At 39.6% G+C, this 68,585-nt stretch overlaps 17 non-coding genes and 1 pseudogene across 17 annotated transcripts; 7 read left to right on the forward strand and 11 right to left on the reverse strand.

The window, feature by feature from the left end:
• Positions 1 to 2,743: 2,743 nt before the first annotated feature.
• On the reverse strand, positions 2,744 to 2,906 carry LOC135006705 (U1 spliceosomal RNA). The gene has a single exon (XR_010206859.1). It is a non-coding gene; the product is annotated as a U1 spliceosomal RNA (small nuclear RNA).
• A 152-nt stretch (positions 2,907 to 3,058) lies between these two features.
• Positions 3,059 to 3,222, reverse strand: LOC135006699 (U1 spliceosomal RNA). Its single transcript, XR_010206853.1, has one exon. It is a non-coding gene; the product is annotated as a U1 spliceosomal RNA (small nuclear RNA).
• A 675-nt stretch (positions 3,223 to 3,897) lies between these two features.
• On the reverse strand, positions 3,898 to 4,060 carry LOC135006701 (U1 spliceosomal RNA). Its single transcript, XR_010206855.1, has one exon. It is a non-coding gene; the product is annotated as a U1 spliceosomal RNA (small nuclear RNA).
• Positions 4,061 to 4,212: 152 nt separating this feature from the next.
• LOC135006697 (U1 spliceosomal RNA) lies at positions 4,213 to 4,376 on the reverse strand. Its single transcript, XR_010206851.1, has one exon. It is a non-coding gene; the product is annotated as a U1 spliceosomal RNA (small nuclear RNA).
• A 593-nt stretch (positions 4,377 to 4,969) lies between these two features.
• On the reverse strand, positions 4,970 to 5,097 carry LOC135006706 (U1 spliceosomal RNA; annotated as a pseudogene).
• A 144-nt stretch (positions 5,098 to 5,241) lies between these two features.
• On the forward strand, positions 5,242 to 5,357 carry LOC135006709 (U5 spliceosomal RNA). Its single transcript, XR_010206862.1, has one exon. It is a non-coding gene; the product is annotated as a U5 spliceosomal RNA (small nuclear RNA).
• A 274-nt stretch (positions 5,358 to 5,631) lies between these two features.
• LOC135006707 (U5 spliceosomal RNA) lies at positions 5,632 to 5,747 on the forward strand. The gene has a single exon (XR_010206860.1). It is a non-coding gene; the product is annotated as a U5 spliceosomal RNA (small nuclear RNA).
• Positions 5,748 to 6,022: 275 nt separating this feature from the next.
• LOC135006710 (U5 spliceosomal RNA) lies at positions 6,023 to 6,138 on the forward strand. Its single transcript, XR_010206863.1, has one exon. It is a non-coding gene; the product is annotated as a U5 spliceosomal RNA (small nuclear RNA).
• Positions 6,139 to 6,412: 274 nt separating this feature from the next.
• On the forward strand, positions 6,413 to 6,528 carry LOC135006711 (U5 spliceosomal RNA). Its single transcript, XR_010206864.1, has one exon. It is a non-coding gene; the product is annotated as a U5 spliceosomal RNA (small nuclear RNA).
• Positions 6,529 to 13,404: 6,876 nt separating this feature from the next.
• Positions 13,405 to 13,568, reverse strand: LOC135006700 (U1 spliceosomal RNA). Its single transcript, XR_010206854.1, has one exon. It is a non-coding gene; the product is annotated as a U1 spliceosomal RNA (small nuclear RNA).
• A 150-nt stretch (positions 13,569 to 13,718) lies between these two features.
• LOC135006715 (U1 spliceosomal RNA) lies at positions 13,719 to 13,882 on the reverse strand. The gene has a single exon (XR_010206867.1). It is a non-coding gene; the product is annotated as a U1 spliceosomal RNA (small nuclear RNA).
• Positions 13,883 to 14,556: 674 nt separating this feature from the next.
• LOC135006703 (U1 spliceosomal RNA) lies at positions 14,557 to 14,719 on the reverse strand. The gene has a single exon (XR_010206857.1). It is a non-coding gene; the product is annotated as a U1 spliceosomal RNA (small nuclear RNA).
• A 152-nt stretch (positions 14,720 to 14,871) lies between these two features.
• Positions 14,872 to 15,035, reverse strand: LOC135006713 (U1 spliceosomal RNA). The gene has a single exon (XR_010206865.1). It is a non-coding gene; the product is annotated as a U1 spliceosomal RNA (small nuclear RNA).
• A 674-nt stretch (positions 15,036 to 15,709) lies between these two features.
• Positions 15,710 to 15,872, reverse strand: LOC135006704 (U1 spliceosomal RNA). The gene has a single exon (XR_010206858.1). It is a non-coding gene; the product is annotated as a U1 spliceosomal RNA (small nuclear RNA).
• Positions 15,873 to 16,024: 152 nt separating this feature from the next.
• On the reverse strand, positions 16,025 to 16,188 carry LOC135006708 (U1 spliceosomal RNA). Its single transcript, XR_010206861.1, has one exon. It is a non-coding gene; the product is annotated as a U1 spliceosomal RNA (small nuclear RNA).
• Positions 16,189 to 59,866: 43,678 nt separating this feature from the next.
• LOC135006714 (U1 spliceosomal RNA) lies at positions 59,867 to 60,030 on the forward strand. Its single transcript, XR_010206866.1, has one exon. It is a non-coding gene; the product is annotated as a U1 spliceosomal RNA (small nuclear RNA).
• Positions 60,031 to 60,182: 152 nt separating this feature from the next.
• LOC135006702 (U1 spliceosomal RNA) lies at positions 60,183 to 60,345 on the forward strand. The gene has a single exon (XR_010206856.1). It is a non-coding gene; the product is annotated as a U1 spliceosomal RNA (small nuclear RNA).
• A 655-nt stretch (positions 60,346 to 61,000) lies between these two features.
• LOC135006698 (U1 spliceosomal RNA) lies at positions 61,001 to 61,163 on the forward strand. Its single transcript, XR_010206852.1, has one exon. It is a non-coding gene; the product is annotated as a U1 spliceosomal RNA (small nuclear RNA).
• The last annotated feature ends 7,422 nt before the right edge of the window (positions 61,164 to 68,585 follow it).

Consider the following 68,585-nt stretch of genomic DNA (forward strand, 5'->3'; position numbering starts at 1 on the left):
AAAAAAAACCACCACAGGTAGGTAGGTATACAATTATGGACGAGCACTGACGACACAGAGATAGCCACAGCCGTGGACTACCGTACTGCGTCTGCTAATATAGAGATGATAAAGATGAAAAAAAATATATAACACTACTGCAGGTAAATATTTATATAATATATGTATGACGGACCTGCTGGACACTGTCAGCAGAATGCATTTATAGAATAAAAAAAAAACACCACAGGAGTGTTTAACTTTTTCAGGCAGACAATATACTGGTGGTCACACTGGCAGCAAAAGTGTGCACTGTACTCCTGCTATAACTGCTCCCCAGTCTCCCCCACAATTAAGCTGTGTGAGCAGTGAGCACTCAGCACAGTCAGATATACATAGATGATATATCATGCAGCACACTGAGGCTGAGCACAGATATGGTATGTGTATCGTTTTTTTTCAGGCAGAGAACGGATTATAAATAATAAAACTGGTGGTCACTATCAGCAAAACTCTGCACTACTGAGTACTCCTGACAAGTTCAACTGCTCCCCAAATTAGTAGTAAATCAAATGTCACTCGTCTCTATCTTCTAATCTAAACGGAGAGGACGCCAGCCACGTCCTCTCCCTATCAATCTCAATGCACGTGTGAAAATGGCGGCGACGCGCGGCTCCTTATATAGAATCCAAGTCTCGTGAGAATCCGACAGCGGGATGATGACGTTCGGGCGCGCTCGGGTTAACCGAGCAAGGCGAGAGGATCCGAGTCTGCTCGGACCCGAGCAAAAAAGGGTGAAGCTCGGGCGGGTTCGGATTCCGAGGAACCGAACCCGCTCATCTCTTATGGCCACCCAGCATGACGCCTCCCTTCTTGACCATGCTGTAATTGCAGTCGCACTGCAGTTCAGCGTGATCATAAAAAATGGTGTAGCCTCCTGCTGGTGCAGACTGTATGTGCGCGCAGGAAGCCGCCACCATTTTTGTGATCACAGCGGCTGAATGTGATGTCATACAGCTGCTGTGACCACGCCCCCTGTGTCTCCTCCATTGCAGACCCCATTTTGAAGCCTTGCCCCCGCACCGCTCCATCCCTGACTTGGAAATGGAGTGTTGCTGACCCCCCTCTCCCCCCCTGCCCCGATTGACAGGCAGAGGCGATCGCATTCTCTGTGGGGTGCTGCAGAAAATGCAGGCACATGCGTATGCTCTTAGCAATTTTTGCAGTTGGATCACTTATTGTGATTGCAATCCAACCTGAATCAGGCCCTATTACCTATCACAATGCGCTGCGGGCAGTACAAAATTGGTTTAATATAGGAGAAAACCCCCCAGACCTGTGCTCCTTAACTGTACCTGGTGGCTAGTGGAGCGGCTGCCCAGTAATCAGTGTCCACGCCAGTGCGCACACGGTCCACCCCCTACGGCCACGCTCCCCTTCATCAGCGGCCTCGTGATCCGGAAGGGCGGTGTGTGTGTGACTGACCTTAGGAAGAATCCGGAGCCTCCGCTGCAGTGACCCAGCAACCAGGGCACGGGAGTATACAGTGCCGCTGGGAGTGATGAAGCTGCAGTAAAGATGTCTATTAGACCTAGCCTGCTGCAGCCCTTGTAGATTCTCATAAAACAAGTTCTTCTTTTCTTGTCAAAATGAATAGCTAAGAATTGGCTTCCTGAGGCAGGCCCCTGTTAAGTGGCCTGCTACTGAAGGCACCAACTACAAACTGAGCTCCCTGTTCATGGAAGCGGGGTTATAGAGGAGGATGCGCTGAGCATCTTGGGAACAGTCAAAAGCTTTGAGTCGGTTGGTGCCTCAGATCAAGATCCTACTCTACACCCCAATGTGAATCCTTGTGGAGTCCTGTGTACCCCACAGAAGAAATTAATGTGTCACACCCATTGGCATCAACCTTAGAATAGCTGCTGATGGGCACAATTGAGAAAGGAAGGGGGGGGGGACATTTGAATCCAGCACATAGATGCAATTCAAATATGTAATTTGTACCTTCCTATTTTAAAATATAATGGATGAACTTCACCCTGTGAGAACAATCTTCATGATCAAGAGATCTCATATGCAAAATAAGTATGAGTTGGGATAGGGCTGGGGAGGGTGGCTGCTCGGGCAGCCCCTCCCCCATCAAGTTAAGGAGATTCAACTGAGGAAGCACAAGGGAACTCTCGTCTGGGGACAACAACTGCAGGGAGACCACATCTTTTCAGATGAACATGGGAGGGCGGAAGGCTGCCTAATACTGAAGCACCATCAAATATCAAACCATATGCAACAACTAGTACAAGCATTCCTGGGGGAAGGTCTGCAGCAGACGGATTTGCATACGGTGATGTCATCCAAGCAGTGGGCCAAAGTTGGCTGGAACCCTCATCTGCATATGAAAAGAGAAAAGGGGCATGCAGGGCATGGCGGCCTTTTGCGGTGCTTGGATGACCCCTAGTTCGCATTAAACACCCCCACCCTCCTTTGGTGTGGGGCTCATGTTGGCTATGCCCCAGCCCCTGAAGCATTCAAGCTGATTTCTTGCAGCAGCTGGGCACTGTAACAGCTCCAGAGCTGCTCTGTAAGGCAACTAAAAGGGTGTGGGCCCTGCAGCACTACCTGTAGTTCGCATTGTGCGTTGGAAGGCACAAAGTAAGCAGACGGGAGAAGTCAGGATAGTGCGCAAGGGCATAGAAGGGAGTGGCTCCAGAAAAGAGAAGTGGAAACAGACAGCAAACTAGGCTGGAGAGAGACCTGAGACAAAGAGATCTGAATTATACGAGAGCCGACCAGGGGAAACACAAATTATGCAATCAAGTTTCCCACATTTGGGGAAATCACAGGAGCAGCACACCCAGAGTGCAATGGGTGAGCCTTGCCCTGGGAGAAGCACCTTCATGATCATAGTATCTCACCTGGCAGGTAAGTAGGAGTTGGGCTAGAGCTGGGGAGGGTCACTGCTCGGGCACCCCCCTGTCAAGTGAAGGAGATCCAACTGAGGCAGCACAAGGGAACTCTCGAAAGAAGAACAAGGCTAGAGGAATATATGAGACAAAGAAATCTGACTTTTACCAGAGCTGACCAGAGGAAAACACAAACACAGTCCCCCACTACCACAAAAAATGCAGGCGAGTTTCCCACATTTGGGGAAATCACAGGGGTCAGCATACCCAGAATGCAATGAATGAACCTCACCCTGGGTGAACAATCTTCATGACCATGGTGTCTCCTATGCAAAATAAGTATGATTTGGGATAGGGCTGGGAGGGCCGCTGCTCAGGCACATCTCTGTCAAGTAAAGGAGATTCAACTGAGGCAGCACAAGGGAACTCTCATCTGGGGACAACAACTGCAGGGAGAACACATATTTTCAGATGAACATGGGAGGGCAGAAGGCTGCCTAATACTGAAGCACCCCCAAACAACAAACCAAATGCAACAACTAGTGCAAGCATTCCTGGGGCAAGGCCTGCAGCAGATGGATTTGCATATGGTGATGTCATCCAAGCAGTGGGTCAAAGTTGGCTTCAACCCTCATCTGCATATGAAAAGAGAAAAGGGGCGTGCAGGGCATGGCGGCCTTTTGCGGTGCTTGGATTACCCCTAGTTCGCATTAAACACCCCCACCCACCTTTGGTGTGGGGCTCATGTTGGCCATGCCCCATCCCCTGAAGCATTCAAGCTGATTTCTTGCAGCAGCTGGGCACTGTAACAGCTCCAGAGCTGCTCTTTAAGGCAAGTAAAAGATTGTGTGGGCCCTGCAGCACTACCTGTAGTTTGCATTGTGCATTGGAAGGCACAAAGTAAGCAGACGGGAGGAGAAGTCAGGATAGTGCACAAGGGTATAGAAGGGAGGGGCTCAAGATAAAAGAAGTGGAAACAGACAGCAAACTAGGCTGGAGAAAGACCTGAGACAAAGAGATCTGAATTATACGAGAGCCGACCAGAGGAAACACAAATTATGCAGTCAAGTGTCCCACATTTGGGGAAATCGTAGGAGCAGCACACCCAGAGTGCAATGGGTGAGCCTTGCCCTGGGAGAAGCACCTTCCTGATCATAGTATCTCACCTGGCAGGTAAGTAGGAGTTGGGCTAGAGCTGGGGAGGGTCGCTGCTCGGGCACCCCCCTGTCAAGTGAAGGAGATCCACCTGAGGCAGCACAAGGGAACTCTCGAAAGAAGAACAAGGCTAGAGGAAAATCTGAGACAAAGAAATCTGAGTTTTAACAGAGCTGACCAGAGGAAAGCACAAACACAGTCCCCCACTACCACAAATAATGCAGTCGAGTTTCCCACATTTGGGTAAATCACAGGGGTCAGCATACCCAAAATGCAATGAATGAACCTCACCCTGGGAGAACAATCTTCATGACCATGGTATCTCCTATGCAAAATAAGTATGATTTGGGATAGGGCTGGGGAGGGCCGCTGCTCATGCACATCTCTGTCAAGTAAAGGAGATTCAACTGAGGCAGCACAAGGGAACTCTCATCTGGGGACAACAACTGCAGGGAGAACACATATTTTCAGATGAACATGGGAGGGCAGAAGGCTGCCTAATACTGAAGCACCCCCAAACAACAAACCAAATGCAACAACTAGTGCAAGCATTCCTGGGGGAAGTTCTGCAGAAGACGGATTTGCATACGGTGATGTCATCCAAGCAGTGGGCCAAAGTTGGCTGGAACCCTCATCTGCATATGAAAAGAGAAAAGGGGTATGCAGGGCATGGCGGCCTTTTGCGGCGCTTGGATGACCCTTAGTTCGCATTAAACACCCCCACCCTCCTTCGGTGTGGGGCTCATGTTGGCCATGCCCCATCCCCTGAAGCATTCAAGCTGATTTCTTGCAGCAGCTTGGCACTGTATCAGCTCCAGAGCTGCTCTGTAAGGCAAGTAAAAGGGTGTGGGCCCTGCAGCACTACCTGTAGTTTGCATTGTGCATTGGAAGGCACAAAGTAAGCAGACAGGAGGAGAAGTCAGGATAGTGCACAAGGGTATAAAAGCGAGTTTCCCACATTTGGGAAAATCACAGGGGTCAGCATACCCAGAATGCAATGAATGAACCTCACCCTGGGAGAACAATCTTCATGACCATGGTATCTCCTATGCAAAATAAGTATGATTTGGGATAGGGCTGGGGAGGGCCGCTGCTCAGGCACATCTCTGTCAAGTAAAGGAGATTCAACTGAGGCAGCACAAGGGAACTCTCATCTGGGGACAACAACTGCAGGGAGAACACATATTTTCAGATAAAAATCTTGGTCATGCTCTGGTTTCTCTTCAAAACGAACAGATCTTTCGCCTTTTACTAAAGATTTCCGTGGAGAGGAGCAAAACTGAGTTTTATCTCAATTTTTGCATGCTCCGTCTTATTGGGGTTTCTTTTATCGGTTTAAAGATAGAACGAGTGTGCTTTAATGTAAGCTCATTTGCATAGAAATGACAGTAAATGTTTGTTTCTTTTCAAACAGAACTTTCTTGACTATACTAAATGCTTGAAAGATCTGGGAGCACATGGAAAAGAGTACAAACCATGTTTATAGCAAGGGGAAGCCTGGTGAGAAATCTGCTTTCTTTCTTTCAAATTGGGTGCTCACTTTGAGCTGAATGAGGACTGCTGGCATGGCACTCAGGCGACAGGTGGAATCTTGGTCATGTTCTGGTTTCTCTTCAGAACGAACAAATCTTTCGCCTTTTACTAAAGATTTCCGTGGAGAGGAGCAAAACTGAGTTTTATCTCAATTTTTGCATGCCCCATCTTATTGGGATTTTATTTTATCGGTTTAAAGATAGAACGAGTGTGCTTTAATGTAAGCTCATTTGCATAGAAATGACAGTAAATGTTTGTTTCTTTTCAAACAGAACTTTCTTGACCACACTAATTGCTTGAAAGATCTGGGAGCACATGGAAAAGAGTACAAACCATGTTTATAGCAAGGGGAAGCCTGGTGAGAAATCTGCTTTCTTTCTTTCAAATTGGGTGCTCACTTTGAGCTGAATGAGGATTGCTGGCATGGCACTCAGGCGACAGGTGGAATCTTGGTCATGCTCTGGTTTCTCTTCAAAACGAACAGATCTTTCGCCTTTTACTAAAGATTTCCGTGGAGAGGAGCAAAACTGAGTTTTATCTCAATTTTTGCATGCTCCGTCTTATTGGGGTTTCTTTTATCGGTTTAAAGATAGAACGAGTGTGCTTTAATGTAAGCTCATTTGCATAGAAATGACAGTAAATGTTTGTTTCTTTTCAAACAGAACTTTCTTGACTATACTAATTGCTTGAAAGATCTGGGAGCACATAGAAAAGAGTACAAACCATGTTTATAGCAAGGGGAAGCCTGGTGAGAAATCTGCTTTCTTTCATTCAAATTGGGTGCTCACTTTCAGCTGAATGAGAACTGCTGGCATGGCACTCAGGCGACAGGTGGCATCTTGGTCATGCTCTGGTTTCTCTTCAGAACTAACAAATATTTCGCCTTTTATTAAAGATTTCCGTGGAGAGGAGCAAAACTGAGTTTTATCTCAATTTTTGCATGCCCCATATTATTGGGGTTTCTTTTATCAGTTTAAAGACAGAACGAGTGTGCTTTCTTGTTAGCTTTAATGTAAGTTTATTTGCATAACAATGACAGTAAATGTTGTTTCTTTTCAAACAGAACTTTCTTGACCATGCTACTTGCTTAAAGGTCTGGGAGCACATGGAAAACAGTACAAACCATGCAGTATCACAAGAGCCTTTATTTGATCTTTCATGAAGATAGAGCAGAATTGAGGACACGTCAACAATTTCTGCCGAAGGTGGTTCATCTTTCCACATGGTGCCTTTGGCCACTGACACCTTCGTTGAGTCAAAGTCTCTGGCTGTGGTCAGAACTTTGAAAATGTATGTCACCAGAACGGTTCAGATTAGGAAAACAGAGGCTCTGTTTGTCCTGTATGCTCCCAACAGGATTTGGTGTCCTGCTTCCATGCAGACCATTATGCGCTGGATCTGTGGTAAGATTCAGCATGCTCGTTCCACGGCAGGATTGCCGTTACTGAAGTAGGTGAAGACCCATTCTACTAGAAAGGTGGGTTCATCCTTGGCAGCTGGTCGGGGAGTCTCGGCATTGCAACTTTGCCGAGCAGCTATTTAGTAAACACTTTTGCTAAGTTTTACAAGTTTGATACCTTGGCTGATGATAACCTTAAGTTGGGTCATTCGGTGCTGCAGAGTCGTACGCACTCTCCCACCCGTTCAAGAGCTTTGGTATAACCCCATGGTTCTTAATGTGACCCCAGCATCCTCTAGGTCGTATGAGAAAATAGGATTTTAATACCTACCGGTAAATCCTTTTCTCTTAGTCTGTAGAGGATGCTGGGCACCCGTCCCAGTCCATACTGTGTCTGCAGTTATTACTTGTGGTTATACACATGTTGTGTTATGGTTCTGGTCAGCTTTTTGCTGCAATTGTTCATGCCGTTGGCTTGTGTTCTGTTGAATGCCACGTTCTGCGGCATGTTTAAGGTGTGAGCTGGTAAGATGCTCACCTTAGTTTAACAATAAATCCTTTCCTCGAAATGTCCGTCTCCCTGGGCACAGTTCCTATAACTGGAGTCTGGAGGAGGGGCATAGAGGGAGGAGCCAGTTCACACCCTTTGAAAGTCTTAAAGTGCCCATGTCTCTTGCGGATCCCGTCTATACCCCATGGTTCTTAATGTGACCCCAGCATCCTCTACGGACTAAGAGAAAATAATGCCCTTGCGCACTATCCTGACTTCTCCTCCCGTCTGCTTACTTTGTGCCTTCCAACGCACAATGCGAACTACAGGTGGTGCTGCAGGGCCCACACCCTTTTACTTGCCTTACAGAACAGCTCTGGAGCTGTTACAGTGCCCAGCTGCTGCAAGAAATCAGCTTGAATGCTTCAGGGGATGGGGCATGGCCAACATGAGCCCCACACCAAAGGAGGGTGGGGGTGTTTAATGTGAACTAGGGGTCATCCAAGCACTGCAAAAGGCCGCCATGCCCTGCATGCCCCTTTTCTCTTTTCATATGCAGATGAGGGTTCCAGTCAACTTTGGCCCACTGCTTGGATAACATCACCGTATGCAAATCCGTCTGCTGCAGACCTTCCCCCAGGAATGCTTGTACTAGTTGTTGCATATGGTGCTTCAGTATTAGGCAGCCTTCCGCCCTCCCATGTTCATCTGAAAAGATGTGGTCTCCCTGCAGTTGTTGTCCCCAGACGAGAGTTCCCTTGTGCTTCCTCAGTTGAATCTCCTTAACTTGACGGGGGAGGTGCTGCCCGAGCAGCCCTCCCCAGCCCTATCCCAACTCATATTTATTTTGCATATGAGATCTCTTGATCATGAAGATTGTTCTCACAGGGTGAGGTTCATCCATTATATTTTAAAATAGGAAGGTACGAATTACATATTTGAATTGCATCTATGTGCTGGATTCAAATGTCCCCCCCCCTTCCTTTCTCAATTGTGCCCGTCAGCAGCTATTCTAAGGTTGCTGCCAATGGGTGTGACACATTAATTTTAGTGGAGGAAAGTGCAGTGCACCAAAACATAAGCTGACACAATCATGGAGAATGCGCCAGCATATATGCTCTTCTATCTATATTTTGCAAACCTGCTCTTGTCCCCTCCAGCTGCTCTATGTAGATTTAACGTCTGGCAAGGTGCATAACCCACTGACAAGCAGGAACACTCCTGCATGAGTTTTCTCTCTCACTAGCTGGATGATACACAATCATTTGCATGCGCTCCACTTCCGACACACCACCCACCCAACCACCCAGTCACCAGAGCCACCCACAAGCCAACTGGCTCCGTGATTTAATTTGCACAGTGTAGTCATCCAGGCAGCATGTCCTTCTCAATGGAAGGATCTCTGGTTCCATGGAATCTTCCGCATTGGAATGCTGCGGAACAAAAAGGATTTAAATATTCAGCTTGCTAGCATTCAATGTACCTGCGGCTTGGCTCTAGCACATGGGTCTTCATCCTGTGGCCCTCCAGCTGCTGTGAAACTACACATCCCAGCATGCCCTGCCACAGTTTTGCTATTAAGGTATGCTAAAACTGAGGCAGGGCATGCTGGGATGTGTAGTTCCACAGCAGCTGGAGGGTCGCAGGTTGAAGACCCATGTTTTAGCATGCCTGTTCTATGATGCATGTTCCATGATGTCACAATCAGCTTGGAATGGGGTGTCTAGCAGGCATTTGCTGACAGCCACTTGAGGGAGACACACATCAGGAGATGCAGCATATCGGAGGTCTTCGATGCCTTTCCAGCAAATGCACACCACCTGCTGCTGGTCTGGACACAAAACAATGCCCACAATCGAAGTCCCAAAATGCCCAACTACAGGATTCATGTAAGTAGTGAATTTAGGAATGAATTTAGAAGTAGGAAATTAAGTTAGTTCACAAGTACATTCAAATTCAGATCTAAAGACTAAACACAAAACACAAAATAAGACTCCACAGAGCAATTATCAGGTGTCTTTATTAATTGTTGCATTTAAAAAATCAAGCAATTAGGGAGCACAATGTTGCGACAATGTAACCCTATTTGCAAAATAGTACTAAATAAGTTTGTCGATGTAAGACATTTGCAAAGGCGCAAACAAAACACGCTGGAAAATGCAACTGAATCTGTTTTTGGAGGTTAGAAAAGATGCAGGATCAAGTAGCTCCATGGGTAGGGTGTTTGATTAGAATTCAACAGGTTATAGGTTTGAATCCTGGGTATGATAGTTTGAGGTGTTATTTAATAAAGCATGTTTATATATTAGTCACACATGGCTTACTTGTACAAATGGCATGTCACCAGTTAGTGCTGACTGCTGATATGCCATTTGCACTAAAACAAATTAAAATGGTAAAAGTTATTGTACTTTAAGTAAAAATAAAAGCTAAAATATCAATCCCAGTTTTGGATTACTTTAATGAACAAAAAAAAAATGCATATAGCAAAGGATAGTTTCAATCTGCCTACCTCTGGGTTATGGACCCAGCATGCTTCCATTACAGTACTCTGCTGCACATGTAAGTGCAAGAGATCCTGAAGCACTCACTCATCATGGGAAAGTACCAATGTGTTTCTTCATTGGTTGATGGAAGAAACATCTTACAAAAACTCTCCACATTATTGACTTTTTAAAATGTTTCTAGGAATCGTTCTAGATGAATGCTTATTAGCCTTTGTCAGTATGGACTTTTACAAAGTGTTGCTGTGGCGCAATCAGTTACTGTGTAAGGCTATTAACCAAAAGGTTGGTGGTTCAATCCCACCCAGGGACGTAATTGACCTTGTTATCAGATTTTGGTGATCTTTATGTAGACAAGTGAAAATTTCAAACCCCCTCTTATGGTGTAGGGTACCTGGCCTTCTCTGATGTAATCAGAGTTAGATTTGATTCAGTGATTTTATAAAAACAGCTAGGAAGCACAATTTAGCAGTGGGTTGCAGAGAAAAAGAAATATGCTGGCAAAAAAATCCAATTGAGTGATTAAACAGCTTTTCATTTTCTGGCTTTATTTTTATGCTAACAAATTTGTTCTCTGAAAAGTGTCCACAAAGCCAAGTTTCTGATTAACACATTTGTAGGGATGGTTTTTAACCTATTACTAAATTAAACTTGCTTCATTGGAAAGGCAGCAAGATGCATCCTCATTTCAATATCTACTGAAATAATACAGGTTGACACCAGGAAACATTAACGCCACTGCATCCTTTGTGCTTTCTCATGTGGAAGTCTGTTTAATGTGAAAACAAGGTGATATCTAATTAGCACACAGGTAAGGAATTAAGAAAATCTTTATTTAAGGGTGAAGATGTTTCTCACAAAATCGTTGCCCCAATGCATCATTGAAATTCAAGCTGGAAAGATGATTTTAATATATCACTTGTACATTTTGTATTGCTCTTCTGGTGACAATGTAGTTTGTTTTTGTCAATTACCATTTTAATAATCGGGTAAAGAAAATTAAGTGGATTTTTGAAAGAAAACAATACTGTCAATATACTATTAAAACAAATGAAAATGGTAAAAGTTATTGTACTTTAAGTAAAAATAAAAGAGCAAAAATATCAATCCCAGTTTTGGATTACTTTAATTAACAAAAAAAAAACGCATATAGCAGAGGATAGTTTCAATCTGCCTACCTCTGGGCTATGGACCCAGCATGCTTCCATTACAGTACTCTGCTGCACATGTAATTGCAAGAGATCCTGAAGCACTCACTCATCATGGGAAAGTACCAATGTGTTTCTTCATTGGTTGATGGAAGAAACATCTTACAAAAACTCTCCAGATTATTGACTATTTAAAGTTTTTCTAGGAAACGTTCTAGATGAATGCTTATTAGCCTTTGTCAGTATGTACTTTTGCAAAGTGTCGCTGTGGCGCAATCAGTTAGTGTGTACAGCTATTAACCAAAAGGTTGGTGGTTCAATCCCACCCAGGGATGTAATTGACCTTGTTATCAGATTTTGGTGATCTTTAAGTAGACAAGTCAAAATTTCAAAAACCCCTGTTATGGTGTAGGGTACCTGGCCTTCTCTGATGTAATCAGAGTTAGATTTGATTCAGTGATTTTATAAAAACAGCTAGGAAGCACAATTTAGCAGTGGTTTGCAGAGAAAAAGAAATATGCTGGCAAAAAAATCAAATTGAGTGATTAAACAGCTCTTCATTTTCTGGCTTTATTTTTATGCTAACAAATTTGTTCTCTGAAAAGTGTCCACAAAGCCAAGTATCTGATTAACATCTTTGTAGGGATGGTTTTTCACCTATTACTAAATTAAACTTGCTTCATTGGAAAGGCAGCAAGATGCATCCTCATTTCAATATCTACTGAAATAATACAGGTTGACACCAGGAAACATTAACGCCACTGCATCCTTGCTGCTTTCTCATGTGGAAGTCTGTTTAATGTGAAAACAAGGTGATATCTAATTAGCACACAGGTAAGGAATTAAGAAAATCTTTATTTAAGGGTGAAGATGTTTCTCACAAAATCGTTGCCCCAATGCATCATTGAAATTCAAGCTGGAAAGATGATTTTAATATATCACTTGTACATTTTGTATTGCTCTTCTGGTGACAATGTAGTTTGTTTTTGTCAATTACCATTTTAATAATAGGGTAAAGAAAATTAAGTGGATTTTTGAAAGAAAACAATACTGTCAATATACTATTAAAACAAATTAAAATGGTAAAAGTTATTGTACTTTAAGTAAAAATAAAAGAGCAAAAATATCAATCCCAGTTTTGGATTACTTTAATTAACAAAAAAAAAAATGCATATAGCAGAGGATAGTTTCAATCTGCCTACCTCTGGGTTAAGGGGCCCAGCATGCTTCCATTGCAGTACTCTGCTGCACATGTAAGTGCAAGAGATCCTGAAGCACTCACTCATCATGGGAAAGTACCAATGCGTTTCTTCATTGGTTGATGGAAGAAACATTTTACAAAAACTCTCCAGATTATTGACTTTTTAAAGTTTTCTAGGAAACGTTCTAGATGAATGCTTATTAACCTTTGTCAGTATGTACTTTTGCAAAGTGTCTCGGTGGTGCAATCGGTTAGTGTGTTTGGTTATTAACCAAAGGGTTGGTGGTTCAATCCCACCCAGGGATGTTATTGACCTTGTCATCAGATTTTGGTGATCTTTAAGTAGACAAGTCAAAATTTCAAACCCCCTCTTATGGTGTAGGGTACCTGGCCTTCTCTGATGTAATCAGAGTTAGATTTGATTAAGTGATTTTATAAAAGAACAGCTAGGAAGCACAACTTAGCAGTGGGTTGCAGAGAAAAAGAAATACGCTTGCAGAAAAATCCAATTGAGTGATTAAACAGCTCTTCATTTTCTGGCTTTATTTTTATGCTAACTAATTTGTTCTCTGAAAAGTGTCCACAAAGCCAAGTATCTGATTAACACCTTTGTAGGGATGGTTTTTCACCTATTACTAAATTAAACTTGCTTCATTGGAAAGGCAGCAAGTGATGTCATCCAAGCAGTGGGTCAAAGTTTGCTTCAACCCTCGTCTGCTTATGAAAAGAGAAAAGGGATATGCAGGGCATGGCGGCCTTTTGCGACGCTTGGATGACCCCTAGTTCGCATTAAACACCCCCACCCTCCTTCGGTGTGGGGCTCATGTTGGCCATGCCCCAGCCCCTGAAGCATTCAAGCTGATTTCTTGCAGCAGCTGGGTACTGTAACAGCTCCAGAGCTGCTCTGTAAGGCAAGTAAAAGGGTGTGGGCCCTGCAGCACTACCTGTAGTTTGCATTGTGCATTGGAAGGCACAAAGTAAGCAGACGGGAGGAGAAGTCAGGATAGTGCACAAGGTTATAGAAGGGAGGGGCTCAAGAAAAGAGAAGTGGAAACAGACAGCATACTAGGCTGGAGAGAGACCTGAGACAAAGAGATCTGAATTATACGAGAGCCGTCCAGGGGAAACACAAATTATGCAGTCAAGTTTCCCACATTTGGGGAAATCGCAAGGGGCAGCACACCCAGAGTGCAATGGGTGAGCCTTGCCCTGGGAGAAGCACCTTCATGATCATAGTATCTCACCTGGCAGGTTAGTAGGAGTTGGGCTAGAGCTGGGGAGGGTCGCTGCTCGGGCACTACCTTTCAAGTGAAGGAGATCCAACTGAGGCAGCACAAGGGAACTCTCAAAAGAAGAACAAGGCTAGAGGAAGATCTGAGACAAAGAAATCTGACTTTACCAGAGCTGACCAGAGGAAAGCACAAACACAGTCCACCACTACCACAAATAATGCAGTCGAGTTTCCCACATTTGGGGAAATCACAGGGGTCAGCATACACAGAATGCAATGAATGAACCTCACCCTGGGAAAACAATCTTCATGACAATAGTATCTCCTATGCAAAATAAGTATGATTTGGGATAGGGCTGTGGAGGGCCGCTGCTCAGGCACATCTCTGTCAAGTAAAGGAGATTCAACTGAGGCAGCACAAGGGAACTCTCATCTGGGGACAACAACTGCAGGGAGAACACATATTTTCAGATGAACATGGGGTGGCAGAAGGCTGCCTAATACTGAAGCACCCCCAAACAACAAACCAAATGCAACAACTAGTGCAAGCATTCCTGGGGGATGGCCTGCAGCAGATGGATTTGAATATGGTGATGTCATCCAAGCAGTGGGTCAAAGTTGGCTTCAACCCTTGTCTGCATATGAAAAGAGAAAAGGAGCGTGCAGGGCATGGAGGCCTTTTGTGGTGCTTGGATGACCCCTAGTTCGCATTAAGCACCCCCACCCTCCTTCGGTGTGGGGCTCATGTTGGCCATTCCCCAGCCCCTGAAGCATTCAAGCTGATTTCTTGCAGCAGCTGGGCACTGTAACAGCTCCAGAGCTGCTCTGTAAAGCAAGTAAAAGGGTGTGGGCCCTGCAGCACTACCCGTAGTTTGCATTGTGCATTGGGAGGCACAAAGTAAGCAGACGGGAGGAGAAGTCAGGATAGTGCACAAGGGTATAGAAGGGAGGGGCTCAAGAAAAAAGAAGTGGAACCAGACAGCAAACTAGGCTGGAGAGAGACCTGAGACAAAGAGATCTGAATTACATGAGAGCCGACCAGGGAAAACTCAAATTATGCAGTCAAGTTTCCCACATTTGGGGAAATCGCAGGGGCAGCACACCCAGAGTGCAATGGGTGAGCCTTGCCCTGGGAGAAGCAACTTCATGATCATAGTATCTCACCTGGCAGGTAAGTAGGAGTTGGGCTAGAGCTGGGGAGGGTCGCTGCTCGGGCACCCCCCTGTCAAGTGAAGGAGATCCAACTGAGGCAGCACAAGGGAACTCTCGAAAGAAGAACAAGGCTAGAGGAAGATCTGAGACAAAGAAATCTGAATTTTACCAGAGCTGACCAGAGGAAAGCACAAATACAGTCCCCCACTACCACAAATAATGCAGTCGAGTTTCCCACATTTGGGGAAATCACAGGGGTCAGCATACCCAGAATGCAATGAATGAACCTCACCCTGGGAAAACAATCTTCATGACAATAGTATCTCCTATGCAAAATAAGTATGATTTGGGATAGGGCTGGGGAGGGCCGCTGCTCAGGCACATCTCTGTCAAGTAAAGGAGATTCAACTGAGGCAGCACAAGGGAACTCTCATCTGGGGACAACAACTGCAGGGAGAACACATATTTTCAGATGAACATGGGGTGGCAGAAGGCTGCCTAATACTGAAGCACCCCCAAACAACAAACCAAATGCAACAACTAGTGCAAGCATTCCTGGGGGATGGCCTGCAGCAGATGGATTTGAATATGGTGATGTCATCCAAGCAGTGGGTCAAAGTTGGCTTCAACCCTTGTCTGCATATGAAAAGAGAAAAGGAGCGTGCAGGGCATGGAGGCCTTTTGTGGTGCTTGGATGACCCCTAGTTCGCATTAAGCACCCCCACCCTCCTTCGGTGTGGGGCTCATGTTGGCCATTCCCCAGCCCCTGAAGCATTCAAGCTGATTTCTTGCAGCAGCTGGGCACTGTAACAGCTCCAGAGCTGCTCTGTAAAGCAAGTAAAAGGGTGTGGGCCCTGCAGCACTACCCGTAGTTTGCATTGTGCATTGGGAGGCACAAAGTAAGCAGACGGGAGGAGAAGTCAGGATAGTGCACAAGGGTATAGAAGGGAGGGGCTCAAGAAAAAAGAAGTGGAACCAGACAGCAAACTAGGCTGGAGAGAGACCTGAGACAAAGAGATCTGAATTACATGAGAGCCGACCAGGGAAAACTCAAATTATGCAGTCAAGTTTCCCACATTTGGGGAAATCGCAGGGGCAGCACACCCAGAGTGCAATGGGTGAGCCTTGCCCTGGGAGAAGCAACTTCATGATCATAGTATCTCACCTGGCAGGTAAGTAGGAGTTGGGCTAGAGCTGGGGAGGGTCGCTGCTCGGGCACCCCCCTGTCAAGTGAAGGAGATCCAACTGAGGCAGCACAAGGGAACTCTCGAAAGAAGAACAAGGCTAGAGGAAGATCTGAGACAAAGAAATCTGAATTTTACCAGAGCTGACCAGAGGAAAGCACAAATACAGTCCCCCACTACCACAAATAATGCAGTCGAGTTTCCCACATTTGGGGAAATCACAGGGGTCAGCATACCCAGAATGCAATGAATGAACCTAACCCTGGGAGAACAATCTTCATGACCATGGTATCTCCTATGCAAAATAAGTATGATTTGGGATAGGGCTGGGGAGGGCCGTTGCTCAGGCACATCTCTGTCAAGTAAGTTGCATTTGATTTGTTGTTTGGGGGTGCTTCAGTATTAGGCAGCCTTCTGCCCTACCATGTTCATCTGAAAATATGTGTTCTCCCTGCAGTTGTTGTCCCCAGATGAGAGTTCCCTTGTGCTGCCTCAGTTGAATCTCCTTTTGGAGAAGACCTCAATAAGATTGTAGCTGATCTGGCTACTGCTAAAACAGCTTGCCTACCTAGTATGACTCCTACCACGCAGAAGGCTAAAAGTACTTTTCTTGGCCCTTTCATCCTCCAGGTAAAGCGTACCCAAGGTCAGGCATACCCAAAGCAAGCTCATGTTTCCAGACCTGCCAAGCCCAGACTGAAGCAATCCTGGGCTGCCCATCAGCCTGCTTCCAAAACGGACAAGCCTGCCGCATGACGGTGCAGGCCTCCCTCTGGGGGATCCCAGGGTGGGGGGCCCGACTTCTAGGTTTGGCAAAGAAAGGTATAATTCTAAGCTAGAGAATTCTGTTTGGAGCTCACCTTGTACTTTGTGAAGAAATAATCAGCATTGTGGCTGAGCAGATACATGTAGTGTGTGGCTGCAAACTGCATGGATCTGCTGCGTTGTAATGCTGATTCTTTTTTTTTGCAAAGTACCAATAGCTTCATATAATGTTCACAATTTTTATGCAGGATCAAATAGCTCAATAGGTAGGGTGTTTGATTAGAATTCAACAGGTTATAGGTTTGAATCCTGGGTATGGTAGTTTGAGATGTGTTATTTAATAAAGTATGTTGTTCTGACTGCCGGCATCCTATCACCTGGGATATCATACTAAATAAATGGAGTTGATCAAATTTTTTTTTTTTTTTTTAACTAGGGACAATTTCCAGATACTTCCCTTTATAACTGAGATTGCCCCCTGGAACTTCACATCAGTTGACAACTATGCATGAGTGGGCAGTGCTTGCCCTGGATCTGTCCACCCATTTATGTGCCGCCATAAAATAAAGCATGACTAACAGTTATCCTGGGCGTACACTACACAATTATCTGTCAGGCTATCTATCCAGTCTGGATGGTTGGAATGAAAATCTGGTAATGTATAGGAGCAAATGTCAATTAACCATTTGCTCCCAAACACTAGAAAAGTGGTCAAAAATGGTCATTACACAAATTGGTTAAACCCAAAATTTAACCAATTTGTTTAGGGGACCATTTTTGTCCATTTTTTAGTGTTTGAGAGTAAATCGTTGATGGTCATTTGCTCACATAGATAACCGGATTTCTATTCCAACCAGCCAGTGTTGGAGAGATGGTCTGCCAGATTACATAATGCATACCAGAGCCATAACTAGACTTTTTGGTGCCCTGTGACAGAGAATTATATGCCCTCCCCCCCATTTTTGCAATATGGACAAAAGGCGCATGCCTTGTGGGGAAGGGGCATAACAAGATTGGTCTCAGAGAAAGCACATGAGATATGAAGATATATCTAGTATACTTGACACTCAATGGTTTGTGGTATTGCAGGGGTGCCCTCCTTAAATGCATATACAGTCACACATGGCATGTTTGTGTAAATGGCATATCAGCAGTCAGCACTAACTGGTGACATGCCATTTGTACAAGTAAGCCATGTGTGACTAATATATAAACATACTTTATTAAATAACACCTCAAACTATCATACCCAGGATTCAAACCTAAAACCTGTTAAATTCTAATCAAACACCCTACCCATTGAGCTACTTGATCCTGCATCTATTCTAACCTCCAAAAACAGATTCAGTTGCATTTTCCAGCGTGTTTTGTTTGCGCCTTTGCAAATGTCTTACATCGACAAACTTATTTAGTACTATTTTGCAAATAGGGTTACATTGTCGCAACATTGTGTTCCCTAATTGCTTGATTTTTTAAATGCAAAAATTGATAAAGACACCTGATAATTGCTCTGTGGAGTCTTCTTTTGTGTCTACTTCTTATCTACATTTAATTCCCTACCTATAATCAAGGCATTTTTAAATGCTGGGTGCTGCCAGGACGTGAGGCCTACCTAGTCTTTAGATCTGAATTTGAATGTACTTGTGAACTAACTTAATTTCCTACTTCTAAATTCATTCCTAAATTCACTACTTACATTAATCCTGTAGTTGGGCATTTTGAGCCTTCAATTGTGGGCATTGTTTTGTGTCCAGACCAGCAGCTGGTGGTGTGCATTTGCTGGAAAGGCATCGAAGACCTCCGATATGCTGCATCCCCTGATGTGTGTCTGCCTCAAGTGGCTGTCAGCAAATGCATGCTAGACACCCCATTCCAAGCTGATTGTGACATCACGGAACATGCATCATAGAACAGGCATGCTAGAACATGGGTCTTCAACCTGCGACCCTCCAGCTGCTGTGGAACTACATATCCCAGCATGCCCTGCCTCAGTTTTAGCATACCTTAAAAGCAAAACTGTGGCAGGGCATGCTGGGATGTGTAGTTTCACAGCAGCTGGAGGGCCACAGGATGAAGACCCATGTGCTAGAACCAAACCGCAGGTACATTGAATGCTAGCAAGCTGAATGTTTAAATCCTTTTTGTTCCGCAGCATTCCAATGCGGAAGATTCCATGGAACCAGAGATTATTCCATTGAGAAGGACATGCTGCCTGGATGACTGCACTGTGCAAATTAAATCACGGAGCCAGTTGGCTTGTGGGTGGCTCTGGTGACTGGGTGGTTGGGTGGGCGGTGTGTCGGAGGTGGAGCACATGCAAATGAATGTGTATCATCCAGCTAGTGAGAGAGAAAACTCATGTAGGAGTGTGCCTGCTTGTCAGTGAGTTATGCACCTTGCCAGACGTCAAATCTACATGGAGCAACTGGAGGGGACAAGAGCAGGTTTGGAAAATATAGACAGAAGAGCATATATGCTGGCGCATTCTCCATGATTGTGTCAGCTTATGTTTTGGTGCACTGCACTTTCCTCCACTAAGTTTTAGCCATTTTGTTTAAACGCAAGTGTAGTTGCTTCTCGCTCTTTTGGCTGTGATATTGTATTGTGGTTGAAGAGTCTGCTGGAGGGATTGTTTTCTTCATTGGCGAGAGACTGAAGATATTCCAGGATGGAAGGCTTGGGAACACTATCCGTTTTTCAGTTGTGGAAGAGTTGAAAGACCGGATTGGACTACATTCTATAGTAAAGGGTATCTTTGTATTTATTAATCCTCCCTTTATATGTGTCTGTCTTTCAATAAAGCTTTGGGCTTGTGATTCCGTCACCCTCTTACACTCCACACCCATAGCCTTATTAACTATTGTATTGTTTAAATGTATAGTGCAGTTCATGATTTATAGTGTAGGCTGACCTGTGCTGTAGTTCTTGAACTGTACTATACCGACAGCATTTGTATTGTGTTTTGGCTGTGCTGCAACACAGTACTTATGTGTGTAATGTTTATGTATGTTTTTTTGCTTCTTTATGTCAATAAAGACTGCTTTTTCAATCCAATATCTGAAAACAATCAATGTTTATCTTTGATGGCAATAGAAGTGGTATGATATTTGCTGCTTTTGAAAGGCAATATCTGATATGTCCCCTATCTGGGAACCATATATTAAATGGCTTTTCAGAAAAGGGAGATGGGAGAAGAGCTTTCAGTACTTGTAGGACCGATGCACATTTCCTATTCTAGCCTCCAAAAACAGATTCAGTTGCATTTTCCAGCGTGTTTTGGATGCGCCTTTGCAAATGTCTTACATCGACAAACTTATTTAGTACTATTTTGCAAATAGGGTTACATTGTTGCAACATTGTGTTCCCTAATTGCTTGATTTTTTAAATGCAACAATTGATAAAAACACCTGATAACTGCTCTGCTGAGTCTTATTTTGTGTCTACTTCTTATCTACATTTAATTCCGTACCTCTAATCAAGGCATTTTTAAATGCTGGCGACTGCCAGGACGTGTGGACTAACTAGACTTTAGATCTGAATTTGAATGTACTTGTGAACTAACTTAATTTCCTACTTCTAAATTCATTCCTAAATTCACTACTTACATGAATCCTGTAGTTGGGCATTTTGGGACTTCGATTGTGGGCATTGTTTTGTGTCCAGACCAGCAGCAGGTGGTGTGCATTTGCTGGAAAGGCATCGAAGACCTCCGATATGCTGCATCTCCTGATGTGTGTCTCCCTCAAGTGGCTGTCAGCAAATGCCTGCTAGACACCCCATTCCAAGCTGATTGTGACATCACGGAACATGCATCATAGAACAGGCATGCTAAAACATGGGTCTTCAACCTGCGACCCTCCAGCTGCTGTGGAACTACACATCCCAGCATGCCCTGCCTCAGTTTTAGCATACCTTATAGCAAAACTGTGGCAGGGCATGCTGGGATGTGTAGTTTCACAGCAGCTGGAGGGCCACAGGATGAAGACCCATGTGCTAGAGCCAAGCCGCAGGTACATTGAATGCTAGCAAGCTGAATATTTAAATCCTTTTTGTTCCGCAGCATTCCAATGCGGAAGATTCCATGGAACCAGAGATCCTTCCATTGAGAAGGACATGCTGCCTGGATGACTACACTGTGCAAATTAAATCACGGAGCCAGTTGGTTTGTGGGTGGCTCTGGTGACTGGGTGGTTGGGTGGGTGGTGTGTCGGAGGTGGAGCACATGCAAATGATTGTGTATCATCCAGCTAGTGAGAGTGAAAACTCATGCAGGAGTGTGCCTGCTTGTCAGTGGGTTATGCACCTTGCCAGACGTTAAATCTACATAGAGCAGCTGGAGGGGACAAGAGCAGGTTTGCAAAATATAGATAGAAGAGCATATATGCTGGCGCATTCTCCATGATTGTGTCAGCTTATGTTTTGGTGCACTGCACTTTCCTCCACTAAGTTTTAGCCATTTTTGTTAAGCTCAAGTGTAGTTGCTTCTCGGCCTTTTGGCTGTGATCTTGTATTGTGGTTGAAGGGTCTGCTGGAGGGAGGGATTGCTTTCTTCATTGGCGAAAGACCAAAGATATTCCAGGATGGAAGGCTTGGGAACACTATCCGTTTTTCAATTGTGGAAGAGTTGAAAGACCGGATTGGACTACATTCTATAGTAAAGGATGTCTTTCTATTTATTAATCCTCCCCTTATATGTGTCAGTCTTTCAATAAAGCTTCGGGCTTGTGATTCCCTCACCCTCTTACACTCCACACCCATAGCCTTATTAACTGTTGTATTATTGTACAGTTTAAATGTATAGTGCAGTTCATGATTTATAGTGTAGGCTGGCCTGTGCTGTAGTTCTTGAACTGTACTATACCGTCAGCATTTCTATTGTGTTTTGGCATTGCCGCAACGCGGTACTTATGTGTGTAATGTTTATGTATGTTTTTTTGCTTCTTTATGTGCATCGGTCCTACAAGTACTGAAAGCTCTTCTCCCATCTCCCTTTTCTGAAAAGCCATTTAATATATGGTTCCCAGATAGGGGACATATCAGATATTGCCTTTCAAAAGCATCAAATATCATACCACTTTTATTGCCATCAAAGATAAACATTGATTGTTTTCAGATATTGGCTTGAAAAAGCAGTTTTTATTGACATTAAAAAACATACATAAACATTACACACATAAGTACAGTGTTGCAGCACAGCCAAAACACAATACAAATGCTGACGGTATAGTACAGTTCCAGAACTACAGCACAGGCCAGCCTACACTATAAATCATGAACTGCACTATACATTTAAACTATACAATAATACAACAGTTAATAAGGCTATGGGTGTGGAGTGTAAGAGGGTGAGGGATTCACAAAACCGAAGCTTTATTGTAACACAGACACATATAAGGGGAGGGTCAATAAATAGAAAGATATCCTTTACTATAGAATGTAGTCCAATCCGACCTCTGTGCTCTTCCACAACTGAAAAACAGATAGTGTTCCCAAGCCTTCCATCCTGGAATATCTTTGGTCTTTCGCCAATGAAGAAAACAATCCCTCCCTCCAGCAGACCCTTCAACCACGATACAAGATCACAGCCAAAAGGCCGAGAAGCAACTACACTTGAGCTTAACAAAAATGGCTAAAACTTAGTGGAGGAAAGTGCAGTGCACCAAAACATAAGCTGACACAATCATGGAGAATGCGCCAGCATATATGCTCTTCTATCTATATTTTGCAAACCTGCTCTTGTCCCCTCCAGCTGCTCTATGTAGATTTAACGTCTGGCAAGGTGCATAACCCACTGACAAGCAGGCACACTCCTGCATGAGTTTTCTCTCTCACTAGCTGGATGATACACAATCATTTGCATGCGCTCCACTTCCGACACACCACCCACCCAACCACCCAGTCACCAGAGCCACCCACAAGCCAACTGGCTCCGTGATTTAATTTGCACAGTGTAGTCATCCAGGCAGCATGTCCTTCTCAATGGAAGGATCTCTGGTTCCATGGAATCTTCCGCATTGGAATGCTGCGGAACAAAAAGGATTTAAATATTCAGCTTGCTAGCATTCAATGTACCTGCGGCTTGGCTCTAGCACATGGGTCTTCATCCTGTGGCCCTCCAGCTGCTGTGAAACTACACATCCCAGCATGCCCTGCCACAGTTTTGCTATTAAGGTATGCTAAAACTGAGGCAGGGCATGCTGGGATGTGTAGTTCCACAGCAGCTGGAGGGTCGCAGGTTGAAGACCCATGTTTTAGCATGCCTGTTCTATGATGCATGTTCCATGATGTCACAATCAGCTTGGAATGGGGTGTCTAGCAGGCATTTGCTGACAGCCACTTGAGGGAGACACACATCAGGAGATGCAGCATATCGGAGGTCTTCGATGCCTTTCCAGCAAATGCACACCACCTGCTGCTGATCTGGACACAAAACAATGCCCACAATCGAAGTCCCAAAATGCCCAACTACAGGATTCATGTAAGTAGTGAATTTAGGAATGAATTTAGAAGTAGGAAATTAAGTTAGTTCACAAGTACATTCAAATTCAGATCTAAAGACTAAACACAAAACACAAAATAAGACTCCACAGAGCAATTATCAGGTGTCTTTATCAATTGTTGCATTTAAAAAATCAAGCAATTAGGGAACACAATGTTGCGACAATGTAACCCTATTTGCAAAATAGTACTAAATAAGTTTGTCGCTGTAAGACATTTGCAAAGGCGCAAACAAAACACGCTGGAAAATGCAACTGAATCTGTTTTTGGAGGTTAGAAAAGATGCAGGATCAAGTAGCTCCATGGGTAGGGTGTTTGATTAGAATTCAACAGGTTATAGGTTTGAATCCAGGGTATGATAGTTTGAGGTGTTATTTAATAAAGTATGTTTATATATTAGTCACACATGGCTTACTTGTACAAATGGCATGTCACCAGTTAGTGCTGACTGCTGATATGCCTTTTGCACTAAAACAAATTAAAATGGTAAAAGTTATTGTACTTTAAGTAAAAATAAAAGCTAAAATATCAATCCCAGTTTTGGATTACTTTAATGAACAAAAAAAAAATGCATATAGCAAAGGATAGTTTCAATCTGCCTACCTCTGGGTTATGGGCCCAGCATGCTTCCATTGCAGTACTCTGCTGCACATGTAAGTGCAAGAGATCCTGAAGCACTCACTCATCATGCGAAAGTACCAATGTGTTTCTTCATTGGTTGCTGGAAGAAACATCTTACAAAAACTCTCCAGATTATTGACTTTTTAAAGTTTTTCTAGGAAACGTTCTAGATGAATGCTTATTAATCTTTGTCAGTATGGACTTTTTGCAAAGTGTCTCTGTGGCGCAATCGGTTAGTGTGTTCAGCTATTAATCAAAAGGTTGGTGGTTCAATCCCACCCAGGGACGTAATTGACCTTGTAATCAGATTTTGGTGATATTTAAGTAGACAAGTCAAAATTGCAAACCCCCTCTTATGGTGTAGGGTACCTGGCCTTCTCTGATGTAATCAGAGTTAGATTTGATTAAGTGATTTTATAAAAAAAACAGCTAGGAAGCACAATTTAGCAGTGGGTTGCAGAGAAAAAGAAAAATGCTGGCAGAAAAATCCAATTGAGTGATTAAACAGCTCTTCATTTTCTGGGTTTATTTTTATGATAACAAATTTGTTCTCTGAAAAGTGTCCACAAAGCCAAGTATCTGATTAACATCTTTGTAGGGATGTTTTTTCACCTATTACTAAATTAAACTTGCTTCATTGGAAAGGCAGCAAGATGCATCCTCATTTCAATATCTACGGAAATAATACAGGTTGACACCAGGAAACATTAACGCCACTGCATCTTTGCTGTTTTCTCATGTGGAAGTCTGTTTAATGTGAAAACAAGGTGATATCTAATTAGCACACAGGTAAGGAATTAAGAAAATCTTTATTTAAGGGTGAAGATGTTTCTCACAAAATCGTTGCCCCAATGCATCATTGAAATTCAAGCTGGAAAGATGATTTTAATATATCACTTGTACATTTTGTATTGCTCTTCTGGTGACAATGTAGTTTGTTTTTGTCAATTACCATTTTAATAATCGGGTAAAGAAAATTAATTGGATTTTTGAAAGAAAACAATACTGTCAATATACTATTAAAACAAATTAAAATGGTAAAAGTTATTGTACTTTAAGTAAAAATAAAAGAGCAAAAATATCAATCCCAGTTTTGGATTAATTTAATTAACAAAACAAAATGCATATAGCAGAGGATAGTTTCAATCTGCCTACCTCTGGGTTATGGACCCAGCATGCTTCCATTACAGTACTCTGCTGCACATGTAAGTGCAAGAGATCCTGAAGCACTCACTCGTCATGGGAAAGTACCAATGTGTTTCTTCATTGGTTGATGGAAGAAACATCTTACAAAAACTCTCCACATTATTGACTTTTTAAAATGTTTCTAGGAATCGTTCTAGATGAATGCTTATTAGCCTTTGTAAGTATGTACTTTTGCAAAGTGTCGCTGTGGCGCAATCAGTTAGTGTGTAAGGCTATTAACCAAAAGGTTGGTGGTTCAATCCTACCCAGGGACTTAATTGACCTTGTTATCAGATTTTGGTGATCTTTAAGTAGACAAGTCAAAATTTCAAACCCCCTGTTATGGTGTAGGGTACCTGGCCTTCTCTGATGTAATCAGAGTTAGATTTGATTCAGTGATTTTATAAAAACAGCTAGGAAGCACAATTTAGCAGTGGGTTGCAGAGAAAAAGAAATATGCTGGCAGAAAAATCCAATTGAGTGATTAAACAGCTCTTCATTTTCTGGCTTTATTTTTATGCTAACTAATTTGTTCTCTGAAAAGTGTCCACAAAGCCAAGTATCTGATTAACATATTTGTAGGGATGGTTTTTCACCTATTACTAAATTAAACTTGCTTCATTGGAAAGGCAGCAAGATGCATCCTCATTTCAATATCTACTGAAATAATACAGGTTGACACCAGGAAACATTAACGCCACTGCATCCTTGCTGCTTTCTCATGTGGAAGTCTGTTTAATGTGAAAACAAGGTGATATCTAATTAGCACACAGGTAAGGAATTAAGAAAATCTTTATTTAAGGGTGAAGATGTTTCTCACAAAATCGTTGCCCCAATGCATCATTGAAATTCAAGCTGGAAAGATGATTTTAATATATCACTTGTACATTTTGTATTGCTCTTCTGGTGACAATGTAGTTTGTTTTTGTCAATTACCATTTTAATAATAGGGTAAAGAAAATTAAGTGGATTTTTGAAAGAAAACAATACTGTCAATATACTATTAAAACAAATTAAAATGGTAAAAGTTATTGTACTTTAAGTAAAAATAAAAGCTAAAATATCAATCCCAGTTTTGGATTACTTTAATGAACAAAAAAAAAATGCATATAGCAAAGGATAGTTTCAATCTGCCTACCTCTGGGTTATGGGCCCAGCATGCTTCCATTGCAGTACTCTGCTGCACATGTAAGTGCAAGAGATCCTGAAGCACTCACTCATCATGCGAAAGTACCAATGTGTTTCTTCATTGGTTGCTGGAAGAAACATCTTACAAAAACTCTCCAGATTATTGACTTTTTAAAGTTTTTCTAGGAAACGTTCTAGATGAATGCTTATTAGTCTTTGTCAGTATGGACTTTTTGCAAAGTGTCTCTGTGGCGCAATCGGTTAGTGTGTTCAGCTATTAGTCAAAAGGTTGGTGGTTCAATCCCACCCAGGGACGTAATTGACCTTGTGATCAGATTTTGGTGATATTTAAGTAGACAAGTCAAAATTGCAAACCCCCTCTTATGGTGTAGGGTACCTGGCCTTCTCTGATGTAATCAGAGTTAGATTTGATTAAGTGATTTTATAAAAAATCAGCTAGGAAGCACAATTTAGCAGTGGGTTGCAGAGAAAAAGAAAAATGCTGGCAGAAAAATCCAATTGAGTGATTAAACAGCTCTTCATTTACTGGCTTTATTTTTATGATAACAAATTTGTTCTCTGAAAAGTGTCCACAAAGCCAAGTATCTGATTAACATCTTTGTAGGGATGGTTTTTCACCTATTACTAAATTAAACTTGCTTCATTGGAAAGGCAGCAAGATGCATCCTCATTTCAATATCTACGGAAATAATACAGGTTGACACCAGGAAACATTAACGCCACTGCATCTTTGCTGTTTTCTCATGTGGAAGTCTGTTTAATGTGAAAACAAGGTGATATCTAATTAGCACACAGGTAAGGAATTAAGAAAATCTTTATTTAAGGGTGAAGATGTTTCTCACAAAATCGTTGCCCCAATGCATCATTGAAATTCAAGCTGGAAAGATGATTTTAATATATCACTTGTACATTTTGTATTGCTCTTCTGGTGACAATGTAGTTTGTTTTTGTCAATTACCATTTTAATAATCGGGTAAAGAAAATTAATTGGATTTTTGAAAGAAAACAATACTGTCAATATACTATTAAAACAAATTAAAATGGTAAAAGTTATTGTACTTTAAGTAAAAATAAAAGAGCAAAAATATCAATCCCAGTTTTGGATTACTTTAATTAACAAAAAAAATGCATATAGCAGAGGATAGTTTCAATCTGCCTACCTCTGGGTTATGGACCCAGCATGCTTCCATTACAGTACTCTGCTGCACATGTAAGTGCAAGAGATCCTGAAGCACTCACTCATCATGGGAAAGTACCAATGTGTTTCTTCATTGGTTGATGGAAGAAACATCTTACAAAAACTCTCCACATTATTGACTTTTTAAAATGTTTCTAGGAATCGTTCTAGATGAATGCTTATTAGCCTTTGTCAGTATATAGTTTTGCAAAGTGTCGCTGTGGCGCAATCAGTTAGTGTGTAAGGCTATTAACCAAAAGGTTGGTGGTTCAATCCCACCCAGGGACTTAATTGACCTTGTGATCAGATTTTGGTGATCTTTAAGTAGACAAGTCAAAATTTCAAACCCCCTGTTATGGTGTAGGGTACCTGGCCTTCTCTGATGTAATCAGAGTTAGATTTGATTCAGTGATTTTATAAAAACAGCTAGGAAGCACAATTTAGCAGTGGGTTGCAGAGAAAAAGAAATATGCTGGCAGAAAAATCCAATTGAGTGATTAAACAGCTCTTCATTTTCTGGCTTTATTTTTATGCTAACTAATTTGTTCTCTGAAAAGTGTCCACAAAGCCAAGTATCTGATTAACATATTTGTAGTGATGGTTTTTCACCTATTACTAAATTAAACTTGCTTCATTGGAAAGGCAGCAAGATGCATCCTCATTTCAATATCTACTGAAATAATACAGGTTGACACCAGGAAACATTAACGCCACTGCATCCTTGCTGCTTTCTCATGTGGAAGTCTGTTTAATGTGAAAACAAGGTGATATCTAATTAGCACACAGGTAAGGAATTAAGAAAATCTTTATTTAAGGGTGAAGATGTTTCTCACAAAATCGTTGCCCCAATGCATCATTGAAATTCAAGCTGGAAAGATGATTTTAATATATCACTTGTACATTTTGTATTGCTCTTCTGGTGACAATGTAGTTTGTTTTTGTCAATTACCATTTTAATAATCGGGTAAAGAAAATTAATTGGATTTTTGAAAGAAAACAATACTGTCAATATACTATTAAAAAAAATTAAAATGGTAAAAGTTATTGTACTTTAAGTAAAAATAAAAGCTAAAATATCAATCCCAGTTTTGGATTACTTTAATGAACAAAAAAAAATGCATATAGCAAAGGATAGTTTCAATCTGCCTACCTCTGGGTTATGGGCCCAGCATGCTTCCAGTGCAGTACTCTGCTGCACATGTAAGTGCAAGAGATCCTGAAGCACTCACTCATCATGCGAAAGTACCAATGTGTTTCTTCATTGGTTGCTGGAAGAAACATCTTACAAAAACTCTCCAGATTATTGACTTTTTAAAGTTTTTCTAGGAAACGTTCTAGATGAATGCTTATTAGTCTTTGTCAGTATGTACTTTTTGCAAAGTGTCTCTGTGGCGCAATCGGTTAGTGTGTTCAGCTATTAATCAAAAGGTTGGTGGTTCAATCCCACCCAGGGACGTAATTGACCTTGTGATCAGATTTTGGTGATATTTAAGTAGACAAGTCAAAATTTCGAAAACCCCTGTTATGGTGTAGGGTACCTGGCCTTCTCTGATGTAATCAGAGTTAGATTTGATTCAGTGATTTTATAAAAACAGCTAGGAAGCACAATTTAGCAGTGGGTTGCAGAGAAAAAGAAATATGCTGGCAAAAAAATCAAATTGACTGATTAAACAGCTCTTCATTTTCTGGCTTTATTTTTATGCTAACAAATTTGTTCTCTGAAAAGTGTCCACAAAGCCAAGTATCTGATTAACATCTTTGTAGGGATGGTTTTTCACCTATTACTAAATTAAACTTGCTTCATTGGAAAGGCAGCAAGATGCATCCTCATTTCAATATCTACTGAAATAATACAGGTTGACACCAGGAAACATTAACGCCACTGCATCCTTGCTGCTTTCTCATGTGGAAGTCTGTTTAATGTGAAAACAAGGTGATATCTAATTAGCACACAGGTAAGGAATTAAGAAAATCTTTATTTAAGGGTGAAGATGTTTCTCACAAAATCGTTGCCCCAATGCATCATTGAAATTCAAGCTGGAAAGATGATTTTAATATATCACTTGTACATTTTGTATTGCTCTTCTGGTGACAATGTAGTTTGCTTTTGTCAATTACCATTTTAATAATCGGGTAAAGAAAATTAATTGGATTTTTGAAAGAAAACAATACTGTCAATATACTATTAAAACAAATTAAAATGGTAAAAGTTATTGTACTTTAAGTAAAAATAAAAGAGCAAAAATATCAATCCCAGTTTTGGATTACTTTAATTAACAAAAAAAAAATGCATATAGCAGAGGATAGTTTCAATCTGCCTACCTCTGGGTTATGGACCCAGCATGCTTCCATTAGAGTACTCTGCTGCACATGTAAGTGCAAGAGATCCTGAAGCACTAACTCATCATGGGAAAGTACCAATGTGTTTCTTCATTGGTTGATGGAAGAAACATCATACAAAAACTCTCCACATTATTGACTTTTTAAAATGTTTCTAGGAATCGTTCTAGATGAATGCTTATTAGCCTTTGTCAGAATGTACTTTTGCAAAGTGTCGCAGTGGCGCAATCAGTTAGTGTGTAAGGCTATTAACCAAAAGGTTGGTGGTTCAATCCCACCCAGGGACTTAATTGACCTTGTTATCAGATTTTGGTGATCTTTAAGTAGACAAGTCAAAATTTCAAACCCCCTGTTATGGTGTAGGGTACCTGGCCTTCTCTGATGTAATCAGAGTTAGATTTGATTCAGTGATTTTATAAAAACAGCTAGGAAGCACAATTTAGCAGTGGGTTGCAGAGAAAAAGAAAAATGCTGGCAGAAAAATCCAATTGAGTGATTAAACAGCTCTTCATTTTCTGGCTTTATTTTTATGCTAACTAATTTGTTCTCTGAAAAGTGTCCACAAAGCCAAGTATCTGATTAACATATTTGTAGGGATGGTTTTTCACCTATTACTAAATTAAACTTGCTTCATTGGAAAGGCAGCAAGATGCATCCTCATTTCAATATCTACTGAAATAATACAGGTTGACACCAGGAAACATTAACGCCACTGCATCCTTGCTGCTTTCTCATGTGGAAGTCTGTTTAATGTGAAAACAAGGTGATATCTAATTAGCACACAGGTAAGGAATTAAGAAAATCTTTATTTAAGGGTGAAGATGTTTCTCACAAAATCGTTGCCCCAATGCATCATTGAAATTCAAGCTGGAAAGATGATTTTAATATATCACTTGTACATTTTGTATTGCTCTTCTGGTGACAATGTAGTTTGTTTTTGTCAATTACCATTTTAATAATAGGGTAAAGAAAATTAAGTGGATTTTTGAAAGAAAACAATACTGTCAATATACTATTAAAACAAATTAAAATGGTAAAAGTTATTGTACTTTAAGTAAAAATAAAAGCTAAAATATCAATCCCAGTTTTGGATTACTTTAATGAACAAAAAAAAATGCATATAGCAAAGGATAGTTTCAATCTGCCTACCTCTGGGTTATGGGCCCAGCATGCTTCCATTGCAGTACTCTGCTGCACATGTAAGTGCAAGAGATCCTGAAGCACTCACTCATCATGCGAAAGTACCAATGTGTTTCTTCATTGGTTGCTGGAAGAAACATCTTACAAACACTCTCCAGATTATTGACTTTTTAAAGTTTTTCTAGGAAACGTTCTAGATGAATGCTTATTAGTCTTTGTCAGTATATACTTTTTGCAAAGTGTCTCTGTGGCGCAATCGGTTAGTGTGTTCAGCTATTAATCAAAAGGTTGGTGGTTCAATCCCACCCAGGGACGTAATTGACCTTGTGATCAGATTTTGGTGATATTTAAGTAGACAAGTCAAAATTGCAAACCCCCTCTTATGGTGTAGGGTACCTGGCCTTCTCTGATGTAATCAGAGTTAGATTTGATTCAGTGATTTTATAAAAACAGCTAGGAAGCACAATTTAGCAGTGGGTTGCAGAGAAAAAGAAATATGCTGGCAGAAAAATCCAATTGAGTGATTAAACAGCTCTTCATTTTCTGGCTTTATTTTTATGCTAACTAATTTGTTCTCTGAAAAGTGTCCACAAAGCCAAGTATCTGATTAACATATTTGTAGTGATGGTTTTTCACCTATTACTAAATTAAACTTGCTTCATTGGAAAGGCAGCAAGATGCATCCTCATTTCAATATCTACTGAAATAATACAGGTTGACACCAGGAAACATTAACGCCACTGCATCCTTGCTGCTTTCTCATGTGGAAGTCTGTTTAATGTGAAAACAAGGTGATATCTAATTAGCACACAGGTAAGGAATTAAGAAAATCTTTATTTAAGGGTGAAGATGTTTCTCACAAAATCGTTGCCCCAATGCATCATTGAAATTCAAGCTGGAAAGATGATTTTAATATATCACTTGTACATTTTGTATTGCTCTTCTGGTGACAATGTAGTTTGTTTTTGTCAATTACCATTTTAATAATCGGGTAAAGAAAATTAATTGGATTTTTGAAAGAAAACAATACTGTCAATATACTATTAAAAAAAATTAAAATGGTAAAAGTTATTGTACTTTAAGTAAAAATAAAAGCTAAAATATCAATCCCAGTTTTGGATTACTTTAATGAACAAAAAAAAATGCATATAGCAAAGGATAGTTTCAATCTGCCTACCTCTGGGTTATGGGCCCAGCATGCTTCCAGTGCAGTACTCTGCTGCACATGTAAGTGCAAGAGATCCTGAAGCACTCACTCATCATGCGAAAGTACCAATGTGTTTCTTCATTGGTTGCTGGAAGAAACATCTTACAAAAACTCTCCAGATTATTGACTTTTTAAAGTTTTTCTAGGAAACGTTCTAGATGAATGCTTATTAGTCTTTGTCAGTATGTACTTTTTGCAAAGTGTCTCTGTGGCGCAATCGGTTAGTGTGTTCAGCTATTAATCAAAAGGTTGGTGGTTCAATCCCACCCAGGGACGTAATTGACCTTGTGATCAGATTTTGGTGATATTTAAGTAGACAAGTCAAAATTTCGAAAACCCCTGTTATGGTGTAGGGTACCTGGCCTTCTCTGATGTAATCAGAGTTAGATTTGATTCAGTGATTTTATAAAAACAGCTAGGAAGCACAATTTAGCAGTGGGTTGCAGAGAAAAAGAAATATGCTGGCAAAAAAATCCAATTGACTGATTAAACAGCTCTTCATTTTCTGGCTTTATTTTTATGCTAACAAATTTGTTCTCTGAAAAGTGTCCACAAAGCCAAGTATCTGATTAACATCTTTGTAGGGATGGTTTTTCACCTATTACTAAATTAAACTTGCTTCATTGGAAAGGCAGCAAGATGCATCCTCATTTCAATATCTACTGAAATAATACAGGTTGACACCAGGAAACATTAACGCCACTGCATCCTTGCTGCTTTCTCATGTGGAAGTCTGTTTAATGTGAAAACAAGGTGATATCTAATTAGCACACAGGTAAGGAATTAAGAAAATCTTTATTTAAGGGTGAAGATGTTTCTCACAAAATCGTTGCCCCAATGCATCATTGAAATTCAAGCTGGAAAGATGATTTTAATATATCACTTGTACATTTTGTATTGCTCTTCTGGTGACAATGTAGTTTGCTTTTGTCAATTACCATTTTAATAATCGGGTAAAGAAAATTAATTGGATTTTTGAAAGAAAACAATACTGTCAATATACTATTAAAACAAATTAAAATGGTAAAAGTTATTGTACTTTAAGTAAAAATAAAAGAGCAAAAATATCAATCCCAGTTTTGGATTACTTTAATTAACAAAAAAAAAATGCATATAGCAGAGGATAGTTTCAATCTGCCTACCTCTGGGTTATGGACCCAGCATGCTTCCATTACTGTACTCTGCTGCACATGTAAGTGCAAGAGATCCTGAAGCACTCACTCATCATGGGAAAGTACCAATGTGTTTCTTCATTGGTTGCTGGAAGAAACATCTTACAAAAACTCTCCAGATTATTGACTTTTTAAAGTGTTTCTAGGAAACGTTCTAGATGAATGCTTATTAGTCTTTGTCAGTATGGACTTTTTGCAAAGTGTCTCTGTGGCGCAATCGGTTAGTGTGTTCAGCTATTAGTCAAAAGGTTGGTGGTTCAATCCCACCCAGGGACGTAATTGACCTTGTGATCAGATTTTGGTGATATTTAAGTAGACAAGTCAAAATTGCAAACCCCCTCTTATGGTGTAGGGTACCTGGCCTTCTCTGATGTAATCAGAGTTAGATTTGATTAAGTGATTTTATAAAAAATCAGCTAGGAAGCACAATTTAGCAGTGGGTTGCAGAGAAAAAGAAAAATGCTGGCAGAAAAATCCAATTGAGTGATTAAACAGCTCTTCATTTTCTGGCTTTATTTTTATGATAACAAATTTGTTCTCTGAAAAGTGTCCACAAAGCCAAGTATCTGATTAACATCTTTGTAGGGATGGTTTTTCACCTATTACTAAATTAAACTTGCTTCATTGGAAAGGCAGCAAGATGCATCCTCATTTCAATATCTACGGAAATAATACAGGTTGACACCAGGAAACATTAACGCCACTGCATCTTTGCTGTTTTCTCATGTGGAAGTCTGTTTAATGTGAAAACAAGGTGATATCTAATTAGCACACAGGTAAGGAATTAAGAAAATCTTTATTTAAGGGTGAAGATGTTTCTCACAAAATCGTTGCCCCAATGCATCATTGAAATTCAAGCTGGAAAGATGATTTTAATATATCACTTGTACATTTTGTATTGCTCTTCTGGTGACAATGTAGTTTGTTTTTGTCAATTACCATTTTAATAATCGGGTAAAGAAAATTAATTGGATTTTTGAAAGAAAACAATACTGTCAATATACTATTAAAACAAATTAAAATGGTAAAAGTTATTGTACTTTAAGTAAAAATAAAAGAGCAAAAATATCAATCCCAGTTTTGGATTACTTTAATTAACAAAAAAAATGCATATAGCAGAGGATAGTTTCAATCTGCCTACCTCTGGGTTATGGACCCAGCATGCTTCCATTACAGTACTCTGCTGCACATGTAAGTGCAAGAGATCCTGAAGCACTCACTCATCATGGGAAAGTACCAATGTGTTTCTTCATTGGTTGATGGAAGAAACATCTTACAAAAACTCTCAACATTATTGACTTTTTAAAATGTTTCTAGGAATCGTTCTAGATGAATGCTTATTAGCCTTTGTCAGTATATAGTTTTGCAAAGTGTCGCTGTGGCGCAATCAGTTAGTGTGTAAGGCTATTAACCAAAAGGTTGGTGGTTCAATCCCACCCAGGGACTTAATTGACCTTGTTATCAGATTTTGGTGATCTTTAAGTAGACAAGTCAAAATTTCAAACCCCCTGTTATGGTGTAGGGCAGGGGTGTCAAACTCGTGGCCCTCCAGCTGTTTTGGAACTACACATTCCAGCATGCCCTGCCACAGTTGCAGCCGTCCCTAATACAAAATAGATGGCAAGGCATGCTGGGATGTGTAGTTTCACAACAGCTGGAGGGCCGCGAGTTTGACACCCCTGGTGTAGGGTACCTGGCCTTCTCTGATGTAATCAGAGTTAGATTTGATTCAGTGATTTTATAAAAACAGCTAGGAAGCACAATTTAGCAGTGGGTTGCAGAGAAAAAGAAATATGCTGGCAGAAAAATCCAATTGAGTGATTAAACAGCTCTTCATTTTCTGGCTTTATTTTTATGCTAACTAATTTGTTCTCTGAAAAGTGTCCACAAAGCCAAGTATCTGATTAACATATTTGTAGTGATGGTTTTTCACCTATTACTAAATTAAACTTGCTTCATTGGAAAGGCAGCAAGATGCATCCTCATTTCAATATCTACTGAAATAATACAGGTTGACACCAGGAAACATTAACGCCACTGCATCCTTGCTGCTTTCTCATGTGGAAGTCTGTTTAATGTGAAAACAAGGTGATATCTAATTAGCACACAGGTAAGGAATTAAGAAAATCTTTATTTAAGGGTGAAGATGTTTCTCACAAAATCGTTGCCCCAATGCATCATTGAAATTCAAGCTGGAAAGATGATTTTAATATATCACTTGTACATTTTGTATTGCTCTTCTGGTGACAATGTAGTTTGTTTTTGTCAATTACCATTTTAATAATCGGGTAAAGAAAATTAATTGGATTTTTGAAAGAAAACAATACTGTCAATATACTATTAAAACAAATTAAAATGGTAAAAGTTATTGTACTTTAAGTAAAAATAAAAGCTAAAATATCAATCCCAGTTTTGGATTACTTTAATGAACAAAAAAAAAATGCATATAGCAAAGGATAGTTTCAATCTGCCTACCTCTGGGTTATGGGCCCAGCATGCTTCCAGTGCAGTACTCTGCTGCACATGTAAGTGCAAGAGATCCTGAAGCACTCACTCATCATGCGAAAGTACCAATGTGTTTCTTCATTGGTTGCTGGAAGAAACATCTTACAAAAACTCTCCAGATTATTGACTTTTTAAAGTTTTTCTAGGAAACGTTCTAGATGAATGCTTATTAGTCTTTGTCAGTATGTACTTTTTGCAAAGTGTCTCTGTGGCGCAATCGGTTAGTGTGTTCAGCTATTAATCAAAAGGTTGGTGGTTCAATCCCACCCAGGGACGTAATTGACTTTGTGATCAGATTTTGGTGATATTTAAGTAGACAAGTCAAAATTTCGAAAACCCCTGTTATGGTGTAGGGTACCTGGCCTTCTCTGATGTAATCAGAGTTAGATTTGATTCAGTGATTTTATAAAAACAGCTAGGAAGCACAATTTAGCAGTGGGTTGCAGAGAAAAAGAAATATGCTGGCAAAAAAATCCAATTGACTGATTAAACAGCTCTTCATTTTCTGGCTTTATTTTTATGCTAACAAATTTGTTCTCTGAAAAGTGTCCACAAAGCCAAGTATCTGATTAACATCTTTGTAGGGATGGTTTTTCACCTATTACTAAATTAAACTTGCTTCATTGGAAAGGCAGCAAGATGCATCCTCATTTCAATATCTACTGAAATAATACAGGTTGACACCAGGAAACATTAACGCCACTGCATCCTTGCTGCTTTCTCATGTGGAAGTCTGTTTAATGTGAAAACAAGGTGATATCTAATTAGCACACAGGTAAGGAATTAAGAAAATCTTTATTTAAGGGTGAAGATGTTTCTCACAAAATCGTTGCCCCAATGCATCATTGAAATTCAAGCTGGAAAGATGATTTTAATATATCACTTGTACATTTTGTATTGCTCTTCTGGTGACAATGTAGTTTGTTTTTGTCAATTACCATTTTAATAATCGGGTAAAGAAAATTAATTGGATTTTTGAAAGAAAACAATACTGTCAATATACTATTAAAACAAATTAAAATGGTAAAAGTTATTGTACTTTAAGTAAAAATAAAAGAGCAAAAATATCAATCCCAGTTTTGGATTACTTTAATTAACAAAAAAAAAATGCATATAGCAGAGGATAGTTTCAATCTGCCTACCTCTGGGTTATGGACCCAGCATGCTTCCATTACAGTACTCTGCTGCACATGTAAGTGCAAGAGATCCTGAAGCACTCACTCATCATGCGAAAGTACCAATGTGTTTCTTCATTGGTTGCTGGAAGAAACATCTTACAAACACTCTCCAGATTATTGACTTTTTAAAGTTTTTCTAGGAAACGTTCTAGATGAATGCTTATTAGTCTTTGTCAGTATATACTTTTCGCAAAGTGTCTCTGTGGCGCAATCGGTTAGTGTGTTCAGCTATTAATCAAAAGGTTGGTGGTTCAATCCCACCCAGGGACGTAATTGACCTTGTGATCAGATTTTGGTGATATTTAAGTAGACAAGTCAAAATTGCAAACCCCCTCTTATGGTGTAGGGTACCTGGCCTTCTCTGATGTAATCAGAGTTAGATTTGATTCAGTGATTTTATAAAAACAGCTAGGAAGCACAATTTAGCAGTGGGTTGCAGAGAAAAAGAAATATGCTGGCAGAAAAATCCAATTGAATGATTAAACAGCTCTTCATTTTCTGGCTTTATTTTTATGCTAACTAATTTGTTCTCTGAAAAGTGTCCACAAAGCCAAGTATCTGATTAACATATTTGTAGTGATGGTTTTTCACCTATTACTAAATTAAACTTGCTTCATTGGAAAGGCAGCAAGATGCATCCTCATTTCAATATCTACTGAAATAATACAGGTTGACACCAGGAAACATTAACGCCACTGCATCCTTGCTGCTTTCTCATGTGGAAGTCTGTTTAATGTGAAAACAAGGTGATATCTAATTAGCACACAGGTAAGGAATTAAGAAAATCTTTATTTAAGGGTGAAGATGTTTCTCACAAAATCGTTGCCCCAATGCATCATTGAAATTCAAGCTGAAAAGATGATTTTAATATATCACTTGTACATTTTGTATTGCTCTTCTGGTGACAATGTAGTTTGTTTTTGTCAATTACCATTTTAATAATCGGGTAAAGAAAATTAATTGGATTTTTGAAAGAAAACAATACTGTCAATATACTATTAAAAAAAATTAAAATGGTAAAAGTTATTGTACTTTAAGTAAAAATAAAAGCTAAAATATCAATCCCAGTTTTGGATTACTTTAATGAACAAAAAAAAAATGCATATAGCAAAGGATAGTTTCAATCTGCCTACCTCTGGCTTATGGGCCCAGCATGCTTCCAGTGCAGTACTCTGCTGCACATGTAAGTGCAAGAGATCCTGAAGCACTCACTCATCATGCGAAAGTACCAATGTGTTTCTTCATTGGTTGCTGGAAGAAACATCTTACAAAAACTCTCCAGATTATTGACTTTTTAAAGTTTTTCTAGGAAACGTTCTAGATGAATGCTTATTAGTCTTTGTCAGTATGTACTTTTTGCAAAGTGTCTCTGTGGCGCAATCGGTTAGTGTGTTCAGCTATTAATCAAAAGGTTGGTGGTTCAATCCCACCCAGGGACGTAATTGACCTTGTGATCAGATTTTGGTGATATTTAAGTAGACAAGTCAAAATTTCGAAAACCCCTGTTATGGTGTAGGGTACCTGGCCTTCTCTGATGTAATCAGAGTTAGATTTGATTCAGTGATTTTATAAAAACAGCTAGGAAGCACAATTTAGCAGTGGGTTGCAGAGAAAAAGAAATATGCTGGCAAAAAAATCCAATTGACTGATTAAACAGCTCTTCATTTTCTGGCTTTATTTTTATGCTAACAAATTTGTTCTCTGAAAAGTGTCCACAAAGCCAAGTATCTGATTAACATCTTTGTAGGGATGGTTTTTCACCTATTACTAAATTAAACTTGCTTCATTGGAAAGGCAGCAAGATGCATCCTCATTTCAATATCTACTGAAATAATACAGGTTGACACCAGGAAACATTAACGCCACTGCATCCTTGCTGCTTTCTCATGTGGAAGTCTGTTTAATGTGAAAACAAGGTGATATCTAATTAGCACACAGGTAAGGAATTAAGAAAATCTTTATTTAAGGGTGAAGATGTTTCTCACAAAATCGTTGCCCCAATGCATCATTGAAATTCAAGCTGGAAAGATGATTTTAATATATCACTTGTACATTTTGTATTGCTCTTCTGGTGACAATGTAGTTTGCTTTTGTCAATTACCATTTTAATAATCGGGTAAAGAAAATTAATTGGATTTTTGAAAGAAAACAATACTGTCAATATACTATTAAAACAAATTAAAATGGTAAAAGTTATTGTACTTTAAGTAAAAATAAAAGAGCAAAAATATCAATCCCAGTTTTGGATTACTTTAATTAACAAAAAAAAAATGCATATAGCAGAGGATAGTTTCAATCTGCCTACCTCTGGGTTATGGACCCAGCATGCTTCCATTACAGTACTCTGCTGCACATGTAAGTGCAAGAGATCCTGAAGCACTCACTCATCATGGGAAAGTACCAATGTGTTTCTTCATTGGTTGATGGAAGAAACATCATACAAAAACTCTCCACATTATTGACTTTTTAAAATGTTTCTAGGAATCGTTCTAGATGAATGCTTATTAGCCTTTGTCAGTATGTACTTTTGCAAAGTGTCGCGGAGGCGCAATCAGTTAGTGTGTAAGGCTTTTAACCAAAAGGTTGGTGGTTCAATCCCACCCAGGGTCTTAATTGACCTTGTTATCAGATTTTGGTGATCTTTAAGTAGACAAGTCAAAATTTCAAACCCCCTGTTATGGTGTAGGGTACCTGGCCTTCTCTGATGTAATCAGAGTTAGATTTGATTCAGTGATTTTATAAAAACAGCTAGGAAGCACAATTTAGCAGTGGGTTGCAGAGAAAAAGAAAAATGCTGGCAGAAAAATCCAATTGAGTGATTAAACAGCTCTTCATTTTCTGGCTTTATTTTTATGCTAACTAATTTGTTCTCTGAAAAGTGTCCACAAAGCCAAGTATCTGATTAACATATTTGTAGGGATGGTTTTTCACCTATTACTAAATTAAACTTGCTTCATTGGAAAGGCAGCAAGATGCATCCTCATTTCAATATCTACTGAAATAATACAGGTTGACACCAGGAAACATTAACGCCACTGCATCCTTGCTGCTTTCTCATGTGGAAGTCTGTTTAATGTGAAAACAAGGTGATATCTAATTAGCACACAGGTAAGGAATTAAGAAAATCTTTATTTAAGGGTGAAGATGTTTCTCACAAAATCGTTGCCCCAATGCATCATTGAAATTCAAGCTGGAAAGATGATTTTAATATATCACTTGTACATTTTGTATTGCTCTTCTGGTGACAATGTAGTTTGTTTTTGTCAATTACCATTTTAATAATCGGGTAAAGAAAATTAATTGGATTTTTGAAAGAAAACAATACTGTCAATATACTATTAAAAAAAATTAAAATGGTAAAAGTTATTGTACTTTAAGTAAAAATAAAAGCTAAAATATCAATCCCAGTTTTGGATTACTTTAATGAACAAAAAAAAAATGCATATAGCAAAGGATAGTTTCAATCTGCCTACCTCTGGGTTATGGGCCCAGCATGCTTCCAGTGCAGTACTCTGCTGCACATGTAAGTGCAAGAGATCCTGAAGCACTCACTCATCATGCGAAAGTACCAATGTGTTTCTTCATTGGTTGCTGGAAGAAACATCTTACAAACACTCTCCAGATTATTGACTTTTTAAAGTTTTTCTAGGAAACGTTCTAGATGAATGCTTATTAGTCTTTGTCAGTATATACTTTTCGCAAAGTGTCTCTGTGGCGCAATCGGTTAGTGTGTTCAGCTATTAATCAAAAGGTTGGTGGTTCAATCCCACCCAGGGACGTAATTGACCTTGTGATCAGATTTTGGTGATATTTAAGTAGACAAGTCAAAATTGCAAACCCCCTCTTATGGTGTAGGGTACCTGGCCTTCTCTGATGTAATCAGAGTTAGATTTGATTCAGTGATTTTATAAAAACAGCTAGGAAGCACAATTTAGCAGTGGGTTGCAGAGAAAAAGAAATATGCTGGCAGAAAAATCCAATTGAATGATTAAACAGCTCTTCATTTTCTGGCTTTATTTTTATGCTAACTAATTTGTTCTCTGAAAAGTGTCCACAAAGCCAAGTATCTGATTAACATATTTGTAGTGATGGTTTTTCACCTATTACTAAATTAAACTTGCTTCATTGGAAAGGCAGCAAGATGCATCCTCATTTCAATATCTACTGAAATAATACAGGTTGACACCAGGAAACATTAACGCCACTGCATCCTTGCTGCTTTCTCATGTGGAAGTCTGTTTAATGTGAAAACAAGGTGATATCTAATTAGCACACAGGTAAGGAATTAAGAAAATCTTTATTTAAGGGTGAAGATGTTTCTCACAAAATCGTTGCCCCAATGCATCATTGAAATTCAAGCTGAAAAGATGATTTTAATATATCACTTGTACATTTTGTATTGCTCTTCTGGTGACAATGTAGTTTGTTTTTGTCAATTACCATTTTAATAATCGGGTAAAGAAAATTAATTGGATTTTTGAAAGAAAACAATACTGTCAATATACTATTAAAAAAAATTAAAATGGTAAAAGTTATTGTACTTTAAGTAAAAATAAAAGCTAAAATATCAATCCCAGTTTTGGATTACTTTAATGAACAAAAAAAAAATGCATATAGCAAAGGATAGTTTCAATCTGCCTACCTCTGGCTTATGGGCCCAGCATGCTTCCAGTGCAGTACTCTGCTGCACATGTAAGTGCAAGAGATCCTGAAGCACTCACTCATCATGCGAAAGTACCAATGTGTTTCTTCATTGGTTGCTGGAAGAAACATCTTACAAAAACTCTCCAGATTATTGACTTTTTAAAGTTTTTCTAGGAAACGTTCTAGATGAATGCTTATTAGTCTTTGTCAGTATGTACTTTTTGCAAAGTGTCTCTGTGGCGCAATCGGTTAGTGTGTTCAGCTATTAATCAAAAGGTTGGTGGTTCAATCCCACCCAGGGACGTAATTGACCTTGTGATCAGATTTTGGTGATATTTAAGTAGACAAGTCAAAATTTCGAAAACCCCTGTTATGGTGTAGGGTACCTGGCCTTCTCTGATGTAATCAGAGTTAGATTTGATTCAGTGATTTTATAAAAACAGCTAGGAAGCACAATTTAGCAGTGGGTTGCAGAGAAAAAGAAATATGCTGGCAAAAAAATCCAATTGACTGATTAAACAGCTCTTCATTTTCTGGCTTTATTTTTATGCTAACAAATTTGTTCTCTGAAAAGTGTCCACAAAGCCAAGTATCTGATTAACATCTTTGTAGGGATGGTTTTTCACCTATTACTAAATTAAACTTGCTTCATTGGAAAGGCAGCAAGATGCATCCTCATTTCAATATCTACTGAAATAATACAGGTTGACACCAGGAAACATTAACGCCACTGCATCCTTGCTGCTTTCTCATGTGGAAGTCTGTTTAATGTGAAAACAAGGTGATATCTAATTAGCACACAGGTAAGGAATTAAGAAAATCTTTATTTAAGGGTGAAGATGTTTCTCACAAAATCGTTGCCCCAATGCATCATTGAAATTCAAGCTGGAAAGATGATTTTAATATATCACTTGTACATTTTGTATTGCTCTTCTGGTGACAATGTAGTTTGCTTTTGTCAATTACCATTTTAATAATCGGGTAAAGAAAATTAATTGGATTTTTGAAAGAAAACAATACTGTCAATATACTATTAAAACAAATTAAAATGGTAAAAGTTATTGTACTTTAAGTAAAAATAAAAGAGCAAAAATATCAATCCCAGTTTTGGATTACTTTAATTAACAAAAAAAAAATGCATATAGCAGAGGATAGTTTCAATCTGCCTACCTCTGGGTTATGGACCCAGCATGCTTCCATTACAGTACTCTGCTGCACATGTAAGTGCAAGAGATCCTGAAGCACTCACTCATCATGGGAAAGTACCAATGTGTTTCTTCATTGGTTGATGGAAGAAACATCATACAAAAACTCTCCACATTATTGACTTTTTAAAATGTTTCTAGGAATCGTTCTAGATGAATGCTTATTAGCCTTTGTCAGTATGTACTTTTGCAAAGTGTCGCGGAGGCGCAATCAGTTAGTGTGTAAGGCTTTTAACCAAAAGGTTGGTGGTTCAATCCCACTCAGGGTCTTAATTGACCTTGTTATCAGATTTTGGTGATCTTTAAGTAGACAAGTCAAAATTTCAAACCCCCTGTTATGGTGTAGGGTACCTGGCCTTCTCTGATGTAATCAGAGTTAGATTTGATTCAGTGATTTTATAAAAACAGCTAGGAAGCACAATTTAGCAGTGGGTTGCAGAGAAAAAGAAATATGCTGGCAGAAAAATCCAATTGAGTGATTAAACAGCTCTTCATTTTCTGGCTTTATTTTTATGCTAACTAATTTGTTCTCTGAAAAGTGTCCACAAAGCCAAGTATCTGATTAACATATTTGTAGTGATGGTTTTTCACCTATTACTAAATTAAACTTGCTTCATTGGAAAGGCAGCAAGATGCATCCTCATTTCAATATCTACTGAAATAATACAGGTTGACACCAGGAAACATTAACGCCACTGCATCCTTGCTGCTTTCTCATGTGGAAGTCTGTTTAATGTGAAAACAAGGTGATATCTAATTAGCACACAGGTAAGGAATTAAGAAAATCTTTATTTAAGGGTGAAGATGTTTCTCACAAAATCGTTGCCCCAATGCATCATTGAAATTCAAGCTGGAAAGATGATTTTAATATATCACTTGTACATTTTGTATTGCTCTTCTGGTGACAATGTAGTTTGTTTTTGTCAATTACCATTTTAATAATCGGGTAAAGAAAATTAATTGGATTTTTGAAAGAAAACAATACTGTCAATATACTATTAAAACAAATTAAAATGGTAAAAGTTATTGTACTTTAAGTAAAAATAAAAGCTAAAATATCAATCCCAGTTTTGGATTACTTTAATGAACAAAAAAAAAATGCATATAGCAAAGGATAGTTTCAATCTGCCTACCTCTGGGTTATGGGCCCAGCATGCTTCCAGTGCAGTACTCTGCTGCACATGTAAGTGCAAGAGATCCTGAAGCACTCACTCATCATGCGAAAGTACCAATGTGTTTCTTCATTGGTTGCTGGAAGAAACATCTTACAAAAACTCTCCAGATTATTGACTTTTTAAAGTTTTTCTAGGAAACGTTCTAGATGAATGCTTATTAGTCTTTGTCAGTATGTACTTTTTGCAAAGTGTCTCTGTGGCGCAATCGGTTAGTGTGTTCAGCTATTAATCAAAAGGTTGGTGGTTCAATCCCACCCAGGGACGTAATTGACTTTGTGATCAGATTTTGGTGATATTTAAGTAGACAAGTCAAAATTTCGAAAACCCCTGTTATGGTGTAGGGTACCTGGCCTTCTCTGATGTAATCAGAGTTAGATTTGATTCAGTGATTTTATAAAAACAGCTAGGAAGCACAATTTAGCAGTGGGTTGCAGAGAAAAAGAAATATGCTGGCAAAAAAATCCAATTGACTGATTAAACAGCTCTTCATTTTCTGGCTTTATTTTTATGCTAACAAATTTGTTCTCTGAAAAGTGTCCACAAAGCCAAGTATCTGATTAACATCTTTGTAGGGATGGTTTTTCACCTATTACTAAATTAAACTTGCTTCATTGGAAAGGCAGCAAGATGCATCCTCATTTCAATATCTACTGAAATAATACAGGTTGACACCAGGAAACATTAACGCCACTGCATCCTTGCTGCTTTCTCATGTGGAAGTCTGTTTAATGTGAAAACAAGGTGATATCTAATTAGCACACAGGTAAGGAATTAAGAAAATCTTTATTTAAGGGTGAAGATGTTTCTCACAAAATCGTTGCCCCAATGCATCATTGAAATTCAAGCTGGAAAGATGATTTTAATATATCACTTGTACATTTTGTATTGCTCTTCTGGTGACAATGTAGTTTGTTTTTGTCAATTACCATTTTAATAATCGGGTAAAGAAAATTAATTGGATTTTTGAAAGAAAACAATACTGTCAATATACTATTAAAACAAATTAAAATGGTAAAAGTTATTGTACTTTAAGTAAAAATAAAAGAGCAAAAATATCAATCCCAGTTTTGGATTACTTTAATTAACAAAAAAAAAATGCATATAGCAGAGGATAGTTTCAATCTGCCTACCTCTGGGTTATGGACCCAGCATGCTTCCATTACAGTACTCTGCTGCACATGTAAGTGCAAGAGATCCTGAAGCACTCACTCATCATGCGAAAGTACCAATGTGTTTCTTCATTGGTTGCTGGAAGAAACATCTTACAAACACTCTCCAGATTATTGACTTTTTAAAGTTTTTCTAGGAAACGTTCTAGATGAATGCTTATTAGTCTTTGTCAGTATATACTTTTCGCAAAGTGTCTCTGTGGCGCAATCGGTTAGTGTGTTCAGCTATTAATCAAAAGGTTGGTGGTTCAATCCCACCCAGGGACGTAATTGACCTTGTGATCAGATTTTGGTGATATTTAAGTAGACAAGTCAAAATTGCAAACCCCCTCTTATGGTGTAGGGTACCTGGCCTTCTCTGATGTAATCAGAGTTAGATTTGATTCAGTGATTTTATAAAAACAGCTAGGAAGCACAATTTAGCAGTGGGTTGCAGAGAAAAAGAAATATGCTGGCAGAAAAATCCAATTGAATGATTAAACAGCTCTTCATTTTCTGGCTTTATTTTTATGCTAACTAATTTGTTCTCTGAAAAGTGTCCACAAAGCCAAGTATCTGATTAACATATTTGTAGTGATGGTTTTTCACCTATTACTAAATTAAACTTGCTTCATTGGAAAGGCAGCAAGATGCATCCTCATTTCAATATCTACTGAAATAATACAGGTTGACACCAGGAAACATTAACGCCACTGCATCCTTGCTGCTTTCTCATGTGGAAGTCTGTTTAATGTGAAAACAAGGTGATATCTAATTAGCACACAGGTAAGGAATTAAGAAAATCTTTATTTAAGGGTGAAGATGTTTCTCACAAAATCGTTGCCCCAATGCATCATTGAAATTCAAGCTGAAAAGATGATTTTAATATATCACTTGTACATTTTGTATTGCTCTTCTGGTGACAATGTAGTTTGTTTTTGTCAATTACCATTTTAATAATCGGGTAAAGAAAATTAATTGGATTTTTGAAAGAAAACAATACTGTCAATATACTATTAAAAAAAATTAAAATGGTAAAAGTTATTGTACTTTAAGTAAAAATAAAAGCTAAAATATCAATCCCAGTTTTGGATTACTTTAATGAACAAAAAAAAAATGCATATAGCAAAGGATAGTTTCAATCTGCCTACCTCTGGCTTATGGGCCCAGCATGCTTCCAGTGCAGTACTCTGCTGCACATGTAAGTGCAAGAGATCCTGAAGCACTCACTCATCATGCGAAAGTACCAATGTGTTTCTTCATTGGTTGCTGGAAGAAACATCTTACAAAAACTCTCCAGATTATTGACTTTTTAAAGTTTTTCTAGGAAACGTTCTAGATGAATGCTTATTAGTCTTTGTCAGTATGTACTTTTTGCAAAGTGTCTCTGTGGCGCAATCGGTTAGTGTGTTCAGCTATTAATCAAAAGGTTGGTGGTTCAATCCCACCCAGGGACGTAATTGACCTTGTGATCAGATTTTGGTGATATTTAAGTAGACAAGTCAAAATTTCGAAAACCCCTGTTATGGTGTAGGGTACCTGGCCTTCTCTGATGTAATCAGAGTTAGATTTGATTCAGTGATTTTATAAAAACAGCTAGGAAGCACAATTTAGCAGTGGGTTGCAGAGAAAAAGAAATATGCTGGCAAAAAAATCCAATTGACTGATTAAACAGCTCTTCATTTTCTGGCTTTATTTTTATGCTAACAAATTTGTTCTCTGAAAAGTGTCCACAAAGCCAAGTATCTGATTAACATCTTTGTAGGGATGGTTTTTCACCTATTACTAAATTAAACTTGCTTCATTGGAAAGGCAGCAAGATGCATCCTCATTTCAATATCTACTGAAATAATACAGGTTGACACCAGGAAACATTAACGCCACTGCATCCTTGCTGCTTTCTCATGTGGAAGTCTGTTTAATGTGAAAACAAGGTGATATCTAATTAGCACACAGGTAAGGAATTAAGAAAATCTTTATTTAAGGGTGAAGATGTTTCTCACAAAATCGTTGCCCCAATGCATCATTGAAATTCAAGCTGGAAAGATGATTTTAATATATCACTTGTACATTTTGTATTGCTCTTCTGGTGACAATGTAGTTTGCTTTTGTCAATTACCATTTTAATAATCGGGTAAAGAAAATTAATTGGATTTTTGAAAGAAAACAATACTGTCAATATACTATTAAAACAAATTAAAATGGTAAAAGTTATTGTACTTTAAGTAAAAATAAAAGAGCAAAAATATCAATCCCAGTTTTGGATTACTTTAATTAACAAAAAAAAAATGCATATAGCAGAGGATAGTTTCAATCTGCCTACCTCTGGGTTATGGACCCAGCATGCTTCCATTACAGTACTCTGCTGCACATGTAAGTGCAAGAGATCCTGAAGCACTCACTCATCATGGGAAAGTACCAATGTGTTTCTTCATTGGTTGATGGAAGAAACATCATACAAAAACTCTCCACATTATTGACTTTTTAAAATGTTTCTAGGAATCGTTCTAGATGAATGCTTATTAGCCTTTGTCAGTATGTACTTTTGCAAAGTGTCGCGGAGGCGCAATCAGTTAGTGTGTAAGGCTTTTAACCAAAAGGTTGGTGGTTCAATCCCACCCAGGGTCTTAATTGACCTTGTTATCAGATTTTGGTGATCTTTAAGTAGACAAGTCAAAATTTCAAACCCCCTGTTATGGTGTAGGGTACCTGGCCTTCTCTGATGTAATCAGAGTTAGATTTGATTCAGTGATTTTATAAAAACAGCTAGGAAGCACAATTTAGCAGTGGGTTGCAGAGAAAAAGAAAAATGCTGGCAGAAAAATCCAATTGAGTGATTAAACAGCTCTTCATTTTCTGGCTTTATTTTTATGCTAACTAATTTGTTCTCTGAAAAGTGTCCACAAAGCCAAGTATCTGATTAACATATTTGTAGGGATGGTTTTTCACCTATTACTAAATTAAACTTGCTTCATTGGAAAGGCAGCAAGATGCATCCTCATTTCAATATCTACTGAAATAATACAGGTTGACACCAGGAAACATTAACGCCACTGCATCCTTGCTGCTTTCTCATGTGGAAGTCTGTTTAATGTGAAAACAAGGTGATATCTAATTAGCACACAGGTAAGGAATTAAGAAAATCTTTATTTAAGGGTGAAGATGTTTCTCACAAAATCGTTGCCCCAATGCATCATTGAAATTCAAGCTGGAAAGATGATTTTAATATATCACTTGTACATTTTGTATTGCTCTTCTGGTGACAATGTAGTTTGTTTTTGTCAATTACCATTTTAATAATCGGGTAAAGAAAATTAATTGGATTTTTGAAAGAAAACAATACTGTCAATATACTATTAAAAAAAATTAAAATGGTAAAAGTTATTGTACTTTAAGTAAAAATAAAAGCTAAAATATCAATCCCAGTTTTGGATTACTTTAATGAACAAAAAAAAAATGCATATAGCAAAGGATAGTTTCAATCTGCCTACCTCTGGGTTATGGGCCCAGCATGCTTCCAGTGCAGTACTCTGCTGCACATGTAAGTGCAAGAGATCCTGAAGCACTCACTCATCATGCGAAAGTACCAATGTGTTTCTTCATTGGTTGCTGGAAGAAACATCTTACAAACACTCTCCAGATTATTGACTTTTTAAAGTTTTTCTAGGAAACGTTCTAGATGAATGCTTATTAGTCTTTGTCAGTATATACTTTTCGCAAAGTGTCTCTGTGGCGCAATCGGTTAGTGTGTTCAGCTATTAATCAAAAGGTTGGTGGTTCAATCCCACCCAGGGACGTAATTGACCTTGTGATCAGATTTTGGTGATATTTAAGTAGACAAGTCAAAATTGCAAACCCCCTCTTATGGTGTAGGGTACCTGGCCTTCTCTGATGTAATCAGAGTTAGATTTGATTCAGTGATTTTATAAAAACAGCTAGGAAGCACAATTTAGCAGTGGGTTGCAGAGAAAAAGAAATATGCTGGCAGAAAAATCCAATTGAATGATTAAACAGCTCTTCATTTTCTGGCTTTATTTTTATGCTAACTAATTTGTTCTCTGAAAAGTGTCCACAAAGCCAAGTATCTGATTAACATATTTGTAGTGATGGTTTTTCACCTATTACTAAATTAAACTTGCTTCATTGGAAAGGCAGCAAGATGCATCCTCATTTCAATATCTACTGAAATAATACAGGTTGACACCAGGAAACATTAACGCCACTGCATCCTTGCTGCTTTCTCATGTGGAAGTCTGTTTAATGTGAAAACAAGGTGATATCTAATTAGCACACAGGTAAGGAATTAAGAAAATCTTTATTTAAGGGTGAAGATGTTTCTCACAAAATCGTTGCCCCAATGCATCATTGAAATTCAAGCTGAAAAGATGATTTTAATATATCACTTGTACATTTTGTATTGCTCTTCTGGTGACAATGTAGTTTGTTTTTGTCAATTACCATTTTAATAATCGGGTAAAGAAAATTAATTGGATTTTTGAAAGAAAACAATACTGTCAATATACTATTAAAAAAAATTAAAATGGTAAAAGTTATTGTACTTTAAGTAAAAATAAAAGCTAAAATATCAATCCCAGTTTTGGATTACTTTAATGAACAAAAAAAAAATGCATATAGCAAAGGATAGTTTCAATCTGCCTACCTCTGGCTTATGGGCCCAGCATGCTTCCAGTGCAGTACTCTGCTGCACATGTAAGTGCAAGAGATCCTGAAGCACTCACTCATCATGCGAAAGTACCAATGTGTTTCTTCATTGGTTGCTGGAAGAAACATCTTACAAAAACTCTCCAGATTATTGACTTTTTAAAGTTTTTCTAGGAAACGTTCTAGATGAATGCTTATTAGTCTTTGTCAGTATGTACTTTTTGCAAAGTGTCTCTGTGGCGCAATCGGTTAGTGTGTTCAGCTATTAATCAAAAGGTTGGTGGTTCAATCCCACCCAGGGACGTAATTGACCTTGTGATCAGATTTTGGTGATATTTAAGTAGACAAGTCAAAATTTCGAAAACCCCTGTTATGGTGTAGGGTACCTGGCCTTCTCTGATGTAATCAGAGTTAGATTTGATTCAGTGATTTTATAAAAACAGCTAGGAAGCACAATTTAGCAGTGGGTTGCAGAGAAAAAGAAATATGCTGGCAAAAAAATCCAATTGACTGATTAAACAGCTCTTCATTTTCTGGCTTTATTTTTATGCTAACAAATTTGTTCTCTGAAAAGTGTCCACAAAGCCAAGTATCTGATTAACATCTTTGTAGGGATGGTTTTTCACCTATTACTAAATTAAACTTGCTTCATTGGAAAGGCAGCAAGATGCATCCTCATTTCAATATCTACTGAAATAATACAGGTTGACACCAGGAAACATTAACGCCACTGCATCCTTGCTGCTTTCTCATGTGGAAGTCTGTTTAATGTGAAAACAAGGTGATATCTAATTAGCACACAGGTAAGGAATTAAGAAAATCTTTATTTAAGGGTGAAGATGTTTCTCACAAAATCGTTGCCCCAATGCATCATTGAAATTCAAGCTGGAAAGATGATTTTAATATATCACTTGTACATTTTGTATTGCTCTTCTGGTGACAATGTAGTTTGCTTTTGTCAATTACCATTTTAATAATCGGGTAAAGAAAATTAATTGGATTTTTGAAAGAAAACAATACTGTCAATATACTATTAAAACAAATTAAAATGGTAAAAGTTATTGTACTTTAAGTAAAAATAAAAGAGCAAAAATATCAATCCCAGTTTTGGATTACTTTAATTAACAAAAAAAAAATGCATATAGCAGAGGATAGTTTCAATCTGCCTACCTCTGGGTTATGGACCCAGCATGCTTCCATTACAGTACTCTGCTGCACATGTAAGTGCAAGAGATCCTGAAGCACTCACTCATCATGGGAAAGTACCAATGTGTTTCTTCATTGGTTGATGGAAGAAACATCATACAAAAACTCTCCACATTATTGACTTTTTAAAATGTTTCTAGGAATCGTTCTAGATGAATGCTTATTAGCCTTTGTCAGTATGTACTTTTGCAAAGTGTCGCGGAGGCGCAATCAGTTAGTGTGTAAGGCTTTTAACCAAAAGGTTGGTGGTTCAATCCCACTCAGGGTCTTAATTGACCTTGTTATCAGATTTTGGTGATCTTTAAGTAGACAAGTCAAAATTTCAAACCCCCTGTTATGGTGTAGGGTACCTGGCCTTCTCTGATGTAATCAGAGTTAGATTTGATTCAGTGATTTTATAAAAACAGCTAGGAAGCACAATTTAGCAGTGGGTTGCAGAGAAAAAGAAAAATGCTGGCAGAAAAATCCAATTGAGTGATTAAACAGCTCTTCATTTTCTGGCTTTATTTTTATGCTAACTAATTTGTTCTCTGAAAAGTGTCCACAAAGCCAAGTATCTGATTAACATATTTGTAGGGATGGTTTTTCACCTATTACTAAATTAAACTTGCTTCATTGGAAAGGCAGCAAGATGCATCCTCATTTCAATATCTACTGAAATAATACAGGTTGACACCAGGAAACATTAACGCCACTGCATCCTTGCTGCTTTCTCATGTGGAAGTCTGTTTAATGTGAAAACAAGGTGATATCTAATTAGCACACAGGTAAGGAATTAAGAAAATCTTTATTTAAGGGTGAAGATGTTTCTCACAAAATCGTTGCCCCAATGCATCATTGAAATTCAAGCTGGAAAGATGATTTTAATATATCACTTGTACATTTTGTATTGCTCTTCTGGTGACAATGTAGTTTGTTTTTGTCAATTACCATTTTAATAATCGGGTAAAGAAAATTAATTGGATTTTTGAAAGAAAACAATACTGTCAATATACTATTAAAAAAAATTAAAATGGTAAAAGTTATTGTACTTTAAGTAAAAATAAAAGCTAAAATATCAATCCCAGTTTTGGATTACTTTAATGAACAAAAAAAAAATGCATATAGCAAAGGATAGTTTCAATCTGCCTACCTCTGGGTTATGGGCCCAGCATGCTTCCAGTGCAGTACTCTGCTGCACATGTAAGTGCAAGAGATCCTGAAGCACTCACTCATCATGCGAAAGTACCAATGTGTTTCTTCATTGGTTGCTGGAAGAAACATCTTACAAACACTCTCCAGATTATTGACTTTTTAAAGTTTTTCTAGGAAACGTTCTAGATGAATGCTTATTAGTCTTTGTCAGTATATACTTTTCGCAAAGTGTCTCTGTGGCGCAATCGGTTAGTGTGTTCAGCTATTAATCAAAAGGTTGGTGGTTTAATCCCACCCAGGGACGTAATTGACCTTGTGATCAGATTTTGGTGATATTTAAGTAGACAAGTCAAAATTGCAAACCCCCTCTTATGGTGTAGGGTACCTGGCCTTCTCTGATGTAATCAGAGTTAGATTTGATTCAGTGATTTTATAAAAACAGCTAGGAAGCACAATTTAGCAGTGGGTTGCAGAGAAAAAGAAATATGCTGGCAGAAAAATCCAATTGAATGATTAAACAGCTCTTCATTTTCTGGCTTTATTTTTATGCTAACTAATTTGTTCTCTGAAAAGTGTCCACAAAGCCAAGTATCTGATTAACATATTTGTAGTGATGGTTTTTCACCTATTACTAAATTAAACTTGCTTCATTGGAAAGGCAGCAAGATGCATCCTCATTTCAATATCTACTGAAATAATACAGGTTGACACCAGGAAACATTAACGCCACTGCATCCTTGCTGCTTTCTCATGTGGAAGTCTGTTTAATGTGAAAACAAGGTGATATCTAATTAGCACACAGGTAAGGAATTAAGAAAATCTTTATTTAAGGGTGAAGATGTTTCTCACAAAATCGTTGCCCCAATGCATCATTGAAATTCAAGCTGAAAAGATGATTTTAATATATCACTTGTACATTTTGTATTGCTCTTCTGGTGACAATGTAGTTTGTTTTTGTCAATTACCATTTTAATAATCGGGTAAAGAAAATTAATTGGATTTTTGAAAGAAAACAATACTGTCAATATACTATTAAAAAAAATTAAAATGGTAAAAGTTATTGTACTTTAAGTAAAAATAAAAGCTAAAATATCAATCCCAGTTTTGGATTACTTTAATGAACAAAAAAAAAATGCATATAGCAAAGGATAGTTTCAATCTGCCTACCTCTGGGTTATGGGCCCAGCATGCTTCCAGTGCAGTACTCTGCTGCACATGTAAGTGCAAGAGATCCTGAAGCACTCACTCATCATGCGAAAGTACCAATGTGTTTCTTCATTGGTTGCTGGAAGAAACATCTTACAAAAACTCTCCAGATTATTGACTTTTTAAAGTTTTTCTAGGAAACGTTCTAGATGAATGCTTATTAGTCTTTGTCAGTATGTACTTTTTGCAAAGTGTCTCTGTGGCGCAATCGGTTAGTGTGTTCAGCTATTAATCAAAAGGTTGGTGGTTCAATCCCACCCAGGGACGTAATTGACCTTGTGATCAGATTTTGGTGATATTTAAGTAGACAAGTCAAAATTTCGAAAACCCCTGTTATGGTGTAGGGTACCTGGCCTTCTCTGATGTAATCAGAGTTAGATTTGATTCAGTGATTTTATAAAAACAGCTAGGAAGCACAATTTAGCAGTGGGTTGCAGAGAAAAAGAAATATGCTGGCAAAAAAATCCAATTGACTGATTAAACAGCTCTTCATTTTCTGGCTTTATTTTTATGCTAACAAATTTGTTCTCTGAAAAGTGTCCACAAAGCCAAGTATCTGATTAACATCTTTGTAGGGATGGTTTTTCACCTATTACTAAATTAAACTTGCTTCATTGGAAAGGCAGCAAGATGCATCCTCATTTCAATATCTACTGAAATAATACAGGTTGACACCAGGAAACATTAACGCCACTGCATCCTTGCTGCTTTCTCATGTGGAAGTCTGTTTAATGTGAAAACAAGGTGATATCTAATTAGCACACAGGTAAGGAATTAAGAAAATCTTTATTTAAGGGTGAAGATGTTTCTCACAAAATCGTTGCCCCAATGCATCATTGAAATTCAAGCTGGAAAGATGATTTTAATATATCACTTGTACATTTTGTATTGCTCTTCTGGTGACAATGTAGTTTGCTTTTGTCAATTACCATTTTAATAATCGGGTAAAGAAAATTAATTGGATTTTTGAAAGAAAACAATACTGTCAATATACTATTAAAACAAATTAAAATGGTAAAAGTTATTGTACTTTAAGTAAAAATAAAAGAGCAAAAATATCAATCCCAGTTTTGGATTACTTTAATTAACAAAAAAAAATGCATATAGCAGAGGATAGTTTCAATCTGCCTACCTCTGGGTTATGGACCCAGCATGCTTCCATTACAGTACTCTGCTGCACATGTAAGTGCAAGAGATCCTGAAGCACTCACTCATCATGGGAAAGTACCAATGTGTTTCTTCATTGGTTGATGGAAGAAACATCATACAAAAACTCTCCACATTATTGACTTTTTAAAATGTTTCTAGGAATCGTTCTAGATGAATGCTTATTAGCCTTTGTCAGTATGTACTTTTGCAAAGTGTCGCGGTGGCGCAATCAGTTAGTGTGTAAGGCTTTTAACCAAAAGGTTGGTGGTTCAATCCCACCCAGGGACTTAATTGACCTTGTTATCAGATTTTGGTGATCTTTAAGTAGACAAGTCAAAATTTCAAACCCCCTGTTATGGTGTAGGGTACCTGGCCTTCTCTGATGTAATCAGAGTTAGATTTGATTCAGTGATTTTATAAAAACAGCTAGGAAGCACAATTTAGCAGTGGGTTGCAGAGAAAAAGAAAAATGCTGGCAGAAAAATCCAATTGAGTGATTAAACAGCTCTTCATTTTCTGGCTTTATTTTTATGCTAACTAATTTGTTCTCTGAAAAGTGTCCACAAAGCCAAGTATCTGATTAACATATTTGTAGGGATGGTTTTTCACCTATTACTAAATTAAACTTGCTTCATTGGAAAGGCAGCAAGATGCATCCTCATTTCAATATCTACTGAAATAATACAGGTTGACACCAGGAAACATTAACGCCACTGCATCCTTGCTGCTTTCTCATGTGGAAGTCTGTTTAATGTGAAAACAAGGTGATATCTAATTAGCACACAGGTAAGGAATTAAGAAAATCTTTATTTAAGGGTGAAGATGTTTCTCACAAAATCGTTGCCCCAATGCATCATTGAAATTCAAGCTGGAAAGATGATTTTAATATATCACTTGTACATTTTGTATTGCCCTTCTGGTGACAATGTAGTTTGTTTTTGTCAATTACCATTTTAATAATCGGGTAAAGAAAATTAATTGGATTTTTGAAAGAAAACAATACTGTCAATATACTATTAAAAAAAATTAAAATGGTAAAAGTTATTGTACTTTAAGTAAAAATAAAAGCTAAAATATCAATCCCAGTTTTGGATTACTTTAATGAACAAAAAAAAAATGCATATAGCAAAGGATAGTTTCAATCTGCCTACCTCTGGGTTATGGGCCCAGCATGCTTCCAGTGCAGTACTCTGCTGCACATGTAAGTGCAAGAGATCCTGAAGCACTCACTCATCATGCGAAAGTACCAATGTGTTTCTTCATTGGTTGCTGGAAGAAACATCTTACAAAAACTCTCCAGATTATTGACTTTTTAAAGTTTTTCTAGGAAACGTTCTAGATGAATGCTTATTAGTCTTTGTCAGTATGTACTTTTTGCAAAGTGTCTCTGTGGCGCAATCGGTTAGTGTGTTCAGCTATTAATCAAAAGGTTGGTGGTTCAATCCCACCCAGGGATGTAATTGACCTTGTGATCAGATTTTGGTGATATTTAAGTAGACAAGTCAAAATTTCGAAAACCCCTGTTATGGTGTAGGGTACCTGGCCTTCTCTGATGTAATCAGAGTTAGATTTGATTCAGTGATTTTATAAAAACAGCTAGGAAGCACAATTTAGCAGTGGGTTGCAGAGAAAAAGAAATATGCTGGCAAAAAAATCCAATTGACTGATTAAACAGCTCTTCATTTTCTGGCTTTATTTTTATGCTAACAAATTTGTTCTCTGAAAAGTGTCCACAAAGCCAAGTATCTGATTAACATCTTTGTAGGGATGGTTTTTCACCTATTACTAAATTAAACTTGCTTCATTGGAAAGGCAGCAAGATGCATCCTCATTTCAATATCTACTGAAATAATACAGGTTGACACCAGGAAACATTAACGCCACTGCATCCTTGCTGCTTTCTCATGTGGAAGTCTGTTTAATGTGAAAACAAGGTGATATCTAATTAGCACACAGGTAAGGAATTAAGAAAATCTTTATTTAAGGCTGAAGATGTTTCTCACAAAATCGTTGCCCCAATGCATCATTGAAATTCAAGCTGGAAAGATGATTTTAATATATCACTTGTACATTTTGTATTGCTCTTCTGGTGACAATGTAGTTTGCTTTTGTCAATTACCATTTTAATAATCGGGTAAAGAAAATTAATTGGATTTTTGAAAGAAAACAATACTGTCAATATACTATTAAAACAAATTAAAATGGTAAAAGTTATTGTACTTTAAGTAAAAATAAAAGAGCAAAAATATCAATCCCAGTTTTGGATTACTTTAATTAACAAAAAAAAATGCATATAGCAGAGGATAGTTTCAATCTGCCTACCTCTGGGTTATGGACCCAGCATGCTTCCATTACAGTACTCTGCTGCACATGTAAGTGCAAGAGATCCTGAAGCACTCACTCATCATGGGAAAGTACCAATGTGTTTCTTCATTGGTTGATGGAAGAAACATCATACAAAAACTCTCCACATTATTGACTTTTTAAAATGTTTCTAGGAATCGTTCTAGATGAATGCTTATTAGCCTTTGTCAGTATGTACTTTTGCAAAGTGTCGCGGTGGCGCAATCAGTTAGTGTGTAAGGCTATTAACCAAAAGGTTGGTGGTTCAATCCCACCCAGGGACTTAATTGACCTTGTTATCAGATTTTGGTGATCTTTAAGTAGACAAGTCAAAATTTCGAAAACCCCTGTTATGGTGTAGGGTACCTGGCCTTCTCTGATGTAATCAGAGTTAGATTTGATTCAGTGATTTTATAAAAACAGCTAGGAAGCACAATTTAGCAGTGGGTTGCAGAGAAAAAGAAATATGCTGGCAAAAAAATCCAATTGACTGATTAAACAGCTCTTCATTTTCTGGCTTTATTTTTATGCTAACAAATTTGTTCTCTGAAAAGTGTCCACAAAGCCAAGTATCTGATTAACATCGTTGTAGGGATGGTTTTTCACCTATTACTAAATTAAACTTGCTTCATTGGAAAGGCAGCAAGATGCATCCTCATTTCAATATCTACTGAAATAATACAGGTTGACACCAGGAAACATTAACGCCACTGCATCCTTGCTGCTTTCTCATGTGGAAGTCTGTTTAATGTGAAAACAAGGTGATATCTAATTAGCACACAGGTAAGGAATTAAGAAAATCTTTATTTAAGGGTGAAGATGTTTCTCACAAAATCGTTGCCCCAATGCATCATTGAAATTCAAGCTGGAAAGATGATTTTAATATATCACTTGTACATTTTGTATTGCTCTTCTGGTGACAATGTAGTTTGCTTTTGTCAATTACCATTTTAATAATCGGGTAAAGAAAATTAATTGGATTTTTGAAAGAAAACAATACTGTCAATATACTATTAAAACAAATTAAAATGGTAAAAGTTATTGTACTTTAAGTAAAAATAAAAGAGCAAAAATATCAATCCCAGTTTTGGATTACTTTAATTAACAAAAAAAAATGCATATAGCAGAGGATAGTTTCAATCTGCCTACCTCTGGGTTATGGACCCAGCATGCTTCCATTACAGTACTCTGCTGCACATGTAAGTGCAAGAGATCCTGAAGCACTCACTCATCATGGGAAAGTACCAATGTGTTTCTTCATTGGTTGATGGAAGAAACATCATACAAAAACTCTCCACATTATTGACTTTTTAAAATGTTTCTAGGAATCGTTCTAGATGAATGCTTATTAGCCTTTGTCAGTATGTACTTTTGCAAAGTGTCGCGGTGGCGCAATCAGTTAGTGTGTAAGGCTATTAACCAAAAGGTTGGTGGTTCAATCCCACCCAGGGACTTAATTGACCTTGTTATCAGATTTTGGTGATCTTTAAGTAGACAAGTCAAAATTTCAAACCCCCTGTTATGGTGTAGGGTACCTGGCCTTCTCTGATGTAATCAGAGTTAGATTTGATTCAGTGATTTTATAAAAACAGCTAGGAAGCACAATTTAGCAGTGGGTTGCAGAGAAAAAGAAAAATGCTGGCAGAAAAATCCAATTGAGTGATTAAACAGCTCTTCATTTTCTGGCTTTATTTTTATGCTAACTAATTTGTTCTCTGAAAAGTGTCCACAAAGCCAAGTATCTGATTAACATATTTGTAGGGATGGTTTTTCACCTATTACTAAATTAAACTTGCTTCATTGGAAAGGCAGCAAGATGCATCCTCATTTCAATATCTACTGAAATAATACAGGTTGACACCAGGAAACATTAACGCCACTGCATCCTTGCTGCTTTCTCATGTGGAAGTCTGTTTAATGTGAAAACAAGGTGATATCTAATTAGCACACAGGTAAGGAATTAAGAAAATCTTTATTTAAGGGTGAAGATGTTTCGCACAAAATCGTTGCCCCAATGCATCATTGAAATTCAAGCTGGAAAGATGATTTTAATATATCACTTGTACATTTTGTATTGCCCTTCTGGTGACAATGTAGTTTGTTTTTGTCAATTACCATTTTAATAATAGGGTAAAGAAAATTAAGTGGATTTTTGAAAGAAAACAATACTGTCAATATACTATTAAAACAAATTAAAATGGTAAAAGTTATTGTACTTTAAGTAAAAATAAAAGCTAAAATATCAATCCCAGTTTTGGATTACTTTAATGAACAACAAAAAAATGCATATAGCAAAGGATAGTTTCAATCTGCCTACCTCTGGGTTATGGACCCAGCATGCTTCCATTGCAGTACTCTGCTGCACATGTAAGTGCAAGAGATCCTGAAGCACTCACTCATCATGCGAAAGTACCAATGTGTTTCTTCATTGGTTGCTGGAAGAAACATCTTACAAACACTCTCCAGATTATTGACTTTTTAAAGTTTTTCTAGGAAACGTTCTAGATGAATGCTTATTAGTCTTTGTCAGTATATACTTTTTGCAAAGTGTCTCTGTGGCGCAATCGGTTAGTGTGTTCAGCTAACCCTTGTGCACTATCCTGACTTCTCCTCCTGTCTGCTTACTTTGTGCCTTCCAATGCACAATGCAAACTACAGGTAGTGCTGCAGGGCCCACACCCTTTTACTTGCCTTACGGAGCAGCTCTGGAGCTGTTTCAGTGCCAAGCTGCTGTAAGAAATAAGCTTGAATGCTTCAGAGGCTGGGGCATTGTCAACATGAGCCCCACACCAAAGGAGGGTGGAGGTGTTTAATGCGAACTAGGGGTCATCCAAGCGCCGCAAAAGGCCGCCATACCCTGCACGCCCCTTTTCTCTTTTCATATGCAGATGAGGATTGAAGCCAACTTTGACCCACTGCTTGGATGACATCACCATATGCAAATCCATCTGCTGCAGGCCTTCCCCCCGGAATGCTTGCACTAGTTGTTGCATTTGGTTTGTTGTTTGGGGGTGCTTCAGTATTAGGCAGCCTTCTGCCCTCCCATGTTCATCTGAAAATATGTGTTCTCCCTGCAGTTGTTGTCCCAAGATGAGAGTTCCCTTGTGCTGCCTCAGTTGAATCTCCTTTACTTGACAGAGATGTGCCTGAGCAGCGGCCCTCCCCAGCCCTATCCCAAATCATACTTATTTTGCATAGGAGATACCATGGTCATGAAGATTGTTCTCCCAGGGTGAGGTTCATTCATTGCATTTTGGGTATGCTGATCCCTGTGATTTCCCCAAATGTGGGTAACTCGACTGCATTATTTGTGGTAGTGGGGGACTGTGTTTGTGTTTTCCTCTGGTCAGCTCTGGTAAAAGTCAGATTTCTTTGTTTCAGATCTTCCTCTAGCCTTGTTCTTCTTTCGAGAGTTCCCTTGTGCTTCCTCAGTTGGATCTCCTTCAGTTGACAGGGCGGTGCCCGAGCAGCGACCCTCCCCAGCTCAAGCCCAACTCCTACTTACCTGCCAGGTGAGATACTATGATCATGAAGGTGCTTCTTCCAGGGCAAGGCTTACCCATTGCACTCTGGGTGTGCTGCCCCTGCGATTTCCCCAAATGTGGGAAACTTGACTGCATAATTTGTGTTTCCCCTGGTCGGCTCTCGTATAATTCAGATCTCTTTGTCTCAGGTCTCTCTCCAGCCTAGTTTGCTGTCTGTTTCCACTTCTTTTTTCTTGAGCCCCTCCCTTTTATACCCTTGTGCACTATCCTGACTTCTCCTCCTGTCTGCTTACTTTGTGCCTTCCAATGCACAATGCAAACTACACACCCTTTTACTTGCCTTACAGAGCAGCTCTGGAGCTGTTACAGTGCCAAGCTGCTGTAAGAAATCAGCTTGAATGCTTCAGGGGCTGGGGCATTGTCAACATGAGCCCCACACCGAAGGAGGGTGGGGGTGTTTAATGCGAACTAAGGGTCATCCAAGCGCCGCAAAAGGCCGCCATGCCCTGCATGCCCCTTTTCTCTTTTCATATGCAGATGAGGGTTCCAGCCAACTTTGGCCCACTGCTTGGATGACATCACCGTATGCAAATCCGTCTTCTGCAGAACTTCCCCCAGGAATGCTTGTACTAGTTGTTGCATTTGGTTTGTTGTTTGGGGGTGCTTCAGTATTAGGCAGCCTTCTGCCCTCCCATGTTCATCTGAAAATATGTGTTCTCCCTGCAGTTGTTGTCCCCAGATGAGAGTTCCCTTGTGCTGCCTCAGTTGAATCTCCTATACTTGACAGAGATGTGCCTGAGCAGCGGCCCTCCCCAGCCCTATCCCAAATCATACTTATTTTGCATAGGCGATACCATGGTCATGAAGATTGTTCTCCCAGGGTGAGGTTCATTCATTGCATTCTGGGTATGCTGACCCCTGTGATTTCCAAAATGTGGGAAACTCGACTGCATTATTTGTGGTAGTGGGGGACTGTGTTTGTGCTTTCCTCTGGTCAGCTCTGGTAAAAGTCAGATTTCTTTGTCTCAGATCTTCCTCTAGCCTTGTTCTTCTTTCGAGAGTTCCCTTGTGCTGCCTCAGTTGGATCTCCTTCACTTCACAGGGGGTGCCCGAGCAGCAATCCTCCACAGCTCTGGCCCAACTCCTACTTACCTGCCAGGTGAGATACTATGATCTTCACTGTTAGGGCAATCAGGATGTGGAATTCCCTGCCAGGGAAGGTGGTAATGGCGGACTCTGTAATTGGATTTAAAAAAGGAATGGATACATTTCTGAATGAAAAAGCTATCCAAGTTTATAATACTTAAAATATCAACATGGTTAATCCGGGGGTAACATGAGTTGTAGTAGCTAACTAGTCATAATACATTATTAAGCAAGTATGTAGAATCATCACAACTTAAAACAGGTTGAACACGATGGGCAATTTGCCTCTATTCAACCTCAAAAACTATGTTACTATATGTTACTATATTACTATGTTACTGTAGTATACAGAACACCACAATGCAATGAGCAGTGATAGTGAGCACTGATGAGGATACTAGAACTGACACTGAGCAGCAAGATGCAGCACTGGACTATTAGTAATGTACTGTAGTATGCTGAGCACAACAATGCAGCACAAGACAATGAGCAGTGATACTGAGCACTGATGAGGATACTACTGAGAACTGACACTGAGCAGGAGAGACACACTACTAGTATTACTGAGCAGCAATAAGTATCCACTGATACTGAGCACTGATATTGAGATTTCCACTGAGAGAACATAGCCACGTCCTCTCCGCTCTCTCTTCAATGCACGAGTAAAAATGGCGGCAACGCGCAGCTCTTTATATGGAATCCGAATCTCGCGAGAATCCGACAGCGGGATGATGACATTTTCCCTTGTTCATAGAATTTGGGAGTCATTTTGATCCCAAAGTATTATTAACCTCAATAACCATAATTTCCACTCATTTTCAGTCTATTCTTAACACCTTACACCTCACAATATTATTTTTAGTCCTAAAATTTGCACCGAGGTCGCTGGATGACTAAGCTCAGCGACCCAAGTGGCCGACACAAACACCTGGCCCATCTAGGAGTGGCACTGCAGTGTCACGCAGGATAGCCCTTCCAAAAAACACTCCCCAAACAGCACATGACGCAAAGAAAAAAAGAGGCGCAATGAGGTAGCTGTGTGACTAAGCTCAGCGACCCAAGTGGCCGACACAAACACCTGGCCCATCTAGGAGTGGCACTGCAGTGTCACGCAGGATGGCCCTTCCAAAAAACACTCCCCAAACAGCACATGACGCAAAGAAAAAAAGAGGCGCAATGAGGTAGCTGTGTGACTAAGCTCAGCGACCCAAGTGGCCGACACAAACACCTGGCCCATCTAGGAGTGGCACTGCAGTGTCACGCAGGATGGCCCTTCCAAAAACACTCCCCAAACAGCACATGACGCAAAGAAAAAAAGAGGCGCAATGAGGTAGCTGTGTGACTAAGCTCAGCGACCCAAGTGGCCGACACAAACACCTGGCCCATCTAGGAGTGGCACTGCAGTGTCACGCAAGATGGCCCTTCCAAAAAACACTCCCCAAACAGCACATGACGCAAAGAAAAAAAGAGGCGCAATGAGGTAGCTGTGTGACTAAGCTCAGCGACCCAAGTGGCCGACACAAACACCTGGCCCATCTAGGAGTGTCACTGCAGTGTCACGCAGGATGGCCCTTCCAAAAAACACTCCCCAAACAGCACATGACGCAAAGAAAAAAAGAGGCGCAATGAGGTAGCTGTGTGACTAAGCTCAGCGACCCAAGTGGCCGACACAAACACCTGGCCCATCTAGGAGTGGCACTGCAGTGTCACGCAGGATGGCCCTTCCAAAAAACACTCCCCAAACAGCACATGACGCAAAGAAAAATGAAAGAAAAAAGAGGTGCAAGATGGAATTGTCCTTGGGCACTCCCACCCACCCTTATGTTGTATAAACAGGACATGCACACTTTAACCAACCCATCATTTCAGTGACAGGGTCTGCCACACGACTGTGACTGAAATGACGGGTTGGTTTGGACCCCCACCAAAAAAGAAGCAATTAATCTCTCCTTGCACAAACTGGCTCTACAGAGGCAAGATGTCCACCTCATCATCATCCTCCGATTCATCACCGTGTACATCCCCCTCCTCACAGATTATCAATTCGTCCCCACTGGAATCTACCATCTCAGCTCCCTGTGTACTTTGTGGAGGCAATTGCTGCTGGTCAATGTCTCCACGGAGCAATTGATTATAATTCATTTTAATGAACATCATCTTCTCCACATTTTCTGGAAGTAACCTCGTACGCCGATTGCTGACAAGGTGAGCGCCGGCACTAAACACTCTTTCGGAGTACTACTTGTGGGAGGGCAACTTAGGTAGAATAAAGCCAGTTTGTGCAAGGGCCTCCAAATTGCCTCTTTTTCCTGCCAGTATACGTACGGACTGTCTGACGTGCCTACTTGGATGCGGTCACTCATATAATCCTCCACCATTCTTTCAATGGTGAGAGAATCATATGCAGTGACAGTAGACGTCATGTCCGTAATCGTTGGCAGGTCCTTCAGTCCGGACCAGATGTCAGCATCAGCAGTCGCTCCAGACTGCCCTGCATCACCGCCAGCGGGTGGGCTCGGAATTCTGAGCCTTTTCCTCGCACCCCCAATTGCGGGAGAATGTGAAGGAGGAGCTGTTGACCGATCAAGTTCCACTTGACTTGATAATTTTCTCACCAGCAGGTCTTTGAACCCCTGCAGACTTGTGTCTGCCGGAAAGAGAGATACAACGTAGGTTTTAAATCTAGGATCGAGCACGGTGGCCAAAATGTAGTGCTCTGATTTCAACAGATTGACCACCCGTGAATCCTGGTTAAGCGAATGAAGGGCTCCATCCACAAGTCCCACATGCCTAGCGGAATCGCTCTGTCTTAGCTCCTCCTTCAATGTCTCCAGCTTCTTCTGCAAAAGCCTGATGACGGGAATGACCTGACTCAGGCTGGCAGTGTCTGAACTGACTTCACGTGTGGCAAGTTCAAAAGGTTGCAGAACCTTGCACAACGTTGAAATCATTCTCCACTGCGCTTGAGACAGGTGCATTCCACCTCCTATATCGTGGTCAGATGTATAGGCTTGAATGGCCTTTTGCTGCTCCTCCATCCTCTGAAGCATATAGAGGGTTGAATTCCACCTCGTTACCACTTCTTGCTTCAGATGATGGCAGGGCAGGTTCAGGCGTTTTTGGTGTTGCTCCAGTCTTCTGTACGTGGTGCCTGTACGCCGAAAGTGTCCCGCAATTCTTCTGGCCACCGACAGCATCTCTTGCACACCCCTGTCGTTTTTTAAATAATTCTGCACCACCAAATTCAATGTATGTGCAAAACATGGGACGTGCTGGAATTTGCCCAGATATAATGCACGCACAATATTGCTGGCGTTGTCCGATGCCACAAATCCACAGGAGAGTCCAATTGGGGTAAGCCATTCTGCGATGATCTTCCTCAGTTGCCGTAAGAGGTTTTCAGCTGTGTGCGTATTCTGGAAAGCGGTGATACAAAGCGTAGCCTGCCTAGGAAAGAGTTGGCGTTTGCGAGATGCTGCTACTGGTGCCGCCGCTGCTGTTCTTGCGGCGGGAGTCAATACATCTACCCAGTGGGCTGTCACAGTCATATAGTCCTGAGTCTGCCCTGCCCCATTTGTCCACATGTCCGTGGTTAAGTGGACATTGGGTACAACTGCATTTTTTAGGACACTGGTGAGTCTTTTTCTGAGGTCTGTGTACATTTTCGGTATCGCCTGCCTAGAGAAATGGAACCTAGATGGTATTTGGTACCGGGGACACAGTACCTCAATCAAGTCTATAGTTGGCTCTGAAGTAATGATGGATACCGGAACCACGTTTCTCACCGCCCAGGATGCCAAGGCCTCAGTTATCCGCTTTGCAGCAGGATGACTGCTGTGATATTTCATCTTCCTTGCAAAGGACTGTTGGACAGTCAATTGCTTGGTGGAAGTAGTAAAAGTGGTCTTACGACTTCCCCTCTGGGATGACCATCGACTCCCAGCAGCAACAACAGCAGCGCCAGCAGCAGTAGGCGTTACACTCAAGGATGCATCGGAGGAATCCCAGGCAGGAGAGAACTCGTCAGAATTGCCAGTGACATGGCCTGCAGGACTATTGGCATTCCTGGGGAAGGAGGAAATTGACACTGAGGGAGTTGGTGGGGTGGTTTGCGTGAGCTTGGTTACAAGAGGAAGGGATTTACTGGTCAGTGGACTGCTTCCGCTGTCGCCCAAAGTTTTTGAACTTGTCACTGACTTATGATGAATGCGCTGCAGGTGACGTATAAGGGAGGATGTTCCGAGGTGGTTAACGTCCTTACCCCTACTTATTACAGCTTGACAAAGGCAACACACGGCTTGACACCTGTTGTTCGCATTTCTGTTGAAATACTTCCACACCGAAGAGCAGTTTTTTTTGGTATTTTCACCAGGCATGTCAATGGCCATATTCCTCCCACGGACAACAGGTGTCTCCCCGGGTGCCTGACTTAAACAAACCACCTCACCTCCCCAGCGCCAGCAACACCCATATCCTCCTCATCCTGGTGTACTTCAACACTGACATCTTCAATCTGACTATCAGGAACTGGACTGCGGGTGCTCCTTCCAGCACTTGCAGGGGGTGTGCAAATGGTGGAAGGTGCATGCTCTTCACGTCCAGTGTTGGGAAGGTCAGGCATCGCAACCGACACAATTGGACTCTCCTTGTGGATTTGTGATTTTGAAGAACGCACAGTTCTTTGCTGTGCTTTTGCCAGCTTAAGTCTTTTCATTTTTCTAGCGAGAGGCTGAGTGCTTCCATCCTCATGTGAAGCTGAACCACTAGCCATGAACATAGGCCAGGGCCTCAGCCGTTCCTTGCCACTCCGTGTGGTAAATGGCATATTGGCAAGTTTACGCTTCTCCTCCGACGATTTTTATTTAGATTTTTGAGTCCTTTTTTTTACTGATCTTTTGTGTTTTGAATTTTACATGCTCTGTACTATGACATTGGGCATCGGCCTCGGCAGACGACGTTGATGGAATTTCATCGTCTCGGCCATGACTAGTGGCAGCAGCTTCAGCACGAGGTGGAAGTGGATCTTGATCTTTCCCTATTTTTGGAACCTCAACATTTTTGTTCTCCATATTTTAATAGGCACAACTAAAAGGCACCTCAGGTAAACAATGGAGATGGATGGATACTAGTATACTTATGGATGACGAGTGACTGACGACACAGAGGTAGCTACAGCCGTGGACTACCGTACTGCGTCTGCTAGTATAGAGATGATAATTAATGATATAAAAAAAATATATATATAACTACTGTAGGTATATATTATATAATGACGGACCTGGTGGACACTGTCAGCAGACTGCTAAACTACTAGTATGATGAAGACAGAAAAAAAAACCCCACCACAGGTAGGTAGGTATACAATTATGGACGAGCACTGACGACACAGAGATAGCCACAGCCGTGGCCTACCGTACTGCGTCTGCTAGTATAGAGATGATAATTAATGATATAAAAAAAAATATATATAACTACTGTAGGTATATATAATGTAATGACGGACCTGGTGGACACTGTCAGCAGACTGCTAAACTACTAGTATGAAGAAGATAGAAAAAAAACTTCACCACAGGTAGGTATACAATTATGGACGAGTGACGACACAGAGGTAGGTACAGCCGTGGACTACCGTACTGCGTCTGCTAGTATAGATAATATACTAAATATATTACTACTGTAGGTATATAATATAATGACGGACCTGGTGGACACTGTCAGCAGACTCCTAAACTACTAGTATGAAGAAGATAGAAAAAAAAACCCACCACAGGTAGGTAGGTATACAATTATGGATGAGCACTGACGACACAGAGATAGCCACAGCCGTGGCCTACCGTACTGCGTCTGCTAGCATAGATAATATACTAAATATATTACTACTGTAGGTATATAATATAATGACGGACCTGGTGGACACTGTCAGCAGACTGCTAAACTACTAGTATGAAGAAGATAGAAAAAAAACCCCCACCACAGGTAGGTATACAATTATGGACGAGTGACGACACAGAGGTAGGTACAGCCGTGGACTACAGTACTGCGTCTGCTAGTATAGATAATATACTAAATATATTACTACTGTAGGTATATAATATAATGACGGACCTGGTGGACACTGTCAGCAGACTCCTAAACTACTAGTATGAAGAAGATAGAAAAAAAAACCCCACCACAGTTAGGTATACAATTATGGACGAGTGACGACACAGAGGTAGGTACAGCCGTGGACTACCGTACTGCGTCTGCTAGTATAGATAATATACTAAATATATTACTACTGTAGGTATATAATATAATGACGGACCTGGTGGACACTGTCAGCAGACTCCTAAACTACTAGTATGAAGAAGATAGAAAAAAAACACCCCACCACAGGTAGGTATACAATTATGGACGAGCACTGACGACACAGAGATAGCCACAGCCGTGGACTACCGTACTGCGTCTGCTAGTATAGATAATATAATAAATATATTACTACTGTAGGTATATAATATAATGATGGACCTGGTGGACACTGTCAGCAGACTCCTAAACTACTAGTATGAAGAAGATAGAAAAAAAAAAACCACCACAGGTAGGTAGGTATACAATTATGGACGAGCACTGACGACACAGAGATAGCCACAGCCGTGGACTACCGTACTGCGTCTGCTAATATAGAGATGATAAAGATGATAGAGATGAAAAAAAAATATAACACTACTGCAGGTAAATATTTATATAATATAATGTATGACCGACCTGCTGGACACTGTCAGCAGAATGCGTTTATAGAATAAAAAAAAAAAACACCACAGGAGTGTTTAACTTTTTCAGGCAGACAATATACTGGTGGTCACACTGGCAGCAAAAGTGTGCACTGTACTCCTGCTATAACTGCTCCCCAGTCTCCCCCACAATTAAGCTGTGTGAGCAGTGAGCACTCAGCACAGTCAGATATACATAGATGATATATCATGCAGCACACTGAGGCTGAGCACATATATGGTATGTGTATCGTTTTTTTTCAGGCAGAGAACGGATTATAAATAATAAAACTGGTGGTCACTATCAGCAAAACTCTGCACTACTGAGTACTCCTGACAAGTTCAACTGCTCCCCAAATTAGTAGTAAATCAAATGTCACTCGTCTCTATCTTCTAATCTAAACGGAGAGGACGCCAGCCACGTCCTCTCCCTATCAATCTCAATGCACGTGTGAAAATGGCGGCGACGCGCGGCTCCTTATATAGAATCCGAGTCTTGTGAGAATCCGACAGCGGGATG

The sequence above is a fragment of the Pseudophryne corroboree genome, unplaced genomic scaffold (assembly GCF_028390025.1).
Source record: "Pseudophryne corroboree isolate aPseCor3 unplaced genomic scaffold, aPseCor3.hap2 scaffold_2159, whole genome shotgun sequence".
Lineage (NCBI taxonomy): Eukaryota > Metazoa > Chordata > Amphibia > Anura > Myobatrachidae > Pseudophryne > Pseudophryne corroboree.